General features: G+C 39.3%; 3 protein-coding genes across 3 annotated transcripts; 2 read left to right on the forward strand and 1 right to left on the reverse strand.

Annotated features, from left to right (window-relative positions):
* Window positions 1-747: 747 nt before the first annotated feature.
* gpd2 (glycerol-3-phosphate dehydrogenase 2 (mitochondrial)) lies at window positions 748-25,865 on the reverse strand. The gene is made up of 17 exons (XM_079263656.1): window positions 25,790-25,865; window positions 21,170-21,276; window positions 16,721-16,892; window positions 16,411-16,535; window positions 16,230-16,327; window positions 15,977-16,140; window positions 10,537-10,701; window positions 10,315-10,459; window positions 9,679-9,872; window positions 9,464-9,598; window positions 9,207-9,382; window positions 7,279-7,410; window positions 7,038-7,196; window positions 6,689-6,801; window positions 6,486-6,564; window positions 6,299-6,397; window positions 748-3,696 (listed from the first exon to the last, which is right to left on the reverse strand). Exons 2-17 carry the CDS (start codon window positions 21,269-21,271, stop codon window positions 3,571-3,573), a joined length of 2,184 nt encoding a protein of 727 aa, XP_079119782.1. The 5' UTR covers window positions 21,272-21,276; window positions 25,790-25,865; the 3' UTR covers window positions 748-3,570.
* Window positions 25,866-27,291: 1,426 nt separating this feature from the next.
* LOC306773794 (nuclear receptor subfamily 4 group A member 2-like) lies at window positions 27,292-33,572 on the forward strand (the record flags this gene model as incomplete). Its single annotated transcript, XM_079263699.1, has 6 exons — window positions 27,292-28,146; window positions 28,969-29,098; window positions 29,192-29,349; window positions 29,445-29,644; window positions 30,419-30,597; window positions 33,307-33,572. 6 exons carry the CDS (start codon window positions 27,292-27,294, stop codon window positions 33,570-33,572), a joined length of 1,788 nt encoding a protein of 595 aa, XP_079119825.1.
* Window positions 33,573-50,071: 16,499 nt separating this feature from the next.
* Window positions 50,072-56,023, forward strand: LOC306773939 (tubulin alpha chain-like). The gene is made up of 4 exons (XM_079263887.1): window positions 50,072-50,167; window positions 52,281-52,503; window positions 54,666-54,814; window positions 55,014-56,023. Exons 1-4 carry the CDS (start codon window positions 50,165-50,167, stop codon window positions 55,983-55,985), a joined length of 1,347 nt encoding a protein of 448 aa, XP_079120013.1. The 5' UTR covers window positions 50,072-50,164; the 3' UTR covers window positions 55,986-56,023.
* Window positions 56,024-56,543: the final 520 nt, after the last annotated feature.

The raw sequence follows: 56,543 nt of genomic DNA on the forward strand, positions 1-56,543 counted from the left end.
AACTGTAAAGAAATATGTCTTCTTGTTATTCTTTTGTAAGTTTTCTTTCTTTCTTGTCATTTCCAGTGGTTATAAAAAACTGTTGATGTTCAACCAGTTCTTGGAGATGTAAACGTAATTAGCAGCCAGGAGGTGGGAGAGACAAAAAAAAGCTGCCACTCAGTTTGCTGTTTTTACGCCAGTTTTTTTTTCATGCATTCATAATTTTCAGTCGTTAAACAAAACTTAATGTCAAAAGCTTCTAAAAAAAAAAAAATACATTTCAGCCATTGTGCAAACAATTTATCTTAAAGTGTATGGAGAGGTTTTATTTTAGATATATCAGTACTAGAAAGTTATCGCCTATAGTATTTTTACAATTTCTAACAAAGATCTCTATGGAAACCACATAAATGCTGCTTTCAGGGAAGGAAGAATCTATGTGACATATGTGCTTAATTCTTTTTTATTCCTATTTTTCTTCACAAGCAAAGTTTTTAACTCTTACTTTTTTTTTTTTTTTTTTTTTAATATCTGTCTACTGTTAAAATTAGATTAAAAAAATTAAATATGTTACACGTGCAAACATGCAAGAAATATGTATAAAAATACCCCCAAAACAAGAAACTACACGAGTTATTTACCCAAAATACCAAAGTTAGGAAGGAAACAGAATATGATAAATGAAATCCTAAAAAAGGACAAAAGTAATGTACGACCAGTTTAAACATATTTCTTTATGTAATAAATGTTATACATTATGTTGACATTTTGATGAACATGAGAAGCTTTGTGGGAAATGTTGAGTGTCATGTTGAAGGCACATCAAGGCACATTTTATACATTCTTACAACAAAGTGAATTTTCAATTGTGTACAAAACAAGTTATTACACCATTAAAAATGTTGCATAAACAATAAAAGAGCAGCAAGCATGCAGGTTTACAAACCAGTGCGCCATTACACTGGCTCGATGAGCATCAGTACAAATTTCAGATCTCTGCACTCAACGACAAGCACAGAAATAAACACTTTCATTTACAAAACTAAGCTTGTAGCATGCTTTTCTACACGTTATAAAATCTGTAAGACAACTATGCTATTTTTCCCTTTTGTAATATATTTAAATGACAGATCAAGTAAAATAGAAACAGCTGCAGTAAAATAAAGGAATAAATAATCAATAAAAAATTACTGTAAGCAAATTAGAGATGCTAAAGCTGGAAACCTTGTAAACGTCAGAAGGAACTGCAGCTTGCAGGCAGTGCAATAGTCAGAATAAAACACGGTAGAGGGGATAACCTAAAGTCTGCAGGAGTGTTTGAAATGCCCTTAAAGTCTTTAGTGCTTGTAAAACAAATCTCATGTTAAGTTAAATCCTTTCAGGTCCTTGTTTACTCAGATTGATTTGAATTCTTGCCTGCAGGCGGCATCAATGAAATCAATTAGAGATGTCCGATATTATCGACATAATATTATAGTCCAATATCAACATTAAAATGTGATATCGGAAATGATCGGTGTTGGCTTTTACTTTTTTATGAGACATTTACAGAACATGCATTGATTACATATTAACTTCTTGAGCTACGTCTCCTCTAACTCTAAATGACAAAATGCTAGAAATTTCATGTATGTTTTTGAAATATTTGTGTTTGTTTGGCACAACTCACTTTAAAAATATCAGTATTGGTTTATATCTTCATTTGAAATTAAAAGTTGGAAAAAAAAAATCAGTATATTGGATATCAGTTTAAAAAAAAAAAAGCCAATATCAAATGCCCCTAAAATCCATGTATCAATGTTTAAATGCAACCTGGACTGTGAAGGTTTAAATACAACTGTTGGCTAATTTAAAACTACGAAGCATCGATCAGTGGGAGAATACGGAAAAATATTTTTGAAGATTTGATATTGAACTGGCCTGATAGAAACAAAGATGTCGCATGGAGTTCGCCAAGGCTCTGTATCAGACACCCTACTGTTTAGCATCTACATGCTCCCACAGGCGCGGATCACTTCAGTAACTGGATGTGCCAAAATTTTGTCCTCCATTAAATAAAGTTAAATCTGAAATTGTTGAATATGGATCACCTAAAGAATGATTCCCAGTTATAAAAAATAACGGATTAAGCCAAAAATCTTGGTTTCATTTTGGACTCTGACTTAAATTTTAACAGCATTTACCAAATCATCAATTTACCTCCTGAAGAATGTGTCTGGAATTAAAGGACCGATGGATGTTAATTTTTCTTTTTCATTCTGGAAACTATAAATTGATTGCCAGGAGGCTTTATGGACAACTTGCCTTAAAGTTGTAACAAACTGTTTTAAGGTCAATTTCATCAACATGAAAAGACTCGTATTCATCTATATATTGAATAAATATTTATTCATTCCCTGAGCCGGGTTCTGCTGGAGGTTTTTCTTCCTGTTAAAAGGGAGCTTTTTCCTTCCCACTGTCGCCTTATGCAGCTCAAGATGGAGGATTGGATCGAAGTCCTGATTCAATACAATCAGTTGGTTTATATTAGCTAAGCTATTCATAAATTGGCTTGAATCGATGCGTTTGTAAAGTGCCCTGAGACAACTTTGTTGTGAAGTGGTGCTATGCAAATAAAACTAAATTAAATTGAATTTATACACAGCAAATGTGCATAATAGAGCTGATGGCTTGTTGGGTTTGTCTGTGTAAAGTTGAGAGGAAAGCATCACTTTTTGTTTTAACTGTAATGACCCACTTATAAGTTAAAAAAAACAAGAAAAGGGGAAGAAAAACTCCACCAACATCCACCTTAAATTAAAATAAGAGAGAAAAAGGAAAACAAAGCAGTTAAATAACATAACAGATCCACTTTAACCCTCAGCCTCTAATATGCATGTTTTAGCTGAGATGGCACATTCATGTTTTACATACTGTAAGTCGCATATTTTAAATAAAGACAGAACTACATCCAAAAAGGTGACGTGCTTCCATTCAATTTCAGTGTAATATGAGCTTCAAGCAGCAGCTACAAACCTTTTACACTCTACAACGCCACCCATTCATTGTCTTAACGGCTTAGTCCAAGTAAAGGTTGCAGAAAGCTGGAGCCTTTCCCAGCAATCACTGGGCGAGAGGCAGGGTGCAGCCTGGACAGGTCACCAGTCTCTACAATTCCAGTATTAAAAAAAAGTTTTAATGCTGATTATTTTCAGCCAACAGTAGTTTTAACAAACAATTTCTTACCAAAAAACATTCAGGTTGTTAGGATTTTATGAATACATAAAATAAAGAATAAATCTCTGTTGATCTCTGAATATTTAAACATCAGTGTTTATCGTGTTAAAAAGGAGTGTTTAACTACAAAGATGATGTCATACTGGTTTGTTTTAAAGACTGTACAAAACATTTCCAGCTGTCAGAGGCACCAGATGCTGACAGTCATTCAATCATTTAATACTCTCTCACCCACAACATACAGAGAGGTGTGTTTTATTTGGCCAAATTCACCCTGCTTTGTGCTTGAATATTGTATTGTCATTCAAATAGATCCATTTGCATACTTTTTTTTTATCTTAAGGGATGCTGTTGGTTTTGTCAGCATCAGCTTTAGACTCCACCTCCACTTCGGTCCACCGTCACTGGTCCTCTCTGCTCCAGCGTCTCCTCGGCTGTTTTCATGAGAATGGCCAGGCGGCTGTCTGAAACTTGTCCTTTCTTCACGGCGCTCATCAGCTGCAGAGAAGAAGACCGATATCAGGAGTGTATGACTAATGTCTCGGTCTCAAGATTAAAAAGGTAAAAAGAAACATTCTTTAGTGTTAAGATGGGATTATTTGGTAGAAAACCAGCAGACTATGAAACAATGAATGTGTCTGGTCTGCCAGGTCTCACCACTGTTTTTTTAAAGTTAACCATAGCTTCCTGTTGGACTGACTGGGAAAATAGGGTGGAAATCTCTGGACAAGCTCTGAATTAGTTTGAATCCGACCATATTTTCGGGGCCATAAAAGTCTTTTATTTTCTCCAAAATAGACAGAATGCCTTATTATGCGGTGCGCCTTATGTGTACACCGGGTTCCAAAATATATAAATTAGAGCTGTGACGACATGCTTTTGTCCCGATTTGATTCCGATTTTTTGGGTGCTGATTCGATTTAAATTGCGATTCTCACAATTCTTTGATATTGCAGATTTTTGTCGATTAAAAACAAAATAAATCTATAAAACTTTTTTTTCCTTGTCATTTTTCTTCATTTCAATGAGGAAAAAACAACACAGTAGCGAGACCATCATTCTGCTGCTATAATGCCCCAGAAGACAAATAAAAAGATCAACAAAAAAAGACAATAAAAATGACAAAATTTTATAATGCATTCATTTTATTTATATGAAAAAAAAAGTTTTTTTTAAACAAAAAAAAAAAAATCATTTTAAAATTGTGGGGGAAAAAAAATCCAGATTTCTGATTTTTCTATTTGATTTTCCCACCTCTAATATAAATGTTGTTGTGTGACTTTGATGAGCGCTCCGCTTGTCTGACAGAGGGAAGTATGAGAACGTTAAAGGGAGAAGTGTGGGCGTGAAATAGCACCCGTAACTGAGACTGTGCCTTTTAATTGTTTCCAACTAGTAACAACAGGTTTACCCAAGAGGAGCTCCCCAAGGCTTTGTTTTGGGCCCCAGTTGTTCAACATCTACATGCTCCCACTAGCTTGGATTACAGAAGCAACCAAATAAAACCTTTATTGCTTTATTGCTTGGATGCGCTGAAATTTTCATCAGCTACATAAACAGATTAGAAACGGTTGTCTTTGGAGTCAAAGATGAAAATCTGAGGAGCAGAGCTCAGCTGCAGTCAGAAATGTTAAAAACAGCTCAAGCTGCTGCTCATGCACTCACAGATAAGACTGTAGTGATTACAGCAAACTGGGTTGCCCTCTGTATGAAATGTGTTATATAAATACACTGACCTGCTGTAGGCATTTTGACATGTGTCCTTTACAAAAAGTGGAATAAAATTTATGATTGATGAAAGTTTAGTTAAATATCTAGACTAATCAATTACAATCTTTAAATATTTTTTAGGACCAATTTTAACATAAATTACATTGTTGAGAATTCAAGTTGTTTCTGATAAATGATGCAAATTCCCCCTTTTGCTGTTCATATAGACTCAACCTTTCAGATGTTTCGTGCCGGAACAGACCATTCCAGTTTACCACTGTGGAGAAAATGGCAATATTCCAATAAAAAGTCATAGAACTGCTTAAATATGTACCGTATTTTCGCAGCTATAAGGCGCAGAGTGCCTTATAATGCGGTGCACCTTATGTGTGTACTGAGTTTCAAAATCTATAAATAATGTTGTGTGACTTTGATGAACGCTTCGCTTGACTGACTTGCTGCTCATATAGATAAAAGGCGGACGTAACAGAGGGCAGCATGAGAACGTGAAAGGGGGAAGTGTGCGCGTGAAAGAAGACGCTAAAGGCATGCCCTCAGTAAATATATTGTGCCAGTTTGTGAATCATGCCAAACAGCATCGGTGTGGCTAATGACCCTTTATTAAAATGGCACCAGCTTACGAAGCACAGTTCAAACTGCAAGCTATCACTTACGTGGGCAAACATGGGAATCGAGCAGCCGGGAAAGAATTCAAGATGAGCCGCTGTGAAGAACCAAGCGCGGCAAATGAAGCGATGGATGACAGATGGCGAACACAGTTTTGAGGCGAGTTACGTGACAATTTGTGAATGGATGCCTGGGCTGACGTGTCTGCTAACACTGTTGTTCGAGCTTTCGCAAAAGCCGCATCGTGAGGAGCCGCATGGCAACGAGACTGACTGACAACGATGAGCGGGAACCCGGCGTGTTCGATGGAGAACTAGCTCAGCTGGTCATTTCGGACACAGAAGATGAGGACTTTGATGGATTTGTGAATGAGGTTTGATCAAAAAACAACATTAAAACATTGCTAAATTCTTCAATAACTCAGTTTTCTTCCGCTGCCTTTTTAAAACACAAACAAGCATGTTTTTAGCTAGAGTACCGGTATGTTTTACCATGCGGTACATCCGGTGCACCTTATTTGTGTTAAATACAGAAATAGCACCAGTAACTTAGACTGCGCCTTTTAATACGGTGCGCCTTATGGTCGTGAAAATACGGTAGGAATCCTTTTACTTTTCATGTAGACAGTAAATAAAGCCTGATGCATGAACACATGGACACTGAGGCCACTTAAAATATTTATGTGCTGATTATAAATGGCCTGAAGCACTAACGACGACGTACTGTTGACCACAGCGCTCCCTGCCGCCCCCGTGCTGCTTACCTGCAGGAACTCATCAATCTCAACTTGTCCGTTCTTGTTGAGGTCCACCTCATTAAGGATTTCATGGAGGGCATTTTCATCAATTTGGACATTGATGCTCTGCAGACCAGAAAAACAAGACTTGGAATCAATGACTTGTAATGAGGGTTAGTGTGGGGAGATGGAAGATGGACGCAGAGACACCCACCTCTAAAACCCGCTGGACGTCTACGGTGGTGATGAAGCCTTTACTTTCTTTGTCAAACTTATGGAAACGCTTCTTGTACCTGTTGAACACATGAAGTTATTCCTCTTTCCGCTACTTTTACAGCATTAATAAAAAACAAAAAGTGCATTTTTTCAGCAGCCTGAAAGTAGAAAATCATAAAAAATAATTCCTTAATAAGTTACCTGACTACTTCCTGGTAGTCCAAATTGATCTCCGACGTCTTGGTGAGCTGCTCAGATCGAGACCTGTAGCCCATCTCGTGGTATAAAAACTTCTTGGCTGCTTCGAGCTCCTCCTGGATTTCACATCAGAGAGACATCTGAGAGCATGCCCTGCAGCAGCGCTGATGTGTGCACGGCTGCAGTGGACTTACAGCCAGCTACACACATTTACTTTCACTTTCCTCGATGAAATCGTGACATAACTCTGTACACAGACGGTGAAAGAGTCGCTGTGTACTTCAGAGATCCACCAGATCAAAACATTCTGTGAAACTAGGAGCAAATTTAAGAAAAGTCAGCTGAACGGTACCGTTCGCTTCTCCTGACTCCAGTCCAGCTCTTTGCCCATGATGTGAACGATGCGTGGGAGGGCTTCGTCCGCTGCCTGCACGTTGAGGAAACCCAGCCGTGTTCGCCGGGCGATGACGTCTATTGCAGTGCAGGCGTACTCCTTGATTGCGTACTGGATCTGCGGATGATTACACACTCTTAACACACTCCTCGCGGACACCGTTGGACTGGTAACCAGCAGCTTTGGCTTCCCAGTTTACCTCAGCTTCAATGTACGGGAATTCAGACACCAGCCTCTTCCCTACGATGGGCCACCTTTGCCCGGTGACCTTGGCCATTTTGGCCACGTCAAACGCCTTCCCGCCGTAGGTTGCAGCGAGGTGCTGAGCAACCTGCGACACATGAGGATATAAAAAATTCTGAATGTGGAAAAAGTTGGTTTTAATTTACCTTCTATGGCTGATATAATGGGAAAAGTAGCTTTTTTTAAAAAAAATTAAACATCCTGTAACATCAATACATGTGTATATATTATAATTATATGGTGACATGTGATAACAATAAAGCATTTATTTACTGATTTACACATCATCCCAGCTTTTTATGTAGTTGAACTGTTTCTTTAAAGTTGTTTTAAAAAGCCAACAACCACACGATCCAGCTTAACAAATACATATTTCTATACAGTCACTCAGCTGCTTCCACGGGTCAGAAATGCAGATGTTAATTTCTCCTCTCTGTAGATGAAAAATAAACGATGGCGCAGCCTTATCAATGAGCTTTCCCGTGTTTTCACACCACATGAGGCTATTTGCTATTCAGACGATTGGCTTGCCGATCATGTGAAAGGGCAAACGCCGTCCAAATATCAACAGTGACCTTTTAGGAGTGTTGGCGAGAACGCCGGAGATGCTGCGGAAGCCTCTAATGAGGACTAAGTTTACTGTAGATGCTCGGCGCCGGAGCTCTTCTTCCTCATCAAACCGTGTTCTGCTGTGTTTAATGAAAAGGAACTGCTAATTATTGGGAAGTCGCTGTGGAGCAGACGCGAGTCGATGTGCCCTTACTTTACATCATTGATGAATCGGACAACAGTGACTGCGTTTCAACCTGAGTCCAGGCTTTTGTGGAGCAGAAATGTCAGTTTTGTAACAGCGGCGGCTTTAATGTCAGCTCCACTGCTGCTGCTGGAGGAACAGAGACGAGTCTTACTGAGCTGCTTTTCAAGTCTGTAGGAAGACAGACGTCCATAAGTGTCCATTATTTAGTTAATAATGAGTTTTAATCTACTTTATTTTTCTTCTATTTCCTTGTTTTCTTCCTCTTCTATTAGTGCATCTATCTTCAGAGTTGACTACAGTTGTGCTCATATTTATTCATTAAAGAAGGAAAAAATCAGCTGCCTGTAAAATAAGCTGAAATTGACTAAAGTAATAATAAATAAAAATTTTAGGAAAATCATGACATTATTTTCTAATTCTGGTTCAATATAAATATTTTTTAAAAAGCAAACAAATTAGATAATTTATTACATATAACATCACTCATAAACTAATATTTAGTTGAAGAATGCTTTAATGTTTCCGCTCCAGTCAGGTGTTTTCTGTTCCTCTGTCAGACTTCTGCACCTGTTGACAGGTATTTTGTCCCACTGTTCAACAGAAAAGTCTCTAATTTATCCAGCTTGTTTTTTTTTCTTTCTTCAACTTAATTAAATGAAAAAACAGTGTCTTATATAACTAAACTATATTTTTGCAAATTTTTAGTTATTGCTCCTTTTTTAAGTCTCCAGTTATTTGAGTGACTGTTGTAAATTCAGCCTTTTCTTTAATGAAAGGGGATGAAGACATATGAGGACAACTGTAAATGTAATCCGAGTCACTTCCTTCAGGAAAGAAGCAAAACAGACTGTTCCTGTAGCTTACAGTGATCTGAATAGAAACATGTTTCATGTGTTAGACGGTAGAACTTTGTTTTTGTAGCACTTAGATTGACCCAATAGTCAAACTGAAGCTGTAACAGCTGGTTTGGGTACGTTGGGTGATGAGGATCAGCCGAACACATCCCTACATAGGCAGCACCACATCTGTATGCTGCTCAGCGCTGGAATCAGCACGATGATCTGTGTTTTCATAAACATGTATACTAGCATGTATAGTTGCTTAGCAACAGGTTTATCATCGGTGACCTCATTCTCCAGGCCGTAGTCCTGCACCAGGCGGATGTAGAGAGTTGGCGTCCAGCCTTTTGCTCCCTCCAGCATCAGCCCCACCGTCCTGCAGGGCTCGGCGGTGAGGCCGTGGGCTTTGACGGCGGCGTCCAGAGTCTCCTCGGCCATGGACCTGTAGGTCGTCCACTTCCCGCCTTAACACAAAGAGCCGCAGCATGAGAAGCAGACGGAGAACCACTAAATGATCCTGATGTTCAGACAGAAGCAGAGCTGACCAGCGATGGTGACCAGCCCGCTGCTGCTGATGCTGACGATGTGGTTCCTGCAGATAGACTGAGTGTTTTTGGAGTTGGGGTCGGTCACCAGGGGGCGGATGCCGCTCCATGCCGCCAGCACGTCTCCTCTACGAACTGCAAACCAAACAATGAAGTCGTCTTTTATTTTCATCTAGTTGCCATGAATGTGGATGATGAACTAGAGCATCCCAGACCTTCTACATCAGGGCTGAGGTAGTTGCGGACTTCATTCAGGATGAAGTTGATGTCATCCTCCCCTGGAATTGGGTGGGCTGTCACACTGGTGGGGCTGTCAGTGGTCCCGGCTATGGTCATCTTCTCCCAGGGCAGGAAGAAGATGACGCGACCGTCGCTGGTGGCCGGATCGAGGAGGCCCATGTTGTCAGGGCTGAAACAGGCGGACAACGGGGTTAACGGGAAACGGTGGGAAAAGCATGAGAGAGAAACGCTGATATGGAGGAGGAGGATGAGGAGGAGGCGGGGGGTTGTGGGGGCAGATAGCGGGCAAGAAGAAGACTAGAGAGGAGGAGGAGGAGGAAAATTAGGTGGTTGGCATTTGTGTTCAAAGGGCTCCCACTCCCTCGGGTTTCACTCAATAAGCTTAGCTGAACTTTAAAACCTCCGACTTCAACAAAACCACTCCGCTGCTCTGCTGTATCTTAACCCGAGAAGATTGTCCCGCATTGTGAGCGAAGGTCAGATCGTGCTTTAGCTAGCTTAGAATTTACACACAGAAATAAGAAAACCGCAGTGAAAGCAGCCGAGTTAATGCGTAGGAAATATCAGACAAATGGGTGGTTTTAAAGCAGAAACTGATGGTTGGAAAGTACCTGTAGTAACCTGGGATGACGATGTGAACGCCTGCGCTGGGCTGGCAGATGTTCAGGGACTCCTGGTTGTCCATCTTCCTCAGAGAGTCGGTGAAGGGTCCGGTGGCATTGATGACACATTTGGCCTTCACGTCGAATTCCTGCCCTGAAGAAAAGGATCTGATTTCATGAACGTCACCAGACTGGACTTTAAAGCTCCTTCTTTCCACTCGCTTCTCTCACCTGTGATGCCGTCCCTGCAGCGGGCGCCGCACACCTTCTCCTCGCCGGTTTGAGGGTCTTTTGTCTTTAACAGGTGGACCACCTCGGTGTAGTTGGCGACGGCGGCGCCGTAGCGGGCGGCGGAGAGGGCGATGGCCAGGTTCATCCGGGCGTCATTGTGCTGCCCTGAGGAAGACAGAGAAGAAGAAAATACGTATTTCTGACAAGCAGAGGAGGAGAATAAACAGCAATAAAGTCATTTTTTTTTTACTGATGTTTGGAAAAACCCACATGAAGGAGATCAGCTGAGACTTCATAAAACGTAGCGTTTTCCGTGTTTGTGTTCATTTCACGATGAAACAGCAATAAATAGTTGACAGGTTCGCTCCGGCACAGCCAGAAGTTAAAAACGTCATTTATTCTGAAGAGAACATAAACAGTAGAGCACACATAGCAGCAAAGCATTTTCTTTGTTTATATCATTTAGAGGTGGAAAATTCAATCGAAAAATTGAAAATCTGGATTTTTTTGTTTCACAATTTCAAAATACACTTTTTTGTTAAAATATCGATTTTTTTTCAATTAAAATGAATCCACTATAAAATTTTTGTGATTTTTTATTGTTTCTATGGATCTTTTTACTTGTCTTCTTGGTTATTACAGCAGCAGAATGATATTCTGGCTGAAATCCAGAAAATTAACTTGCCAATAAAAAGTTTCATAATTTCTTTTTGTTTTTAAACTACAAAATTCAGCAATATCAAACAATTTTGAGGATCGCAATTTAAACTGAATCGGCACCCAAAAAAGATCGGAATCAAATCGAATCGGGAGAAAAGCGTATCGTCACAGCCCTAATATCATTTCTACTTATTTTTTAAAAATAGTCTGACTCATGGTTCAGTAGCATTAAACTTTTATAATGATCCATTTTTAATGTTTTTCTGTCCACATTTGTCAGAATAAAAGTGTTTCACCCACATCTAACAGCTTCTATAAGTCTGATAGCTGCTATAATCTGGTTCATTCACTTAGAATTAGGGTGAATTTTTAAGAAGTTATCAGGCCACAGTAAAACTGGAAATCATCGTTTTACTATTTAAAATCTGTAACTTAGGAGGTTTAATAACAGCGCTATGGAAGTTAACATTTAAGCATTTCTTAGCACAAATAAAGGTCATAAGAAATGTTTTTTTTCCACATTTTAGTTGTGGTTTGCATCATTTTAGAGCCTAGAAAGAAAGAAAAAGCTGTTCCCAGTTTTGTTCCAATAAGCTTCCATCCTCTATGTTTGAAGATTATTCATATAAAATAGAGCTGCACAATATATAGTCATGACATGTCCACATGTGCAATAGTCACATCGCACAAACTGCACTGTAGGAAGCAAAGTAGCTCAGCGTGTCCATCTGTCTGTCTACAACCTGTAGATGTGGATGAGGAACCCGTCCTTTTTGCTCCAATGAGGGCAGACAGAAACAAAACATAACAGAATGAAACATTTACTCTGGACTTAGATCCATTAAACAAGCAATAAAAGATAATAGTATGAATAACTCTTAAATACAGACAAAAATCATACTTGTAAAAAAAAAAAAAAAGAAGAAGAAAAAAAACTAAAGCAGAGAACCATCAGGAGCACCAACATGAAAACAATTAGAGAAAAGCAGTAATGACATCAACTATGGACCATGGTGACTGGATGGACCCACAAAGCCCCTACCAAGCCTGAGTCACCAGCAGGAACAAGGTCCCACAAGGCCAAAAAGCACCAGTTTGCCTGACAGAGGACCCATCTGACACCAAAGAGGACTGGGCCTCCCCAGACAACCAACCACCATAGACCAGCGTCTGCCCAAAGGCTCCAAATCCCAAAATACACCCAGCAGATGACATGCTGGCTACTTGCAGACTGCTTTTATAAGCGTAGCTTGACTTCCTCAACTTGAGCGTTTCAGGTCTGCTCCTGCTCTGTAAATCATAGAGCTGCACGAAATCCTGCAGAAATAAATCAGGTGTCCTGAAACTTGCAGAAAGTCTCCTCAATCTGATTATGTTTAGAAGACGTAATAAAAATGCAGCCGGTTACATTTGTATAGTTTTATGGACACTCCTTTCCTTTGATCATATCACGTGTAAACAGCAGACTTTTCTCTATTTCAGGTCTTCTTCTGCTGTTTCCTCCATCAAACCATGTCTAAATGAGTTCTTGATTTATTAGAAATTCTCATCTGAAAGCCACAAAAATCTCCTCCTGGAGTTGTGTGGAGGTGCTGCTGGATCGTGCTTTTGTAGTTTGTAATAACCAAACATCAACACCTCCCACGCCACAGCGACGCTCATTTCTTACCTTTTAACAGATTCTACTATGAAAACAAAACGCTGAACGCTAAAATGTTATCTGAAATAGTTTGGTGTGAAGGAAGAGATCTGATGGTGGATGTTAAAGCAGGAGCAGCTACTGGTGTATGAACAGCAGATAAACAAACCACATTTTAAAGGCATCAAATGCAGCAGCTGAATCAGTGGAAGGGGATTAGAAGAGGCCAACACATTTACTGTCCAGAGAGAAAAGGAGTCTCTGCTGTTGTCGGTGGCAAAAGGAACTGAGGTGGTGGGTGGGGGGGGGAGGGAGGGAGGGAGGGAGGGAGGGGCGGCTGCTGCTCAGCCACTACGACCGACGGCGACGCTTCTCTGTGCCGCTGGGAGAGAAGGTCAGATTTCTAAATGTCACGGCGTGATTGTTCCAGACGGAATAATTGGAGAAAAGACGCCCCCATTTCTTTGCCATCCTGTACCCCCCCCCCCCCCCCCCGCCACCCTCAAGAGCAGATGATGGAAAGGGGGAGGTGGGGCTGAAACCAAACATGTGCAGCCAGAAAACGCTCCTTCCCAGCAGCTGGAGAGCAGCGTTTCCTCCTGCAGCAGGTCTTCATCCTGGTTCTGAGGGAAGAATCAGGAAAGTCATCTGAGTGTCATTTCTGTTGCTAATCAAGCTCTAAAAAGACTTGTTTCATTTTTTTTTTTACAACAAAAAGCAAGTGGAAGTGTGTGCTGAAGACCACCTGCTGCAACGTTTCCAGTAGCAGGAAAGAAAGGAGGCCTCCAGCATGAAACTTCCCCACATTCAGCTGGACACTCAGCACATGTTTGCTCTTCCTCTTTACAAACAGGGAACACGTAGCGTTTCCTGCCGGCGGGGGGGGGGTCCTACCAGCCTGTCAAGCCTCTTTGTTCAGCGCCGGTGGAGATGAGAGAAACCTCGTGCGTGACAGCAGGTCTGAGTGGAGGATCCTTTAATGTACTTTTTAGCCTTAATGATGCTGTTTCTACATAGTGTCTGGAAATTTCAATGTTTTTAACCAAACCCAAAGTGCAGGTATGAAACTGTAGGATGTCATTTTATCAGGTTGCAGTTTTCAGTGAAACTAGAGGACAGGTGTATAAAAAGCTACAGAATTAATAAGGAAAGAGTCAGTAGATCTGAGAGACAATATTCACCTCTGTGTGAACTAAAAGTAGGAACATTTTCCTGTAAAACCAAGAACACTGAACAGATTTATGCTTTTCAAATTTCAGGTAATGATTTACAAATCCATGTTTGAGTTTGCGATACTGCCTCGAAACCATTTTTGTCTCTTTAAAAGTAGCAGAAAGACATCAAGGACAAACGAAACATTTCCAGCCAGAAAAACTGAGGCAGCGTGATTAAAAACAAGCTTTCTGCAGTCATAAGAGAAAGTGCTGTTAATGTCTACAAGAGTCTAAGATGTACTTTCACCTAAATAATTTCATGTTTCTAAGGTGAAAGTAATGAAAAGTCTTTGGAAAAAAAAAAACCAAAAGCAGTCGTGGACAGGATTTCCATTAAACTTTCTATTAAGCAGTTTTGTTGGACTGACTTCATTTACATGAGTTCAATGATCCATTTTGTAATCATATAGTTTTATTAGTGTAAAATTAGTTGGACTGACTTTGTTGAAATGAACTGGAGACAAATAATAGGACATTAGTTGCAAAGAAATCATTTTAAACTGGACCAACCAAAATATTCAAACTGGCTCAAGTGGCCGTAAATAAGCTAAATCATTATTAATAAATTAGTTTTGATCCAAATATCTTTGGTTGAAACAGAAATACGTATTATTAATATTAAAATCAAACAAAAACATCATGAGGAAATCATTTTCATAATTCCTTTTTATTCATCTAAAGACTAAAGACGGATCTAATGGAGGAAATGCAGGTAAATTTTATTGTATTGCAATTTCCCTCTGGGATGAATAAAGTGTCTCCCCTCTCCATTCATTCATTCATTCGTTCGTTCGTTCGTTCATTCATTCATTCATTCATTCGTTCGTTCATTCATTCGTTCATTCATTCGTTCATTCATTCGTTCATTCATTCGTTCATTCATTCGTTCATTCATTCGTTCATTCATTCGTTCATTCATTCGTTCATTCATTCGTTCATTCATTCGTTCATTCATTCGTTCAGGTGAATGCAATGAAACGTATTTAATTGCAGCAAAAGTGACGACTGACACTGCAAGTGATATATCATACTAATATGTATGCATCAGTATTATTGTTACACTGGATTTATTTTGGCTCAAAATGATGAAACAAGAAGCTCCACTTCAGAATCAGCACCTTTATCTGCTTCATTTTCACCGCTATCATCACATCGCCTACATTCTTCCTTCTGTCCACTTTCATTAATTCAATGTCATCTGAAAGAGTCTAATGTTAAGTTTTTCTGTTAAAATATTGTACTTTGGATTATTTTTAGCCTTACAATATTTATGAGGGGTGGAAAAATCGAATTGAAAAATCGAAAATCAGAATTTTTTGCTTCACAATCTTAAAATTTTTTTTTTTTTTTTAAATTGATCTTTTTTTTTCAAATAAATAAAAATAAACCATTATGAAATTTTGGCTATTTCTAATGTTTTAATTGATCTTTTTACTCGTCTTCTTGGGCATTATAGCAACAGAATGATTGTTTAGCTTCTCTGTTGTTTTTTCCTCATTGAAATCAAGAAAAAAGACGAGCAAAAGAAAAAAAAAAAGTATACTTTTTTTTTTCTACAAAAAAAAAAAAAAAAAATCGATTTAAATCAAATCAGCACCCAGAAAAATCTAATCGAGTCAGGACACAAGAACATCGTCACAGTCCTAATATCTACGCCCTCACATTTGTCTGGTTGGAAGCAGCTGCTTCTGTTTATAAACGGTGAGCTGCAGGTTAAAACGCTGCGCTCATCTTATGAACACCCCAGTTAGCATCGAGCTACCACAGGCTAACTGATGTCATACTCTGCTGCAGGAGAGGAAACACTGGGAAAGGGCAAAGCCGACTCATCTGTCTTTTTTTCATGTTTACATAAAATAAAGAGATGAAGACCAAACGCTCCGCTGTGGCGCCGTGTTTAGCTCAGCGAATCGGAGTCGTGACTCACCATCGTAGTAGACGATGGCTCCCACCAGCTTGTCCTTCTTCAGCATGGGGAAGAGCTCCAGAGCCTTGGTTTTGCTGAGGACGTAGCTGCTCTTCAGGCACTGGATCCCAGCCACCAAGTCATACATCTTGATCCCAGCCCAGTAGTAAGGCAGCTGCCACCATCTTTTTAAAAAAAAAAAAAAAAAAGACAATCATCAAAATCAACATGAACTTGTTCGGATCAACTCACGCCGTCTGATTCTGACACGTACTTGTAAACAGGAAGCATGATGGGTAACGGCGCAGACAGGTGAGGCGCAATCTCCAGCAGGTTGGCTCGCTCGTGCAGAGCTTCTTTCACCATCATGTACTGGTTTATAAAAACAGGAGACGAGAATGAGACGACGACGTCGGGGCGGGGCAACACAGCGAGAGGACGGACGGCAGAACAACCTGCTCGTAGTCAAATTGCATGATGGCTTTCTGGAGGTAGCGCACTCCACCGTGGATGAGCTTGGTGCTCCGGCTGCTGGTGCCTGAGGAGAAGTCGTTCCTCTCGACAAGAGCAGTTTTCAGATCTGCAGAACAGAACGACAGGATTGTCAGTGTGACACAGGAAACCCCGGAAAGCTGATTTTTACTTGAGAGTGTTAAAAACGAGGCGAAAAAGTTCATAAAAGCTTTGTTTATTAAAGGTGGAGATGTGATATGTACTGATAGAGGTGTAATAAATGAATGAAAACTAAGAGAGTTGGTATCTCACTGCGTGTGACAGCGTCTAAGGCACATCCTGCACCCGTAGCTCCTCCTCCAACAACCAGCACGTCAAACTCCTCGGTGCTTCTCAGCGCCTCCAGCTGGTCTTTCCGGGACGGAAGCTCGTCTGCGTAGGGAACCTTCAGCTCTGCTTCTGCTGCCACGCGAGCTAATCGAGTCTGGATGTGATGCACGCAGTCAGACGTTAGAAAAAACACACCGCGCAGGAGACGTCACGCCTTACAGAGTCTGTTGCGTTCCATACGTTGTGCAGAAAAGTCGGAGCCGATGTGGGAAGAACAGAAAAAGTAGAGAAAATGTAGCAACACTTTCCTTGAAGAGCACTTTGAAACATGATAAGCACGCTGCAAGCACGTTAATATTGCATTTAATCACCTGATAAATGACATGACAGAATGCATAATGATGAGAGATCATCCTCATACATGATGGATCAGCTGAGATAACTCAGAGCTGCTTGCTTGGGAGTTTTACAACAGCAGAATTAAACTGTTCAGAAGGAAAAATTATTATTGTTCATTTAGTTCTAAACGTTGAACTGCGTGCTGCGAAACATTTCCAGTCACTGTTCGTTCTGCTCATCAGATTTAAGAAATTTCTGATCACGTTGCTCTTTTCTAATTGATTTTGGGGTTTTGCACGATGGGTGTAAGAGGGGCACTGACTATAAAGACCCTCTTCTAGCCGTTTCCAAAAACCATTGAAAGTCCATGGCTTGTTTCTATGTTCTTCACTGAATCTTTTCAGCGTTACAGGAAAGAGATATACAAAAAATAAAGGTGCTCTTTATGAGTAAATATCCCTAACATGGTCAAAGACTAGTGTGTTCTCTGGGCTCCACAGTGGGTTTTATGTCAAGTTTCATGTCAATCACTGATTTTTATTAAAGAACTTTGTCTTAATAGAAGCATAATGGTGACAAGCCCTCACAGGTCCGAACCATAACACTACCACTGCCGTGTTTCAAAGCTTTTCTTGATTTAATGGGAGTTGTTGTGCATGTGACACAAACAGACTGAACAAAGTGATCAGGAAGGCTGGCTCTGTCATCGGCTGCAGACAGGACACTCTTAAAGCCGTAGTGGAGAGGAGGACTCTCACCAAGCTGCTGACTAACCTGGATCACCCTGACCAGCCTCTCCAGCCTGTACTGGTCAGACAGCTCGCTGTCCGTTACAGGAAACCATTCCTGCCCACCTCAATGAGACTGTTCAATGCTTCTTCCTTGTGTCTTACATCAGTGTTTTTCAACCACCGTGCCGTGAGAGATCACCAGGTGTGCCCTGAGAAATGACCCAAATTCACCCAATTGGTCTAAAAAGCAGCTCTGTCTTCATCCAAACAGGCCTCAGTGAAATATAATAAAATTTCTTCTTCTTGTGTTTATCTGACTTCTGTTCAAGAGGCTTTGATGAGATGGACTTTGTATTAATAATATGGACTTTTTTTTTTTTTTTAAAGTAAAACCTTTTATTTTGGTGCGCCTTGGGATTTTTAGGTGAAAACTATACCTTGGCTCTAAAAAGGTTGAAAAACATTGTCTTAGATAACATCATGAAAGTTACCAATGTTATTTATCTCCTCCACTTTTTTATTTTATACTGTTCGGTTGTTGTACAAGGAAGCTGCAACTACTATTTTTCCCAAGTTGGGATTAACAAAGTACTTCTATTCTATGTACAGGTGCAGCATGGAAGGTATGCAGTCCTTTAGAAACACGTGTTGGGTGTCATGCTTTCCTAATATCACGCAGTCCTATTAGTGACCTGAAGAAAATCTTGTTTACACATTTTTGCAGTGCAGTCCAGTCAACGGCTGAACGTTATGCATGTCTAATTAGCCTCTTCTTTTCATTCCAAGACGTATTTTTTTAATAAGAACGAGCTTCTTTGAAGCTATTCTGACTGGAAAGTGAGATGTTACTGTGCTTATCACGTCTCGCATACCATTTAGAGTCCAAGTGAAGTGTTGCTACGGAAAAGAGAAACATTTTCCCGGTGAAATTAGTAGAAGGAATCAGTGTTACTTTCTGCCTGCTGCATCATGCTCCTCACCGTCACAAAAACCACCAAATTAAACTCATCCCAGTCTTTGAGCATCACAGCATTTGATTGGCAAATCAATTAATCTAAAGAAATGCTCACAACTACAGTAGAAAAAAAAAAGAAACGCCGCTTCCCTCCTGATATGAAGACGAGGAATTTCACTTCTAATGAAATATTTATTCAGGTTTCTATTTAGCGGCTCAAGCTAAATGATTGCATCAAGCCGCTTTGAGGCCACCGCTGCATTTGACTTGCAAATAACAGCGGGCGTTTGCAATTTAGGTCTGCGCCCACAAACAAGGCGATGATATAATCATTGTCTATTTTTGATGATGCTCGCAGACAAACACCGGCACAGAATTAACGTGCCGCTGTAATCAAGTTAAGTCAGAGAAGGGCACGGTGAGGCCCGTTGCTAATAGCCAATAGGCCGAGGTCTTGAAAGCTTCCTCAAGCCGCGTACCCTTGCTTAAAGAGACAAGACGGACATTCATCTCATCAGCAGTGCAATTACTGGGATTAGAGGCATGCATGATTACAAACTATTGTGAGAATGATTATATTTCATCAGGGCCGACTTCTTGCTTACCAGTCCAGGCTTGGTTGGGAGGATGACGACGAGTGAAACCATTACCCCACCAGGACACAAAACATAGTTCACATTAGGTTGTGCAATCAAATAAAGTCTGGCATGTACTTGAGTTGTGCGGTATGGCTAAAATAAGCTGACATCAGGTCAGAGCAAACACAGCTGCTGGTCCACTTCAGCAGCAGCAAGGCTGAAGGGTTATTTATGTTCTCATGAGGAGGGACTGACGGTGGTTTTACAGGCCAGCAGCGTTCCCAGCATGACCAGTCAGAAGACAAGACTGTGACATCAGGACTTACCATTTATCCTTTGCCTTTTTTTTTTTTTCCCTTTCTTTTCTTGTTTCTTCATTTTTTTTTTCTATCATTTATCTGTGCTGTCAACAGCTACAATAAAAACCAGCTATTCAAGAACAGGATGACCTGTTTTCTTACTGGAAAAAGTTTCATGTTTGACAAAAAAAAGTCTGGAAAAAAAAAGTCAGATAGTTGAGCCATTTGCAAACCAAAAGCTTGCATGCTAATAGAATTTAAAAAAAAAAAAAAAAAACAAAAAAAAAAAAAAAAAAAACAACATTAATACTAAACTGAATCATTTAAAGTTCAATTAAAAAAAAATAAATAAAAAAACATAATAGAAATGTCCATACATTTCCTATAACCACTTTACTCCTGAATTTACTTATGCAAAAATAAATAAATAAAATAAAAAAATAAAAATAAAACTTTACATGACTAAAATAAGCGCGCGAAAACAAAAAGACAAATAAACTACAATTAAATATCAGATAAATTAATGAAAATAACTAAATAATACTAAAATAAATACATAAATACAAATAAATTTATAAAAGTAAACAAACTTTTTAAGTCAATCCAATAAAAACGACTAAAATTGAAAAAAGATTGGATGTGGTTTGTTGAAAATTTATAACATTAGCTGTCAAAGAGTTAAACCCTTGTGGTCCAAAAGAAGGAAGAAGGCAGAAATAAGAACTTTTACTTTTTTCTGTTCATTTATGAAAACAGTGTTACTACAGATGCATATTTAATATATATCACACAATATATAAAACTAAATAAAAATACCTGCACACATACACAACAAGTGATTCAGTCCAACATTCGTTTCCTGCTGAATCTGACGTCATCTTGTGATTGGTAATAAAATCCTTTCATCTTGAAAGGAATATCTTTTCCAATATTTTTTTAAAACTCTGATAATTATCAAATAGGTCAATAATACCAAAGTGTGTGTTTGTCAACTGACTTGTAAAGTTGTCTTATTTTAGCTCATTTATTTAACTTAAATACACACTGGTTAATACACACTGGGATTGATGACGTGTAGAAGGAAGGTTTTGTTTGCAGATAATCTCTTTAGCATCAAGTATAAACTGAGTATAAAGACTCAAATCTACACATTTAACCCTCAGAAAGAACATAAGAGGAGTATCATACACAGTGGAGGGACAAGAAGGGCTCATAACTCTACATGTTGACCGTATCAGTGTTTCTGTGCAGCAGGATGCAGTGCTGCCATGATCATATATAACCAGCCAGTAAAATAACCAAGAGACATCATGAAGCACGCCTTAGAAGGAACAAAGACATTCCATAATCTAGATAGGACATGCCCTGAAAGGCAAGCCCTCCCTGCTCTGAAACACTCTGAAAGGCGTGCCGTTCTGAAGAAGCAGATCAACAAACGCTGACGATTACAAGTGTTGTTGAATCTTTATACCCTGAAAATCTGACAACGGAAAACGAGCATCTGATTATAAAACACGACGTGTGCTTACCTGCATCTTTTTGTACTCCATGAGTTGTGACAGGCCGAACGCCGCGGCGACCGCCCCACCTCCTATGATGGCGGTCCGTTGCATGGTTTTCCTGAACGCCATCAGCCCTACGGAGACAATTAACACAGTTTTTCCTCAGCAAATAAAACAACAGATTATCTGATTCTGAGTTAATTATGTATCAACTAAAGGAAGCTACTGCCTATTTGTCTGCTTTGCTCTAAAACACACTAAACTAGAAAAGCACTCGGAGAGCAGACACCTCCGCCAAGCACCATATTAAAGAATCCTCGAAAAAGTTCCTGGATCCAAACGGTGATCCAGATCACCACCAAAATGAAATCAGTTCTTCCTTTTCACATTTACAAGTCCTAAAAATTTCATTAAAATCCGTCCATAACTTTTTGAGTTATGTTGAACACAAACAAACAAACAGATAAACACCTGCATAAACAACCTCCTTGGCGGTGGTGATGACACCGACACCAAGATTACAATCCGTATCCACTGATGTCAGAATGACTATCTTTTTCTTCTTTATTGCAGAGGGTATGGGGGTTTTAGCATACTTATGAAACTGTTTATTCAAAAATGAACATAACAGCAGAAAATGAGTCTTCATGATGTCTTCAAGTGGAATAATGAGCCTGGTTTTCAAACTTTGATCCACATGATTTTAAAGCAGATCCGAAACAAATAGAAAGTCAATTTACTAACATTTCTGGTCAATATTAAAGTTGTCTCCACGACTACATAACTTTCCCATGCATTGGTAATGCCTGCCACGACTTAATTGTATCGTTCCACGCAGTAGTAATACGTAGCCACAAGTATGTTTGTTTTTTTTATTAATCAATGTCACCAGACGGGCTCCGTACAATACGTTACATCGTGCTTTAATAACGCACATCAAAAGCCTCGCACATAAACATAACAGATGTCCTTACCAGCTGCCGCTTCAGTAACCTTGCAGGTACCTGCTGCACAGTTACACTTCTCGGCCACTATGAAACCTGTCATTTATTTACACCTGTGGATCCATCAGAACCAACAAATAGCACCGGTTCCGCCATGAACCGCCATTCACAGCTTTAAAAAAGTTCCTGGATCCAAACGGTGATCCGGATCAGCACCAAAATGAAACCAGTTCTTCCTTTTTCACATTTCCAACAACCCCTAAAAATTTCATGAAAATCCATCAATAACTTTTTGAGTTATGTTGAACACAAACAGATAAGGAGGTAATTAAAAAGGGACAAAAAGCACCAAGTTATTTATTTAATATTAAAGTTATCTAATAATACATCTGAGGTAGTGTAAGAGGAAAAATGTTCCTGCTGCTGTGCTACAATCAGAAACAAAGGGTTACCCTGCCCACTTTTTCAATGTGAAACAACCTTCCCTCTCTTCCAGATGCTACATAAACCCTGAAAGCTTCTGGATCTTTCTGAGCTTCACTGTCCTGTATCAAGCTGCAGAAGTAAAACGTGATCTTCTATAACAATTAAAAAGTTCTCTGAATACAATGTGTAGCAACCGTGTAACAAGTGGCCGCAGCACAGAAAAACTCATCTGTCTTCCTTAACCATTCATAGGCCGATGAATTACCTGGAAATTAGAAATTTTAACCTAAAATTGTCCTTCTGGTATGTACCAATACCTCCATTCTGTTGTTACATGAACAAAAAGTTTCATGCTGAATATGAAAGAAAATGAAGTGATCAAAAATAGTCACTTGCCCCATAAACACATTATAGTCATGTGTCATCATTTAACAGCTGTTTCAGATACAGTTCCCATATTTTCATAATGATCTGACCCCTAATGAGCAACTTGAGCCTCAACTCCCACCAAGGCAGCCCTTAAAAGTATTTGCATATCTACTGTGCTGTAATGCAGTTTAAATATTCAGACAGCAGCACACACTGGGTTAGGTTGGACTCTATGTTAATAAAACACTGCTGCAGACGCCTCAAATGTCAATGACTAGTCTAGAAAAACTAATAACTTTTTACAAAAGGCTTCCTGTGTCACTCAGCCTGACACCACATTGCATTGCAGCCATTTTTTTACTGAATGGTGAAAATTGTTTTCATTTTAAGTCAGCAGAGGAGGGTGCCATGTCAAACAATATATGTTAGCTTGAAATTAAACATAATAATTGTGCATAAAAATGTGCAATAAAAAGTTTATCTAAACATTAGGTTTCAATGTGCTTTTGGGAATATGATGACAGATTTATACTTTAAGGTTGCCGTGTAATTTTACTAGACAATACAGATGCTCACACATGAACTTAGATATTGATGTTAATGTTAATTTTTACCCAAAAGCTGGAACAATTGACAAACTGAAAGCTTAAAGTTTTTACCTCTCAGTTGTGTCTGTTTGCTGACTTTCTACGCTTTATGTCAGAGAAAATTATTCCAACCTGTATTTTATGACTTTATTTAATCAAAACAAATAATATCACCTTGAATTAACATATTTTAAACACTCAACAAAGGGACTGCTTGAGGAGAAACAGTAAAAAGAAAAAGAAAAAGAAAAAAAAAGTAACCCTAAATATATTTTTTGTTAAAAACAACAAATGAAGGAGCTGGAAAAATCTGCTGCATTACTTCATAGGACAATAACTTGTAGGCTCCACTCTCAGAAGCTCCTCAAACATGTGGAAGAATGTCCACTAGTCTGATGGGGCTAAAACCTTATGACTATGACCAACGTAGCAGCTGCCCCCACTCCATGAACACTATTCCCATGGTGAAGCACGGTGACGGCAGTATCATGGTGTTGGGAAAGCTTTCATTAGCAGAAACTGGAAAATGGATCAGATTGGAGGGAATCATACATGCTGCTAAGGCAACACTTGAGGGGTTTAAGGCAAGTAGCAACCTCTAGCGGTTAAAAGTGAAGCCTATAAAACTGCAGTTCCCTCTTCATCCACTAGGGGCTCCAAAACAGAGCAAATCCCCATAGACTCCCATGTTAAAAAGATCAACTTCACAGCAGAAACAAACATGTTTACAGCCTGGTTCAAAAATCCTTTTTAGGTTTAATAGGTCAGGTTTACCTTCATGACAACTGTAAGGGGAGTGATTTTTTTTTCTAACTCGCTCGTTTAAAAGTAATTTAATCTCAAACTTCAGCAGATTTGGGGGGGCGTGTCCTTTTGATTGACAGGTACCCGATCTCCCGCTTCAAGTAAGAAGAACGTAGAACAACTTTAGCCGGTTAACAGCGTGACTTAGCTTTAGCCCGCTTACCCCCGTTAGCTGGTTAGCTCCCATTATCTCGGGGATAGCTCGGTTAGCTTTTAGCTACAGAAAGCTTGTAGTTCGCTCGATCAAAGGTCAAAGGTCAGGTCTATTCAGATGAGATTCTGTGTCAGATGTAAAGATTCCTGTAAACCAGGAGAACCTGTAGAAACTTTGAGCTGGAGCAGCTTGTTTTTGAAGAAAACCCCCGGTGGACTGATGTGCCGTTCTAAGAGACATACAGCTGTCGCCTCATTGCTGCAAAGGTTGGCTCTAAAAAGTGTTGTTCTTGATTTTTTTTCATTTGGTCATTGTAGAATATTTTGGATCATCGAGGTTGAGAACTACTGCTTTTTATAACATAGATAACAGTAAGCCCATTTCACATTTTTAAACAATACTGCTTATCCTGCTCTGTGTAATTTCCTAAAAAAAAATAAACCTCCAAATGGACAAAAACACACAGAAGTGAGGCCTTCACACTTCAGGAAGCAGTAAGGCAGCTTTACATCAGCGTGTTCATCACTCAGTATGAGTCAGCAGAGGAGGGTGCTTCCCTGCTGAGCCACATGGCCAATTCCCTTTCCATTTTAGCCATTTCTCAAATAAAATTTCCAGATTCAAACCGGGATCTGTGTTTTAGGAAAAGACCTGCGTTTGTTTTCACCATCTTGTGCAAGTATACACCATTATATCATATTGTTATAGTCAAGGCCGGATTATCCAATGGGCATTATGGACGCGGGCTCAGGGGCCCATACCCACCTGGAGCCCATGTGGGGCCCACATAGGACAAACACCAGCAGTTTGAACATGAAACAAAATGTACATAAAGCCAGATAATTACACCATAGAGTCTTGTGTATTGCTATTGGTACCATTGGCTGAGAGGTGTTAGAAATGTCGTTTCAGTGTGTCATTCACACTTTTACAATGTTGCGGTGAGGAAAGGGGGCCCCTGGAACATTCTGGGCCCAGGGGCCTGTGTACTTTTGATCCGGTCCTGGTTATAGTGGTCAAACAAGAGGAAGTCCATGTTGTGGTTTATAGTGGCCGCACTGTCAACCAGTGAGCCTGGTGTTGAAAGTAGTGACCAGTGAAGAATAAACTGGGTTATAAAAAGATATGAGAAGCTAATAGGCCATTTTTTGTTAAATTAATAACTTAGCTATCTGAGTCCTTGCATGTAATCGTTAAACTTGCCGTAATTAGAAAATTACAACAGTGTCAGTGTCTGTCACCAGCAAACAAACTCGCAGATGTTGCTCCGCTTTCTGCCAGGCAACACGGGCTTAACGAATAGTTACACCGAGTAAAACATGACTTAAAAGCACCCTGTGACACAATTAATGTTCCCACTTACAGGTTTTCTTGCTTTCTGGGTGAATGAAAGTCGCTCGGGACGATGCAAGGCGGCAACTGAGGGCATCGGCTGTTGTCCGAACCTGCGCCTACAGCCTGAACCAGGAAACCAAGTGAACGTCTTTAGCGACGTCCCTGGGAACCAATCACAATGCAGAGCTCAGACAGAATTGTCCAATGACGTTTGAGGTGGGGCGTTCCCAAGTGTTGACGTAAGATTAGTCAAGGAAGGAATGTGTTACTCTGATCTTCCTCCTCCTCCTCCTCTTCCTCATGCGGGATAATAAAGTACAGATGAGAAGCACCGCCAGCTGTCGTTTTCCTCGGTGTTTCATCACAGGAGGCATGCACAGAAAAGGAAATCCCTCTGTATACAGTCAGGATTACAGTTTAAATTATTTTCTGGCGTTAGGCTAAATGTTTTAAACCCTCCTCATGTTTAAACCACCCACAAGTGTGATTAATTGTTCACACAGATAACTAAATAGGTCGTAGGGCAAAGGCTAAGTGAGGGGCCATATGTTCAGACAAGACAGTCAAATGCAAACATTCACAAAGTGTTGCAAAATTACTGCAAAAACACACCTAAAAAAAGGGCAAAAAGTAGGCAATAAAAACATATATAACAAAACAGCATTTCAGTTTTTCTGGCAATACATAAACAATCTAAACATTTAGGAGACACAAATAGGCTAACTTATAAAAAGAAAAAAAAAAAACAGTCTTGAACCGTAGGGAGGGGCCACTTTTACGTGTCTGCGCCCAGATCTCCACTGTTTCGTCATCAATCCGTCGCTAAAATGTGACGCCGACTGAAAGAATTTGTGACACAGTTTCCTCTCGGCATGGTCTGCTTTCTGCGTCCACACCAGCCAACAAAGCACTCCACCACACACACAGAGCCAGACACAAGGCACCACCCCCTGAAGCCTGTGCGTAATGGGGTTTGGCACAAGAGCGCGCACCGGGTAAACAAAAGCACATTGTCAGTGTCATTGGCGGTCAGTCTACATGCCGACAGTGGGAGAAGTGAGCAGCCGTTTCCATTCCTCTCTCCAGGCAGAGGGAAGACCTTCTGCGTTGCAACTACAACCTTAACAGAGATGGGATTCATTTTTACCACACTGGACTGCAAAGATGTCTAAGTTTACTGCCAATTCTGCCGTCCTCTGCCAGTTAGAAAGAAGTGTATTGATGAGAGTATAAAGCTGCATATGATCTGCTGTTTTTGCTCAACATCAAGAAAAGTCAGGTGGAGAATAACATCTTGTGGAAAATAAGACTTAAAGGTAAGTTCTGATCAAAATTCACCGAATTTTAAGTGCGCTTAAGTTTTTTTTTTTTTTTTTTTTTCTAAAATAACAAAAAATATTTAAGCCAAAATCTAAGCATTAGATCCAAACATATGTTCTGTTTGGTCACTTGTTGACACTTTATTTTAAATAATCCTAGTTCCTATAGCAACTCTAGAATATGTGCATTGTGTGTATGTTTGCAGAGGCCATGCCGTGCGTCCAGACCCAGTGTGGCTCCTCTCCGCATGGAGCCAGCCCAGCCTCTCAGAGTGCCGGCGGGGAGCGCAGCTGCGACTTCCTCACCCCGGAATTCGTCAAGTTCAGCATGGATCTTACCAACAGCGAGGTCTCGGCTGCAGCTTCCAGCCCCAGCTTTGGCCCCTTGGTGGACAGTTACAACTCCGGGTACGACATAAAACCCCCGTGTCTCTTCCAGATGCCAGTTCAAGGGGAGATGCCGTGCGTCAAAGTGGAGGATACGCACGGATGCCCGCGGTATCAGCCGAACCAGCACCTCTCTCACCAGCCGGACGAGCTGCTCTCCTCTCCGAGCTCCGTTTATTACTACCGCCCTCCCTCGCCACACACCTCCATCACATCCAACTTCCAGACTCCAGCCGGACACATCTGGGAGGACTCCGGCTCACTCTACAGTTTTCGACAGGACTATTTGGCGGCGGCGCACAGGAAAAACGCACTTTCCAGGTTTTCACTGTTTTCCCTCAAGCACGCGCAACACGGAAGCCAGAGTTTGTCAGGCTGCCAAATGAAATTTGAAGGGTCTCTCCATGTGTCCATGAACCTGGATGCAGGAGGAGCGCACCACGCGCTGGACAGCTCCGCGGTTTTGGGCTCCTCCGGCCTGCAGGGGAAGCAGCCCGGGGTGGGCTTTCCTCATCACCTGCATCTCGCGCACGGCCAGCACTTTATGGAATACCAGAACTCTGCAGGCGCCGGCCAGGGACGCCTGAGCTCGGAGGGTCTGTGCGCAGTGTGCGGGGATAACGCAGCCTGCCAGCACTATGGCGTGCGCACCTGCGAGGGCTGCAAAGGCTTCTTCAAGGTTTGTTGGCTAAACTTCTAAACTTGTTTTTGGTTAGTGGACAGATTCTTATGATTAATTCAATGAAACTGCATTTAAAAGTGTTTTACAGGCTTAAACGTCTTCAGTACTGCGGCTCTAATTTTAAATTAGCCTTTCATGATAAAAGAAAATCCCACTGGGGCCTCTGCTCGGCCCTCTAAACTGGACATTATACAAGGGAAGCACGTTTTGATCTCATGATCTCTTGACAGGCGCGTTTTTACGGGCAAATGTCTTGTATAAAAATCGCCACCGACGTGCCACGAATAAAAATGTTCCCCTCCATCTCTCAGAAGGAGACTCCCGGGGGCGATTCTCCAAATTATGAAGGACCACGACCCTGTATTTACCCAGACTGGCCTGATGGCCCACAGGAGCAGAAGTGTTGCATTTAAATAGCAAAGGGCAGTTTCAGCATTTAACTTTTAATTTTAAAAAAAGGGTTTCAGTAACAACCACCAAAAGACCTTCTTCATGACATTTATTTAAATCGCAAAAATGCTCTTTATGGGTCTTTTTTTTTTTTTTTTTTAAAGCTTTATTGGTTTATTTAACACAGATATTGTTTCTTTTCTTATACAACAAACCAGAGGTACCATTCATGTTCTGACTTCTCTACAACATTCATCAAATACATTTTACAAATATGTCTTTTTTTTTTTTTTTTTTTTTAATCTAAAAGGAGCAATTGATCTCTTACAGTAAACCTGTGGTTAAAAGGCAGGAAATTGCCTGATCAAGTCCATGAAATGTTTATAATAACAGTCTGTTGAATAATATCTATTTCTTCTCGTTGTGCAGCGGACAGTACAAAAAAATGCCAAGTATGTTTGTTTGGCTGCCAAAAGCTGCCCTGTGGACAAGCGCAGGAGGAACCGGTGCCAGTACTGCCGCTTCCAGAAGTGCCTGGCCGTGGGAATGGTCAAAGAAGGTGAATTTAGACACTATTTTTCTTAAATTGTACGATATTTATGCAGTTAGAATCTGTGATTTATAGCTGAGATGTTGTCATTTTGCTCTGCAGTGGTGAGGACAGACAGTCTGAAAGGTAGAAGAGGTCGACTGCCATCCAAACCTAAAGCTCTATCAGACCTCAATTTACCTGGAAGCAACCTTCTGAGTGCCCTGGTTCGGGCACATGTGGAGTCAAATTTTCCACCGTCTCGCCTTGACTACTCCAAAGTAAGCAGAGCTGCCTTTATCAAACAGCAATAGCACCAAATTATCCTCAAAGTGCAAAATTAAGGCGTCTATGTGGTCATATGCTTTACCTGTAGTTCAAGGAGAGTCCAGGAAGTCCTCCGCAAGATGATGCTCAGCATGTTCGGCAGTTTTATGACCTCCTGACCAGATCAATGGAAGTGATTCGAGGCTGGGCGCAGAGGATCCCGGGCTTCATCTCCTTACCTAAACATGATCAAGACCTCCTGTTTTTCTCAGCATTCCTGGAACTTTTTGTTTTACGTCTGGCATACAGGTAATAAAAAAAAATAAATAAATAAAAAAAAAACTCCCTTTCATATGCTTAAAGGTGAATGAGGTCAATTAAAAATTGTAATCATAAACTAGAACTTGTGCTTGATAAAAAAAAAAAAAAAAACATCCAAAAATTTCTCTGCAGCATTTTTGTGAACACTCAAAAATAGAGGTACAAGATAAGGACATTTCTGTACCTATAGGTACATTTTAAAGAAATGTTCTCTCAAAAGTACAATACTGGTCTTTAAGAGACCAGAAGCACACCTTCAGAGTACGAAAAAGGGTTCAAAGTGACATAAAGTACAAATTTGTACCATTTCGACCATAAGGGTACCTGCAGCATTGAAAAATGTAATGTTAATGGCTGTAATGTTACAAACTAGAGCAGAGTTGAGTGATGACAGTAGTACTACTTAACAGTCATTTACTACACCAGACAATGAAGGTCAGATGCTGCAAACTAAGTGTATGTCTGGTCAGTATTTTGAGTTTTTGAAGATTATTTCTCGGTTAAAGATAAGATAATATTGCTAAGTTGCATGGACCAGGCCTAATGCTGTGGAAAACATAAAAAACACAATTTGATAAGGTGAGGTTGAACTTGATAAGGTACAAAAATAGACCAGAACTGAAGGGTACAGAAATGTCTCTCAAAAAAGTACACCCCCAGCGACAAGCATTTGTACCTTTTTAGGTACAAGCTGGTACCTCTATTTTTGAGTGTGAATCAAATGTTATTTCCCATTTAGCATAAGGTGTGCTGATGTTTCAGATCCAACCCGGAGGAAGGGAAGATGATATTCTGCGACGGGTCGGTGTGGCATCGGCTGCAGTGCCTGCGGGGCTTTGGGGAGTGGATCGACAGCATTGTTGAATTCTCTGCCAACCTGCAGCAGATGAACCTGGACGTCTCCACCTTCTCCTGCATATGTGCCCTCGCTCTGGTCACAGGTGACTGCAAACACATTTAGCATTCAAGATGTGTGTTTATATCTTAATTAAAGTTTAATTTAAGCACCCCATCTTCTCAGGGGTTTGGTATTGCAACTGGATTTAAAAACTGGTTTATCTGAAATATTTAGCAAAATATGAACCTGAAATGACCTTTTCCTGAATTTGCACCACGTCGTTATGGAAGATGGAGACCTGAGGAAGATTTTATTTAGAATGTTTTACAGCTGTAAGGTAGATTGGCCTAAATGAGTGTGTCAAAAGATTTGGCAAGAATAACTAAATCCTTACACAGTTAATATGAAAAAATGGATTGGAAATTGTTAAAATGATTACAAATGATAGCTAATCAATAAAGATTAGCAGACATATTTGGTTAGTTAAGATAACAAGGTAAGTACATGTATCCTATATGAGCAGTTAGACAAATGTTAATGGATAATTAAACTAATCTGATCTTTTCTAAAGGTATACGGGCAAAAAAATTAATAATAATAATTGTAAAGTATTTTGATGGCTGGCCAAATAACATGTAGATTTTAAATTAGATTAGTTTTAATCCAGATGATTTGCAGCGGCTAAATGCTAAAGGCTTTAGCTCGCTTGGTAAACATCTAGATAATTAGCATATAGATGGAAAAATTATCATAAAGTACTTTAGCATTTATAGAAATGTTATTGAGGCATAAATAAGGAAAAAGTAGTGGCTAGGCTGATTTATCTTCAAAATAATATTTATAGGTTTATTGGTAAAGGATGGGTAATTAGCATTATACCGTAGCCTACATTGAACTGTTTGTTAAATGATTTGGCAAGCTAGCTAAATCCTTAAAGTGGAATTTTTATGTGCATTTCAGGCTAATTTATTTTTATTTCTGAGACCAGAAGGGCTGGTATTGATCAAGTTATTGTCACAAATCGTTTTATTTACTTCAGACCGACTCTTTCCGTAGGCCGTCAGATCAGCCTGTGGGCAAAACGAGTGGATTGAGACTCTTCCGCATTAAGCCCCGCCTCCCGCCACTGCACTACATCGGGAGCGCGCACCGCACGTGCTTTCGCCGTCATTGTAACATCTCATAAACAGAAGGATTAGGCTAATATGAACTCAATAAAAAAAGAAAATACAATGTCAACACATAGCATACAGCCCTACATGTTGGAACCTGAATCAGACCCCGAAAACGAAGTGGAAAACAGCAACCCACAGCAACGAATGCAGCAGGATGTCTCTCTTTGGTAAACTCACCAGCCACCGTTGGAAATAACTTTATCCCACGTTTTCCACCCGCCTGATGTATTTGTACATGCCCTTGTTAACCAGTAGAAGGTAACCAATCACCGAACCTTATCCCCCGGGACGTCACAAGTAGAAAAACTCTCTAAAACGACGCGTTTTTCGTCGCCATGGAAACCGAACGGAGAGCGTGCTGGAACTCAAACTCAAACTCAAACATGCGTTTAGGTGATAAAAAACAGTGCCGTTCACATGTTTGATGAGGATTCAACACTGTAACACTGTAGAAAGCTCAGAAAACTCCAAATACCATAATAGGACCCCTTTAAGCTAGCTAGCTAAATAACATTCATTTAATAAGCATATCAAGAAATGGGTAGGAAAATTATTAAAGGGTTAAAAATGACAGCTAACCAATAATGATGCTTTATTAAACTATTTTTGTGCAATTATAAAACACTCACTGATGTAAAATCGAGAAGAAATGGTAGCTAATCTAACTGATATTTAAAAAACACTACGGGAGAAATGGTTCAGAAAAAAGGTTAACTAACCAAAAAAATGAATAAATATAAATTATTCTTAAAGAAACAAAATCATTAATGAACAGTTCATGTGATAAATAGTGAAAATAATTAGGTGAATATTAGCTAAATTAATTAGTGATTTATTAGCCTAAAGTAAAACTACCTGTGGTGTACAGTGCAGTCGCATCTAAACCAGAGCTGGTCCAAGGCATTACCAAACTGAGCAGAAACTTTAAATGTTCATTTTATTGTATTCTTCAAAAGAAACTAAAATGTTTTTGAATGATATGAATAAAAATGGTCATACACACAAAAACATGATTTTACACTATTGGTTGGTGAACTGGTCCATGGACTGGCGAGATGTCCAGGATGTTCCCCGCCTTTCGCCCAAAGACTGCTGGGATAGGCTCCAGCTTCCCAAGATCAATCATCCAATTAAGTGATTAGGATAATGAATGAATGAATGGTTGGTGAACTGCAATCTTAATTTCAATAACTTGTTTAGTCTTAAAGCAGTCTCCTGTCTGCTAATGTTTGCTGTCATTTTAAGATACTAGCTTAGTGCTACTCTCATTCATCACTCAACATTAAAAAGTGCAAATTGATACTGGACTTTTTTCTGACTTTGCTACTCCAGAAAACATGTGAGAACAGAGTGAAAACAGTAACATGTGAGCAACTACAAATAATGTAAATAACTGATTGTTTTACATTAACAGTGCTTAAATGAACCAGTAGGGCTAATAGCTCAGCATGTGGGCTGAGTTGGAAGTCGGGGTTGCAAAATCAAAATCTGCTTAGAGCCTTATCTACAGGAAAATGTGAACACACACATGCTGCACATTACTATTAACCCAATAAGGTAATATTTTTCAATAATTTTATAGACGATGCAAGATTTGAATGCATCATAACTCTTCTGATATTTCTTTGCAACTGCAGAGCGGCATGGTCTGAAGGAGCCGAGGCGCGTGGAGGAGCTGCAGAACAACATGGTCGGGTGCCTGAAGGAAGGCGGGACGATAAGCTCAGACAGGGGAGGCTCAAACCGCTGGTCCAACCATCTGTCCAGACTTCTGGAAAAGCTCCCCGAACTCCGCACTCTTTGTATCCAAGGCCTGCAGAGGATTTTCTACCTGAAACTGGAGGATCTGGTGCCGCCACCCGCCGTAATAGATAAGTTATTCTTGGACACATTGCCCTTTTAGAGACGTTGACTGGTTTTTGCTCGATTCCCATCAGTGATTCTGACAGTCTGAGCTTGGTGAGTCACACTGAATCAGTAAAAGAAAAAAAAAGTCAAATACATTTGTGAACACTTACTGTACCTGTAAATGCAAAATATTATTAAATGGAGTGTGAAGGAGATTCCAATGTCATTGTGAGACATGTTAGTTCAATATTTTCATTTGGTCTGACTGTCAGGCCAAAGCTTTGGACTGTAAATGAATGAAATGTAATGTTTTGGAGGTATTTTACACCTCTGTCTGCTTGTCAGCTTCTATTACAAAAAAGAAAAAAGAACAAAACAACACATTTTTATATAAACAAAACAATCAAACAAAAAAAAAACAATTGTTTTTCTTTATGTTTGATAAGTAATAGTTAAACACTTTAATTTTCATTTTTGTTCTGGAAGTAATTTGTCCTTGTTCATGGTTTTAATAAAAGATAAAGTTGTAATTGAATTACTACTGATGCAGCCTCTATAATTTTATTTCTAGACTTTTAATTCCAAAAATATTGTAGACAAAAATTACAATATCAAACCAAACAACTGCTGTGTTATTTCAATATTTCTTTTTTTGCATGTATTTAATTATAGGAAAAACATAAAGATACACACATGCACAATATAATATTAGATCCACAATAAAAGGATTCTGAGGGTCAAATTTATACATAATGTTTTGGTAAATTTAAAGTACATCAGTCTGATTTTATTATTTAAAATATGCAGAAAAATTACAAAACGTAATTGCATGTTGTTGTTTTTTTCCCCCAGTCTTTTATAAATGAGAAATGACAAATTTTCAGTGCGTGGAAAGGTTAAAGGTCACATTTATCTACTCGGGCAAAAGGCTGACAAATTTCATGCATACATTGCTAAGGAAGGGAAATGCACGTGTTGGTGTTTACATGGCCGTCGGCAGCCTGACATTTCTGCAGCCCTCTGGTCAGATGTGGCATTCAGGATGTCAGTTTCTGCTGCTTTTAGCAAACACAAAGGCTCTGAAAACAGCAGCAGCAAAAACAGCCAAATAAAATCTTTAAAGCTCCTGCTGATCCTCCTCTTGAAAAGTCTGCCGCGACAATTACAAGTAAAAACACCTACATCTACTTTAATTTTTGGCTTTGTTGGAAAAAATATAGTCTGTATGTCAGACATATTCACCTGAAATCATCCCAACGTCTTCTTTTCTATCCTGGAGATATAATATAGGATGATTTTCCCGAAGAGACTTAAAAAGGCTCGCAGATCAATAATCAGGTCATTGCGGTGGTGTGGCAGGCTGAGATAGAAATGAATCAATTGTGGTATCTGAGAAACAGCCAATTTATTCTGTTGGTGACGGTGATTGACAGGTGCGGTCGGCAAATACAATATCAGGTAGTTCACAGCAAAGAAATGCTTCTTCTCTTATTTATTTTACAAACACCATTACTGAAAACAGTCCATTAAGTGTAGTCAGTTCACCAAATGCAGATTTATTAAACATAATTGTCAGCTTGTAAGGAATTTGATTAGTCACAGTCATTTAAAACACTAAAAATATTCATTTTTTATGTTAAAAGGAAAGTAGACAGTCATTCAGATTAAAGGTTTTATATGCATGACTCCCTAACTGGTCTTAAAGTAAGTAAAACACAGCACTGTGTCACTATTTATGTAACAAAAACCAACTAAATAGATAATGTGTGGAAAAACCATGTCAGTTCATACCGATGAAACAGGGGGTATTGAAATACATTTAATTAATTCATCATAAAAGTAAAGGATTAGAATATTTAGGTGTGTGAGCATAATGCCAAGGAGGAAAGACATCAGCAACGATCTTAGATAAGCAACTGGTGATGGTGATGGACATAAATCTGAGAAGGGTCGTAATGCCATTTCATGACTATTTGGAGTTAGAAAGATCATTTACATGAAAATATTCGGGACAGCTGCCAATGGATGTCCAAACTGATTTGACAGTGATCAGAGAAACTGCAAAACAACAACAGAAGCTGCATCTCTTCGATATACAAATACTGAAGTATGGCTGGTTTTGCAGGAGAAACTCTTTTCCCTCTAAAGAGAACATGTTAGTAAAGCTGCATCTTCACAAACCACAAGGAGATGTCGACACACTGAACCAAACTGGAAGAGTTTGGTCATTAAAGAAAACAAACAACAAAAAAGAAACAAAACAAAACAAAGTATATCAGCAAAAATGCCTCACAGCAGCTGTAAAGCATGGTAGTGGAAGGTTGATGATCTGGGCTTGTTGAACATGAACGCCTCCCTACAATCACATGCGAGGCCGTCTGCCCGACAGCCAAACCTTGGCTGAAATTAATTCACATAAAACAACACTGGTCTTAAATTTACATGTAAATACATGTAGTCACCCAGTATTTATGTTCATACATTTACCTTTCTCAGTACACTTCTAAATACCATCCTTCCATTGGGAACATTTTTGAATGAATATGGCAATAAAGAGGTTAGGTAAATATATTGTCAAATAAAAACGTGTTGCTACTGCCAGATAATTTATTAACACGGGATATGATAACATAATGATAAAGATCTAATGGTTTTATGATCAGTACCGTCCAGTCGGACCTGCTTTCAGCAACTGATGATTGGTCTTGAAAATCCTGACCGGAGCAACCTTAGTATAAAGGAATCATTTCTGCTGTGCAAAATTAATTGCTAAGTGGAACATTATTTATCTGTGCAGTCCCTGAATGCATCAATCATTGCCCAACTTCCAGGTTTGAAAGCCCAAAGCGATGCATGACTGATGGTTTGCCATCCTTCTGATCTTTTCAGCCCTCAGGATTTGGTGAGTCCTCAACCCTAAGTTTTACAGTTTCTCCCAATTTTGACACCTTGTCCTAAATAAATCATCACAGAAACAGCTCGACTTAAAACTTCTTCAGAGACTCTTTCAGAAGGCTATCTTCACAAAAAAGGACCCAAAACCTTTCAGGTTGTTTTCTCTCCCCTTGCTAATATTTTAAAAGTTGGGTGTCACCAACTTTGTTGCAGTGATTTACACAAGTTCCTTTTTTATTATGCTGAAAAACTCCCACCCATAAGGAAGTGGCCTTCCCAGTTTGGTAGAACAACAGAATAAATACAAACATATGAGATATTCTCCAACGTTAGCTTCACAGCGCCTATAAAGCCTTTCTAACATGGGATTTGCGGTGATGCAATATAATTAGCTGGTATCTATAGTCTGGATGGGTAAAAAGACAACTACAGCTCCTATTTGAGATCCTTCATATCAGAGCCTGAGAGGTCAGCAAAAACCTCCAGAAGCGTGTTGTTTTGGGGATCCTGAAGCCCTTAGGCTGTATATGGCCACACAGCAGCATCGAGTATTTGATCTCTGCGCCCGACTGTTAGGATTTCTCTGCACGCTTTGATCTCTGCATCCACTCAGCTTCAATACAGCTTAACTCTTATCGCTGTCAGGCCAGAGACCGCGAGCATCAAGGCCGCTGTTGAGGGATTTCTAGGCAGGTTGCATTCCCCCGGTTACTTCCAACATGTAATCCAATACAGATTATCACAGATTATTGATTGGATGTTTTAATTATTGTGCGTGCGCCGTCTCGTGTAGGAATATCTCATAAACAAGCATGCGTAAACCTTCTTAATAGCACAGATCATTATGTCATCCATTTCTAATGACTTTCTTATAAAGAATGACCGGAAAAGTAAGCTAATTAGCCAATCACATGGCAGCACTTCAATAAAAGTTAGCATAAAGCAGATGGATCATCTCTCTCGTGTAAATTTGGCTGTGTTTAAAACCCCTTGTGCTTTACGTACAAGGTAGAATTTAGTATGCAGGCTCATAATTGGTTGGTTCAATCAGTGTCATGTTTCAGTGCTTTTAGCCAAAAGCAGCAGTAGCATAGCTGTGCTTAGCTTGTTCAATGCTCAGAGGAAATTTTAAAACCTTTAATTTGAAGGAGGTGAACAGGAAGTAATTGTAAAAATGAAAAACAAACAAAAGTAAGATGATGTCAGAGGTGATCTGTAATATTCAGCCATATCACAATGTTAAGACAGATAGTAAACACCACACCTTGCATTATGGGGAAGTTTGTGACGTAGACCGGTCGGACATTTACTTGAAAATTTGTTACAAATCAGTTCACCAGCTGGATACTTTTTGCATGCTGCTGATTTAGCAATAGTTTGCACACTGTTCTGCAGTTTGGCTAAATCGGTATGTGCTTATAAAAAAAAACAAAAAAAAAAAAAAACACACAACTTTATTTTTTAAACATTGTTAAATTTTTAATTTTACAAAAAACAAAAAAAAAAAAATACAACATGAAACGAAACACTTGTAAAAAAAAAAAAAGAAAAAAAAAACCATTATATCGAAACGTCAAAATCAAAATTACAATAATGCAACAAAATCATTCCACAGTCAAAAAAAAGCACATCACCACCTTCATTAGCACAATATAATGTATATTAATAACAAAACACTTAGTCAAATTTCTCACTCATCCAACCCTCGACATCTAAATAATTTTGTTTCAGGAAATTTGAGAAAGTAGTCAAGCTTGTTTTTTTGTAGAATAACTTATTTTCTCCAGGGCCAAATCAAAAAAGTCCTTCCTCTCAACCCATGAGCTATCCCACAAGGCTTGTCAGACTTCCATAAGTGGGAAATACAACGCTTTTCTTCCAAAAAACAAATATTCCAAAGTGTTCTAACTTATTTTGAAGTGGTAAAATGTTCAGGGTAAATATTTAACAAACATAATTTAGGGCTAAAAAGCACTTTCACATCAACAATTTCACAAACCAGGCGACATTTTAAACAGAAAAAACAAAGAAAATAAATTAAAACTACAACTGGTTGAAAAGAAAAAGAAAACACGTGTTAAAATCCAAACAAAACAAAGTGTGTTTCCCAGAAGCACTCACTCCCCTCCCCAAGTTCACACATCCAGCCTGTCTGAGGACAGGTCATGGTTATAAAGTAAAGCCCATCCACCATGACGGTACGGTGAGGAACAGCATGCCTAGACGTAGCCCCATGCAAGTTATTAGAACAAAATACAACTCAATGCAAGCGGTAATGTATCATAAATTCACACAAGACAAACAAAGTGTTACTGCAGGAGTGTCCATATTCACACATCAGACTAGGTAAGAAAAAAAAAAGAAAGTCTGAGTCATTTAACTATTCAGTGTATCCCTGCTCCACTCAGACTTTAGTCCCCGTATGAAAGCCTTTGCTGCTTCGCTGCTGTTGCTGTGTTACTTGTGATCTGTGCTCCAGAACACAATTGCTGAACCACTTCTTATACTGAATTGAAACCATGATCAATGTTTTAAACTAGTTACTGTAAACGTCTGATTTTTATTTTATAGATCTTTAAAAGATGTTTTAAAATTTGTTTCACATGTCATTAAAAGCTCCTCACTCATAACTTCTGAGCCGAAAGAATCTAATTCTGTAGTGAAGTACAGCAGAGTAGGAGCTGGGACCAGTCACCGTAGGAGCTGGGACCAGTCAACATACAGGCAGGATGAGGACGAACTGTGCTGTAAGGACAATATTGTCATCCTTCATATCACTAAAACCACGGTGATGGTTGTGGTTCTGGTGGACTGGCCGGTGCTGCAGCAAGTGGTAAAGTCTGTTCAGAGACCAGCTGGACTGAAGACGAGGCTTCCTGCATCATGCAGCATCACCAGGCTGGAAAACAGCTGGATGCTGTCTAAATGATGGACGGTGTCCTGCCAGGAGTATTTCTAAATGCATTTTTAACAGTTGTATATTTTTATCTTTTATATGGCTTTAAGCATTTACTCCAGTTCGTACCTTTAAGAGAGAATCCTGACAGGAAAGTATCCAAACTGGTTTATGATGAGGCGTCCTGATTTAGCTTAAAGCCTGTTTTTTTTTTTTTTTTTTTTACATTATTATTGTCATTGTTGCTACTTTTGAGTCAATAAATACTTGTGCCCTCTTTCATTTGCTGCCTTTTTGTTTGAGACTTTGATGAAACGATTGAAAGCCGGTGTGTGAAATGAAAAACCAGCCTTCACACACTCGCTGGTGTTGTTGGGAATAAAGCAGATGAGAGACGTGATTTGTGCCATTAAACTGATTAATCCTCTGTAGCTGTACTTGACATTTCATTTTTATGCCACAAAGACATGAGGATCTTTTTTTTTTTTTTTTTTTTTTAAATCGCAATCTCGTACATTAATGTCCAAACTGATTACTTTGTTTATACAGAGTTGGAATCACTATTTAACGAGTGAGTGTTGAATTCTTTAGATTTCTCCTATTTGATTAACATTAAAATGTTTTCATCTTTCCATCCATGTATGTATAAATCTCCCTAATTAAACTGTTTATTCAACATAATCTCCTCCTTAAAGCTCTATGAAGTCATATAAGCATGAACAGAATAAATTCCTGTCAGATCACCAAATAAATCCCTTTAAACACTGTTTAGAAAAAGCAACAAGTGGAATCCACCCAGGATCTACTTAGCATTTATTTCTCTAAACTGTCACGTCATCCGAACCACAGACAACTCAAAGGGATTAAAGCTCATTATTATTTCTGTTGGTGAATCCTTCTGGGAGTCCTCGCCACCCGACTGAGTTCAGCATCCCGCGCTAACGGGACAAACTGCATCAGAGACGATAAACGGGAATGATGATGAAGTGTGTTAATCAGCAACCTTCACCATTTTTAAGAGGTTTTTTTCTATGAATTTGGGTGGAAGGGATCTTTAAAGAAATTTAGTTTGTTAAACACAGTTAGTTGGAAATAAATTAAATCAGATAAAGACATCACAGTCCTTATGTCTGCCTTACCAGAACCAGGCTGGAACTAGGCCCCCTTAGAGCTTCAGAACTGCTTGAATTCTTGGTGATCCTGACGGCAGGATGGATCCATGTTGTCATGATGTTTCCAGCAGATTCTCATCCTACCATGTGAATGTGGAGTTGAAATGGAGACTCAGACCAGCAACGTTTCTCCATCTTCTATTGTCCAGTTCTGGTGAGTCTGTGTGAATTGTAGCCTCAGTTTCCTGTTCTTACTGACAGGAGGGAACCCGCTGTGGTCTTCTGCTGCTGGAGACCATCTGCTTCCAGGCTGGACGTGTTGTGTGTTTAGACATGATGTTCTGCATATCCTAGATGGAACCAGTTCTTTAACTTCCTGTTGTCTTTCCATCATCTCCAACCAGTCTGTCCATTCTCCTCTGACATCAACCAGACACTCTGGTCTAGACATCTGCTGCTCGCTGGATATTTCTCTTCTTCAGACCATCTCTGTAAATCCTGGAGATGGTTGTGTGTGAAAATCCCAGTAAAAACTCCGACCAACAACCGCGCTACGTTAAAAGTCACTTAAATCCTCTTTCTTCATCATTCTGATGCTCAGTTTGAATGTCAGTAAGTTGTCTTCACCATGTCTACATGACTACCTGTGTTATTTTACTCCCATGTGATTGGCTGACAAGATGTTTGTTTTAACAAGTTTTTAAATAAACAGATAAATAAATCTTTTTTGTTTTATTTATAGATAAAAATAAAATAATAAAGAGTCTAGCAGTTATTCAAGTCCATACTGTAAGCAGATGCTGGGATTTTTGTGTTGAAATACCAGAAACTGCTGTAACTTACATTATTGGTACCATTAAGGCTGAAACACAGTAACTAAATAATTATGTAGAAGTTGGTTTGGTTTACTGAAGACGTATGTTAGGCTCTTCAGCCCACTATCATCACTTTACATTTGTTCTGTTGCTGCAATTAAAACGACCATTTCTCCATTTCAGAACAAAATATCAGACACTTTAAATCAGGTTTTGTAACAAGGCAGTTTTATCTCTCGCACAAGACATGTACTTTAAAGTTTTGCCTTTAAAACAGCTTTGTTTAATAATAGAATGATCTTAAATTGATCTCAACATTTCCTTGTTCCAGATAGTGATACAAATATCAAAAAGTATAGTTTAAAATAGTTTACATCTTACCAACTCTCAGGAACGGGCAGTGAAGATGATGAAGGAGTGGACCCAAACGCAGAGATGAGGGGAACAGGGATGTCGATTCTAGTGGATTTATTATAACAACGGACACTCAAGGGACTAACTACAACAAAATGATCCAGCAAACAAGGAATGAAACTGAGGAGTATAAATACACAGAACAAAACGAGACACAGGTGAAACAAATTAACTAAATGAACCCAGGTGAACTCAATAACAGGAAATCAATGAAGCTAAACAAGAACCGAGGGAACTAAACAGGAAAAACTACAAAATAAAACAGGAAGCCCAAAAACAAAGCACCGAAAAACCCAAATCATGACACCAACAGCAGCAGGATTATAGTCATAATTTATTGTAGTAATCATATTAAAGCCTCAATAAAACTTGTTATATTTCTTGCATGGACTGTTACTGAACACTACCACACAATATTAGTCATAGATTAAGGAACAAGCACATTTTATACACTGTTGCAGATAAAATCCACTTAATTGTCACTAAATATAACCAGAATACAAATATAATCATTATATTTAGTTTTAATTTATATTTTAAACAGGGTCCCACCTTTTGGGGGGGCTTATGGTTGTAATAATGTGTATATAATATGTAGACGCTGTCGATGCTTTCCAAAAAGAATTTCACATTTTCATCCATCTGACCACAAAACTTTTTTTACTCCTCTGACAGTTTCAAATGAGCTTCCGTTCAGAGAAGGCGGCAACATTTCTGGCATATTCACATATACGGCCTCTTTGCATGACAGAGTTTCAACCTGCGTTTGTGGATTTCAGGGGGGAACTGTGTCGACGGAGTGATGTCTGGGAGTATCTCTGAGTTCATGCAGTAGAGAATCCTGCCTGGTTTTCATGGCGTACTGCATTAGGCTTTAAGATCACAAGGATTCAGTTTTGATCTACAACCTTGTCCTGTGCGCACAGAGATTCCTTCAAAATCGTTGAATCGTTTGATGATATTACACACTTTAAATGGTGGGATCATCAAAATCTGTCGGACATTGTTCAACAATGTTTAGATACTGTCATGATAAAGTGACTCCATCTCTCTGAGTGCCGTGTACATACGTAGTCGGGTTTTTGTAAAATTAAATACCCCCCTCAAATCAGAAAAACTTGAGTTCACTCAATCTTCTCATTAAAAAAAAAAAAATCTTTCCACACCCAACCACATGAACACGTTGTTTCGTACATTCAGAGGGCACACATGCCGTTTCTGAGTGTAGCCACAGGTTGCACATGTGACGTTTCGAAACCTAAAACCTTGCTTATGTAAGTCCACATGCAGATGCACAAACGCAGTGTTTATATATCTTCACTTTGGTTGGAAATATTTGAAAGAACCGTTTTTAATGACATAAAGCTGCACTTCTGTGTGGATTACAGGTCAAAACAAAGAAAAACATCTTTGTTTTGTGCTTTGTACCTGCTACGTATGGACAAGGCCTGAAATGTTTCCTATAAACCAAGCCATGTTACTGGTCTGTTGCCAGTTAACCTCATTCATTGTTAAATTCTCCTCCAGGTGATTCATATTTGTGCCATTTTTTTTCCTTTTTTTTTTCTGGCCCTTGTTTAAATTTTCATTACAGAGAAACAGTGAGCAACCCCAGTTCCAAAAGAGTTAGCATGTAGTGTAAAATATAAATAAAACCAGAATGCAACAATTTCCAAATCTTTATCAACCCATATTTTATTCCCAGTAGCACATTAATGGCTTATCAGATACTAAAACTGAAACGTTTTATCATTTCATGGAAAATATGAGCTCAGGGTGAATCTGATGGCAGAAACTCGTATAGAAAGTTGTAACAGGTGCAACAAAAGGCTGGAAAAGTACAAATTGTCTACAAATTAAAAACAAGTGAAGGAGCATTTCACAAATTAGTCTACGTCTAATTTTCAGAACAGAATCATAACTTAATATCCCAAGTGTCCCATGCGCACAGGGATTCCTTCGGATTCTCTGAGTTGTTTGATGATATTGTACACTGTAAATGTTGGGATCTCCAAAGTCTTTATAATTTAACATTTTACATAATTTTACTTCTTCAGGTGTGATATTATTATTTTTACCCTTTAAGTTTGTGTAAAACTTTACATTTCCCACAATGCAACATGGCAGAATTTTACATTCAGTAAAGTTTTGGACGCTGTTTCAGGTCTCAAACAGAACGGTTTGAATTATAGAAGTGAAAAAAATGAAAACAGAAACTCTGAGCCTCAAAGGGAATAAAAGACCGCAGGTTCCAGCTGAAACAGTTTTGTTTCACTCGTGCTGCAACTTTACAAACACAGCGAGATGATGATGAAGATTTGGTGTTCTCATCACGTTCTGACTGGAGAGAAGCTGCAGATCTGTCAGGAGGAGGGCGGCAAAGCCGGCCAACCGCCTGCAGCACTGAAGGAGATGCAAAAGAAAAGTAATCTGCAGACCTCCAACAACACATGAAAGAGAGCTCCACTATCAGTCCATCCCAAAGCATCAATCTTTTTATTTTAAAAAAGGTGCTCAGGAGGGCGTTTGAAGAGGAATGAGGAGCTCGGGGGGGACGGGGTTAGAGACTCAGGAGGATTCTGAGCTTTCTTTGAGGATTATGAGGACATTTACAGTCAGAGACAAAGACCTGATGTGATGACTGATCCTGGATCAGCCTTACATTCCTGTAGAGAGTGATGGACGGGTAAAGTTCAGACCTTTCCCTCCATATGGTACCAAATGTCACACGTGCAATAAATATATACAGTAAATAAATACCCATGGAAAGAGCGTGTGCACTGCTGTTTGACAGGTCAACATTATTTATATTCTTCTACATACATATACGTATAGCCTCCACAATACCCATGTATTCTGGTGACAGGTCTAAAAAGGGATAGGAAGAAGTATAACTTATTTGCTCCAAGCCCGACGCACATAATTAATGATTACACCTATTATCCTGTTTTCCATAGTATATATATATATATATATATATATATATATATATATATATATATATATATATATATATATATATATATATATAGATAGATAGATAGATAGATAGATAGATAGATAGATAGATAGATAGATAGATATACATATATATATATATATATATATATATATATATATATATATATAGAGAGAGAGAGAGAGAGAGAGAGAGAGAGATAGATATAGTAAGTAAGTAAGTAAAGTTTATTTATAAAGCGCTTTTCACAGATAAAAATCACAAAGTGCTGTACATAAAAATGGGTACAATAACACAATCAGCAACAATCAGCAAAAATTAAAATCATCCAAGAATCAACCAAAAGCTCTTCTAAACAGTAGAGTCTTTAGCTGCATTTTAAAAGAGTCCACAGAGTCAAGCACACGAAGGGACAGAGGCAGCTCATTCCAGAGTCTGGGAGCAACAGACTGGAAAGACAGGTCACCACGAGTTTTAAAACGAGTTTTTGGAACCTTCAGGAGGTTCTGGCCAGAAGACCGAAGAGAGCGTCCAGAAGAGTATGGACATAGTAAGTCGGTGATGTACTGAGGGGCCTGACCATGTAACGCCTGAAAGGTCAATACTAAAATTTTAAAATCTATGCGAAATTTAACAGGAAGCCAATGAAGACGTGTCAAAACAGGGGTGATGTGGGCTGTTCTGGCTGCACCTGTCAAAAGTCTGGCAGCAGAGTTCTGCACAATTTGAAGCTTATTTAGAGTTGTCTTATTTATGTAAGTGAAAACAGAGTTACAGTAATCAATGCGACTCGAGATGAAAGCATGGATGATCATTTCAAGATCTGATTTTGACAACAACCTCCTTACTTTAGAGATGTTTCTTAGATGATAGAAACTGTTTTTGGTCAGTTGTCGGGTGTGACTCTCCAAAGACATGGCCTGATCAAACACAACCCCAAGGTTTCTGAGACTGGTTTTCACAGACCAGAGCACCAAGATAGTTTTTGATCATAGGTATCTTTTTATCAGGGGCAATGATCAGAGTTTCTGTTTTGTTAGAATTTATCTGAAGGTAATTTGAGGAGAGCCAGTTTTTAATGCAGGACACACATTCTAACAACATAGATAAAAAATAAAACTCTGAATCATTGAAGGAACAGTACAACTGAATATCATCAGCGTAAAAGTGATAAGATACATTTTCAAAACCACAAATAAGTCGGCCAAGAGGCAATAAGTACAAAAGAAACAAAACAGGTCCCAGAACAGAACCATGGGCCACTCCACACGACAGTTTAGACACATGAGACATTATATTGTTTACCGCAACATTAAAGGTTCTACCTTTTATGTATGAGGAGAACCACTGAAGAACAGTCCCAGAAAAACCCATCTCTGATTTAAGTCGATCAATCAATAAGTCATGGTCTACTGTGTCAAAGGCAGACGTTAAATCTAGTAAAACCAAAACTGTGTAGCGACCAGAGTCAGCGGCCATCATCACATCCTTTGAAACTCTCAATAAGGCAGTTTCAGTGGAGTGCTTTTTGCGGAAACCTGACTGAAATTTGTCGTAAAAATCATTTTCTTCCAAAAATGTAGTTAGCTGTTCAGCCACTACTTTCTCTAAGATCTTAGAAAGGAAAGGAAGTTTTGATATGGGCCTATAATTTCTTGGTTCCGCAGGATCTAGATTTGTTTATTTAAGGATGGGATTTACCACTGCATGTTTGAAGTAGCTGGGGACTGAGCCAGATTCCAATGAAAGATTGATCAATTTAACAAACCAAGGACCAACTACATCAAAAACCTTCACAAACAAAGATGTCGGTAGAATGTCTGCCAGACTTGAGGAAGGTTTCATCTTGTCCACTAAAGCCTTCACATTCTGCAGGCTGACAGGAGTGAACGAGGACCATATCCGAACACTATTTGACACAGGGCATAAGTTATTTAAAGAAGGACTGATGCTGGCCCTAATGTCTTTCACTTTGGACACAAAGAAGTTAAAAAAATTATTGCAATCCTCCTGTGTATACACAGGAACATGTGGAGATGAAGGCACAACAAGGTTTTCAATAGTATCAAACAGGACTTTGGGGTTTTTCTTATTACATGACACTAGATTTGAGAAGTAAGTTGACCGAGCTACTTTTATCGTTTCATTTAGCGCCGACATCATTTCTTTAAGATTGAGTCTATGTACCTCTAATTTTGTGGCTTTCCACAAACGCTCCACTTTCCGACAGCTTATATAGATAGATAGATAGATAGATAGATAGATAGATATAGATATATCTATGTATATATACCTATACCTACACATTCATATATGCATACACATACATACCCATATGCATACCTACACCCATACACATACGTACATTTATATTATACAACATTTATACATTATACAACATTTATATTATACAAACATATAGACTCATGCATATACCTACACACACACACACACACATATACATAATGATACCTAGCTGTATATAGATTGACTGCTGTTGATGATTGATGACCGCATCAGGAAGGAGAAGGTGAGTTTTAGATCCATCTGAAACAAAATGTATGGCCCGCTTCTTAAAAACAGCAAAACTCGCTTCCCGTATCTTGACAGTCACATGTCAGACTGTCAGCTTCATGTTTTCAGGTAAAATACAGAAAAAGGTGGCAGCAATCCCATTGGCTAGATTCTTTTTTTTTTTTTTTTTCTATTGAAACAGTATGAACCTGAAATCTTTCATTTTTGGTCTATTTATGTTCACTATAGATGTCTTTCTAGTCATAACTACCACTGGAATATTCCTAAATAAAACAATTACTGATGACAAAACACTGGCTAACTCTTTTAATGACATTACCACTTTAGTTGTAATGAAAGCAATTAGTTGGTTAAAAAAAAAAAAAAAAAAAAAAAAAAAAATCATATCTCATTCACAGCTGCCTTTCTTTTCCCATCCGTGCCCCTTTCCGGGTCCCCTAATCAATAATTCTCTAGATCCGCCCCTGAATTTGACATTTTAAGCCAACAACAAATTTTAAAAGTAGACAACGCTGTAAAACCTGCATGTTTAGATAAGTTAGGCACACAGCAGGAGTTTCACTCTGGAAAGTAAGGTGGATGTGTCCAAACTGGACATTAACGGCTTCCAATACATCAGAAAGCATTGCGTTGTTTTCCCACAGATGCCCTTTTTAAACGCAACAATATAACTCTCACAGTTTTTCCAGGCTCTGAAACATCTGCGATGGAACGTGGATTATGGTCAGACCAGTCATGGTTTTGGGTTGCTGTTGGTGGATCTCATTTTACATGTGGCACATTATTTATCAATTTATCAACAGGTAGAAAAGAAAAGAAAAGAAAAGAAAAGAAAAGAAAAGAAATATTCTGACTTCATACAATCCTTAAAGAGATGAGTTAAACTTTGCATTTGGAGCTGTGACCTGTAATATCATGTAAGTGAAAATGTCTCCATCTAGTGGTTGAAAACAGAAAAACCAGAACACAGAAGCTGACGAGCTTCACACACACACACACACACACACACACACACACACACACACACACACACACACACACACACACACACACACACACACTTCATGATTAGATAAAAGCACTGCTGCTGCATTACTAAAAACACAAGGTTTTTAGTACAACAAGTAGCCTCCGGAACAAGACATCCTCAAGTTAATTATTATATACTACGATATTGAATTTCCCTTTTGGGGATTAATAAAGGGGCAATTCCATGCAAATGGCAACTTCACCATGAAAAAAAGTAACCATATTTAAAATAAAACCTATTGCTGGTAACAAACCAACTGCACTAGAAATTAGAATTATTATTATTATTATTTTTATTTATTTTTTTTTTTTTTAAAGTTTATTTGTTTTTATTTTTTATTTATTTTTTTTCTAACCATAAAAAAATAAAATAGAAATTTTTTTTAGAACGTTGTTAAAAAAATTTTTTATATCAAACTTCTTCTGTGGTGCTTGTTTGACACCAAACAGCTAGAACATAGAGGAGTGTTTGATCCAAGCTTGAAGACGGATTAAACTGGAAGGAAACTTGTTTCTGTCTCTAAAAGCATGTTATAAAGCAGATTAAATGACTAATAATTAAATGATAGAGATCAATTCATCCACCCAATGTTATGATTTCACAGTGGATTGTGGCGTTCAAGTGCAATGTGCAGACTGGGAATGTGGAGCTCTGCTCTTTCCCTTCATTAATGCTGCCTTCATCTGCCACTGGGAACTTTCATTGTCAAATATACGTCAAGAAAAACAAGGTTTCCATTTGCTTTGAGTAAAGTTTGTTCACTCTGAATTTATTCTATGTTGATCACCACCACATACTTTATGTAACAGGAAAAAATCTTTCCTTTGCATCAGTTTAGAGCGATGACACAACTTCTGATTTCCTTCTTCTGCAATGACTGTCACTCAAATCCAAACTGGCCAATAGAAAGGCTACTCGTATCTTTAGGCCCTGCCCACCAGATTCAGCTGAACATTAGTAATGTTTCAAAGAACATTTAAATCACAAATAAATATAAAATTCTGGATTTTATTCTATTTTATTTTCTGATTACTCTTCCTACAAGTTGGATGAGTGATCTGTAGGTCAGGGGTCACCAGGGAAACACTGAAACCTGCAGGATGGTTACGCTGGATGACCGGTGTTGGTGACCCCTGCTATTGATTGTCATGTTTAGACTGGTCTTTTGCCCCCTCCCATTCTCCGTATAGAAGCTGACAATAATTCACCCCAAAGCAAAGCTTGTAAATGATTTATTTGTTTTTATTAATAACCATTGTTTAAAGAGGAAACATGTATAAAAATGCCAGTAAATTTGGTGAAATGGTCATCATGACAGTATATAATATGTTCCAGAAATAAATCACTTAATCTAAATGTGATATAATAATGAATATTGCAAGTATAAAACATTGTTATATGTATCTATGGCTTCGATGGAAGAAAGAATTCTATATATTTATTCATGTCGACATGTTTAAGACGACTTTGTGAAGTTCTCTGTGATGCTTCATGTCAACATGGAGCAAAGTGTCTGAGGAATATTTCCAACATCTTGTTGAATCTCTGAGACCAAGAAGGTAAAAGAGATCCAACCTGCGGGTAGGAACAAGCAGCTCCTTTCAGTGTCGATGAGTGTTTTTGTTTGTAAGATTTTAATTTAAAAAGTAGCTTCATTGGTTTTAAAAATGCACTGATTAAAAGCGCAGTATTTGCTTTTCACACTGAAAATGATCACTTTTTCTCTTTATTTCTATAAAAAAAATCTTCATTTTTGTTTATTTTAAGATGAAAACTGTGAGTCTGTCTAATCCTATAGAGAAAAAAAACTGAGTCAAGTTGCAGCCGCTGACCCCACCTCCTCCCCTCCGCCTCCTGTAGTAGCTTTAAAAGTGTGTGTGTGTCGCCACTCTGACATGACTTCGCTCACAGAGCTCTCATTATAAGTGCACTGTGACAACCAGACGTGTTTGAACCACTTTCTCATCATAAAAGACAATCCCAGCAGCACAATGGTGAGTACTCGCTTACCGCTTCTGCCTTAACCAGTTCATGCTTGTATTCCTTAACAAGATGCAAAGCAAGCAGATATTTTAGTCATTTTAGGCGGTAAACGTTTAAAATGTGACTTCCTGGTTTCATTCTTACTTCCCAAATTCTGTATCGTGTCAAAGCAAGTCTGTTGTTCCTGCAGTAGTGGCTTCCAAGCTGAATCCAGCTGCACGTAAACTATGGAAAGCATTTACATGTTTAAATAGTCCCTCAGTGGAAACATGCTTCCAGGAAAGGTTAACTGTTTCCATATGGCAGCAGGAAGACCGTCTTGTCTTTTTGTGACTGCTGATGTGCTTTCGTGGCTCCTTTGTGTGTTTTAGATTTCCATTCCTTCAGCAGTGTCATGACAAGCTGTAGAATTTACTGCTTTATGTCTTGTTTGTGGACTTTAACAATAAAGAAACCCGGAACTACCTTACGCCCCTTTTGACTTTCTTCCTCTGTGACAGCAAACGGAGAGAGTGTTGTAATATTTGCAGGCCATTCAGAAGGTTTTTTTTGGGTTTTAACCACACGAAAATAGTTGTGGGTCCTTCCAGTGCTGTAAGGAAGAGTTATAATTAGCTTCTTGTGGTTTAAACTTACTTAGATTTAGGGTTTACTTCTCATATCTGCCAATTCAGGCTCCTTATGAGGCAACAGTTTAAACAACAGGAAAAAAAAACAAAACATTAAAATAAGAAAAATAATCCATCCAATGGTTGAAGTAAACTAATTATTTTCAGCCACATTTGCACACAATGCTTCTCTGTGTTTACTCTCCAGCGTTGCAATCTTAACCTCAAACATCAGATACAGGAAGCAGATGATGGCGCCATCCCCCCCCACACCGCCGTTTGCCTGGAAGCATAAATTTCACAGGCTGAATCGGTGTGGCATGTTACAACAACCGAACAGGCCTCCACACCCACGTTCCTCACATGCAGCCCATGAAAATCTCCACTTTCAGGCACAGGAAACAGCTCGTAATGAGTTTTGGAATACTCTGCAGACACCGTGCAGATGTTCCTGCTTTCTGGGCTCTTTGCGACGGGTCAGAGTCCAAACAGGTTGGTGGGTTGAAGTCCAGCTCTGGGTCGAGTGAGTGTCACTTTACTCAAAATAGCTGGCTGCCATCGCCATACTTAGTAGCTCCTCTGTCACTCACACCCCTCCTCTGTCCTTATCGTGAGTCTTTTAAAGGAGGAATGCAATCAAACTCCAAAACAAAGGTTTGAAACTGAAAGTAAATTCACAAAAGTGCTTTTTTTCCCCCCTTGTTAAAGCTAAAACAAGCTGCAAAAATGACCGTTTTTCTCTCTGTACACATTCGTCTGCAACGGGCCTTCAGGATGAAAGACAGGCTGACATCTGAAGAATTTCACGTCAATATTTCACTGGCTCACATTTGTTTAAAATGAGGTGAGAGGCCATGGCCAGCACCAGATGGGGGTCTCTTCTTTTTTTCTACTCCAAGTTGCCTTCAAGTCATCACATGGTTTGTCACATGCTCTTTATGTGGCAGGTATGAACTGCAGTCTGGCTGCAGTGTGACAGAGAAACTATGGCGTGCCAGAAAATGAAAGAGCAGAAATGAATGTGATTCACCTCTTATCTCTTCTTGAAAGACCTGTTTCTGAAACAGGACACCCTCAGGACAAAATTCCCTGCAACAGATTAGACTAAACTCCTTTCCTCCTCATGCCTGCGCCCCCCCACCACCACCACCACCCCCCACCACCACCCCTTTACAACCAGTCAGACATACTTGAGCAAGGCGTGGGAGCACTTTGACCTCTGAGGAAGTTCTGATGAAACGGTGATAATCGGTGTGTTTAAATCAGATGATGCTCGATTTGATGAATCACGGGATGAATTTAGTTTGCTGACGCTCACTGGAATGTTGAATACAAAGAAAATGGGTTGCAAACAGAGCTCAGCATGATATCCGACAAGTTTGGACATGTTTAGGCTGAATGAGACCAGTTCTTTTATTCCTCCTCAAAAGTTTTTGGTCCTTTTTTGACAATATGCAGCTCAAAACCCCCATTAGTTGTTCAGTCTGGTATAAAGTGGTTCTTTTGTTTTCCACAGCGTGAGTGTATTTCGGTCCACGTGGGTCAGGCTGGTGTCCAGATGGGCAACGCATGCTGGGAGCTGTACTGCCTGGAGCACGGGATCCAGGCTGATGGCCAAAAGCCCAGCGACAGGCCAGCAGTGGGCTACGATGACTCCTTCACCACCTTCTTCAATGAAACCGGCTCGGGGAGATACGTCCCCAGAGCCATCTTCGTGGACCTGGAGCCAAGTGTAATTGGTGAGGACTTTCTTTAAGGTTAAGAGTAGAACTCAAAAGCATTTGAAAGTGTAGACGATGTTGTCTTTTTATTTTTAATGCAAACCTTTTGTGAGTTAAACTAACTTTTCTGGTGAAGTAACTTTGAATTTAAATTGGCTGTAACTTTCCAACAAACACTTGTGGACCCTTTTAAGGAGTTTCCTTGGAGATTGTTCAGCTTTTTTGTGGCTTAGCTAATTAATTAGCTCAAGTATCCACAAAAAAAAGCTAAGATGCTAACAGCAGACTAGCAAGCTAACCACTCACAGTGGAGTATTTCTTAGCTTAAAAGTGTAGTTTGTCACAAAATCAAAGGTCAAATTTAATGTGTCATAAAAAAGTTGTTTCTATTGGTGTTTAATGACTTTACTAAAATAAATGTTACGTTTTTATTCTTTTAAAATGAGCTATTTATGACTACAGACAGTGGGTTCACAATCATGGCAGCTGCCATATTTGCTACGATTTTTACTACGGTGTTGGTAAAGCTGGTGTTGGTAAAGGGAGAACTCTCTTAGATTTAAAACGGCTGGACCACCATATAAGAAACTTAACAACGTAAAAGGCACACAGTAGAATTTTGTATTTTGTCCTCACCACACATCTACACAATGCTAAAGTAGTTACCTGTCATCCATTCATCGCTGCAGCTGAGGCCACTGGATCCATTCAGATGAAAACATGTCACCATCCATTCACAACTGTGCTTTGAAAGTAATTTCTATGCCAATATTTACCACAAGATGTCAGTAAATTTCACAAAACTGTCCCTTTAAAAGTCAGATATTTCCCTCAAGAGAGGTGGCGACCAAACAAGGAGCCACAAGACTAGGAATACTGGTCAGCTGGAGACAAACTGAACTCGAAATTAAGTCTGATGTTCTCCATTGACAAAAAAAAATACTTGGAGTAGGTTCAAATTTCAAAGAGAGCGACAGAGAAGGTTACCGTAAAGGGTACAAAGTTATGAAACCGTAAAGATTAAGCTGATTGTTACCTACATTAACAAGTACTTTTGTAACATGTTATAATGTTGTAATATTCAATGGATCATCAATCAAAGCATTTTCGAGTACTTGGATTTATAGACTGTACAAAGTTCCACTGTGGCTTCACTGATAAGAGTTTAAATTAACTTTACATACAAATAGATCTCAGAAGCCTTTTGTAAATAGTGGTTAGTTCCTTTGATAGCTAACGTTTCCGATTTAAAAATAGTTCCACAGTGTTCACCAGATCTCAAACTGGGGATCGGGACCTCCTATGAGGGTTACAAGATCATTTCACAGGGGTCACCAGATAATTGTAAAAAATTTATAGCCTAATTTTATCAAATAGACTTGGGATTTCTACCAGCTGTTTAAATTAAACCATAAATCTTTGCAATTCACATTTTATATATTCTTTTAACACATTAACATATACAACAAAGTTAGAGCACATGCCATATCTGAATTTGGTATTTTGTCTTCAAGAGAAGCTGGTTTTGGGCATGGAGTTGCTTTGTCACAATGGTGAACAATGAACTGAATCCATCAAAAACCACTTTATACTCTTTATTTATGAAGATTCTGGCAGTTAGGTTTAGAGGGTGGTGCAGGACCCATTTAATATATCACACACGTAATCACTTAGCCGTTGTGTGAGGGTGTGCGTCGTGAACACCATTGTAGACCATCTTGGGGCATACAAAAGAGTTTGAGACACATTGCTGAGGAAGGTCTGTAAAGTCCAGCTCAGACAGCTCCAAGTGGACCCTTTAATAAAGCTCATAAAGATGTTTTTTTTTTTTTACCACAATCTGGGACACTTCAAACATTTTGTACCCAACTTTTCATTTTAATTTTAGGCCCTAAAAGTTTCCCACAATATTTTGGTGTGCAGGATCTTTAATGTAGCCATACCAATTACTTTTGCCAAGTGCTGTCCCCAAATGGGAGAATTTAGTGGATACAGACTGAAAGAAGCTGGCTGGGATGTGTTTGGTGTCATTACTCTGAGTTTTAAAATAGAAATATAGAAATTCTTCATATGTCCACTTAATACCTTCAGGGGTAGACATCAGTTGTCCTCAAGGCAAGAGTATATTCAAGATCTTGCACTTCACAGTAATAATCTGTCAAACCATCTGTGTCCTACAGATGAGGTCCGTACTGGGAGCTACCGCCAGCTTTTCCACCCCGAGCAGCTGATTTCAGGAAAAGAGGATGCTGCCAACAACTATGCCCGAGGCCATTACACCGTTGGGAAGGAGCACATTGATTCTGTCCTTGAGAGGATTCGCAAACTGGTAAGACGAGCTACAATAAGAGTTTCCAAGAAAAAGCTGAAATTCAAAGGAAGTCATTAGTCAAACTGCTGATTTAGGGTATGGTGTAAAGGGAATATCTTTAAAAAGGACTCTACTTACCATCATAGCTTAAGTTTTTTTTTTTTGTTGTTGTTCTGGAGGGAATGTTGAAATGTAAATTTGGTCTTTTCTCATTCAGTCTGACCAGTGCACAGGACTCCAAGGTTTCCTGGTTTTCCACTCCTTTGGGGGAGGAACTGGCTCTGGTTTTACCTCTCTGCTCATGGAGCGCCTGTCAGTAGATTTTGGCAAGAAGTCCAAGCTGGAATTTGCCATATACCCAGCTCCTCAGGTGTCCACAGCTGTGGTAGAGCCCTACAACGCCATCCTGACCACCCACACCACCTTGGAGCACTCCGACTGTGCCTTCATGGTAGACAATGAGGCCATCTATGACATCTGCCGCAGAAACTTGAACATTGAGCGACCGTCCTACACCAATCTGAATCGCCTGATCAGCCAGATCGTGTCCTCCATTACTGCCTCATTGCGCTTTGACGGAGCCTTGAATGTGGATCTGACAGAGTTCCAGACCAACCTGGTGCCCTACCCTCGCATCCACTTCCCTCTGGCCACCTACGCCCCTGTTATTTCTGCAGAGAAGGCCTATCACGAGCAGCTCACTGTGGCAGAAATAACCAGCTCCTGCTTTGAGGCATCCAACCAGATGGTGAAATGTGATCCTCGTCGTGGCAAATACATGGCCTGTTGCCTCCTGTATCGTGGAGACGTTGTGCCCAAAGATGTCAATGTGGCTATTGCTAACATCAAAACCAAGCGCAGCATCCAGTTTGTGGACTGGTGCCCTACAGGCTTCAAAGTGGGCATCAATTACCAGCCTCCCACTGTGGTTCCTGGAGGAGACCTGGCCAAGGTGCAGAGGGCTGTGTGCATGCTGAGCAACACCACCGCCATTGCAGAAGCCTGGGCCCGACTTGACCATAAGTTTGACCTGATGTATGCCAAGAGGGCCTTTGTCCACTGGTATGTAGGAGAAGGGATGGAAGAGGGAGAGTTCTCAGAAGCCAGAGAGGACATGGCCGCCCTGGAGAAAGATTACGAAGAAGTTGGTGTTGACTCCTTTGAAGAAGATGAAGAACAAGAATATTAAACAAAAAATTACTTTTATCCTCGTATCTTTGGGATTAATTTGGCCTTTTATTGTTTGTTTTTAAATAAATGAGAGAACTTTTGACTTCATGTTCAATTTCATTATTTCGTGAGAAAAAATTGGTAAACATATTTATAGTAATATATTTTTAATTACCAGTATATATTTTGTGTGAATTGTGGTGTTTGGGGGACAATTTTCGGGTCAGTTTAACATCAAAATGGTTCCAGACCCCAACCAGACATCTTGTCAGCTATGAGAACGATCTTTTCATAACACCATTGATTGAAAGGATATACCTGGGCTGACCATTCGAAAGGGGAGGTGGGTATAAAAGGACAAATTAAAAGACTTGGGTATCCCACTTGCAAGCCTTCATCGGGTGTCACATTTTGGCAAGAGTGTACAAGTCAAAAGGCAAATGGCTGCTGACAATATTTCCAGCCACAACTTCTCTAAACACTTTCCAGTATTTTCTCCCATATCATGTGCTTTGATTGCAGAGAAACTTGCAGAAATTTGGGATGAATAGGGCAGGTGATACAGCGATTACTGGTT

Source organism: Telmatherina bonti, assembly GCF_933228915.1.
Source record: "Telmatherina bonti genome assembly, chromosome: 24".
NCBI lineage: Eukaryota > Metazoa > Chordata > Actinopteri > Atheriniformes > Telmatherinidae > Telmatherina > Telmatherina bonti.

What these genes read in the sequence shown, in the direction of transcription:
- gpd2 (XM_079263656.1), bottom strand. Translation starts at nt 21,271, where the DNA reads ATGGCGTTCAGGAAAACCATGCAACGGACCGCCATCATAGGAGGTGGG. An exon ending in ATCATGCTTCCTGTTTACAA is followed by an intron (nt 16,141 to 16,229) that starts GTACGTGTCAGA and finishes TTTTTTAAAAAG; the next exon opens with ATGGTGGCAGCTGCCTTACT. An exon ending in AGCCATCGTCTACTACGATG is followed by an intron (nt 10,702 to 15,976) that starts GTGAGTCACGAC and finishes TGTCTTCCTCAG; the next exon opens with GGCAGCACAATGACGCCCGG.
- LOC306773939 (XM_079263887.1), top strand. An exon ending in CCTGGAGCCAAGTGTAATTG is followed by an intron (nt 52,504 to 54,665) that starts GTGAGGACTTTC and finishes TGTGTCCTACAG; the next exon opens with ATGAGGTCCGTACTGGGAGC. An exon ending in TTGAGAGGATTCGCAAACTG is followed by an intron (nt 54,815 to 55,013) that starts GTAAGACGAGCT and finishes TTTCTCATTCAG; the next exon opens with TCTGACCAGTGCACAGGACT.